Source organism: Papio anubis, chromosome 5 (genome assembly GCF_008728515.1).
Source record: "Papio anubis isolate 15944 chromosome 5, Panubis1.0, whole genome shotgun sequence".
Taxonomy (NCBI): domain Eukaryota; kingdom Metazoa; phylum Chordata; class Mammalia; order Primates; family Cercopithecidae; genus Papio; species Papio anubis.
The window spans coordinates 16449354-16517872 of record NC_044980.1 but is presented as its reverse complement, the minus strand read 5'-3'; the positions used below and the strand labels follow the sequence as shown (position 1 = coordinate 16517872).

Below are 68519 nucleotides of genomic sequence, written 5' to 3'. Positions count from 1 at the left end.
GTTTGTTCTTCATCCGCTTCCACTACTCCCTCCACGTAGAATGGGTGAGAGTGGGGGTCCTCCCTCCTTCTCATTCTTCAAGATCTTGTGGGAGAGTCACCTCCCCATGTGACAAGGCTCAGACATTTGCAGAAATGGCTACAGAACGTTCACATCTTCTAAATTTTCACAGAATTTGTACAAATCTTTTCCGCTTAGATGCAAACATTTCATGGTTTTGCATGAGTATCTAGTTCAGAAAGCTCATTTTTCCTAGCTAGCTCTAGCATTTCACTTTGGGGATGAAACTATGTATAAGGGGCAGAAGATGAGGACTTAAGGATGGAATTTGGAAGCAAATTACCAAAATATAGCTCAGCAGCTTTGCTTAATTAATAAAAGAGAATTCGATGGATGGAATGAGGGAGGTAATGGAAAGTGGAGAATGGAGGAAGAAGAAAGAGTAGAGAAGAAAAGGAGCAGGAAGAGGGAGGGCAGAAAGAGTTCTCATCACAATAGTGGTGGGGGCCAGGTATAGTGGCTCATGCCTGTAATCCCAGCACTTTGGGGGGCCGAGGCAGGTGGATCGCTTGAGGTCAGGAGTTCAAGACCAGCCTTGAGCAACATGATGAAACCCCGTCTCTATTAAAAATTCAAAAATTAGCCAGGCACAGTGCCGTGCTCCTGTAGTCCCAGCTTCTCGGGAGGCTGAGGCATGAGAATCACTTGAACCCAGGAGGTGGAGGTTTCAGTGAGCCAGGATCACGCCACTGCACTGGAGCCTGGGTGACACAGCGAGACTCTGTCTCAAAAAAAAAAAAAAAATAGTGAGAGAATAAAATTAGAGTTGGTGGAAACACTCAAGTAACAGTTTGAAGTATAGGGGAGTCTGTTATTGAAGTTTCGATGAATTGCTCTATGGTTCTGCAGTATGCCTTCCTTGTCATCAAATTGCCAGCAAAACTTTGCCACAGACAGCTGCATCATGTGCATTGTGTTTTCATGGAAAGAGCAAACAGTCAAGGGTTGTGTCCCACATTTGTGTTGACTCCACAGAAAAAAGGAAGGAACAGCTGCAAGACAGAGTGGAGAACACAAATTCAGCAGAAGCTGGAAGCAGAAAACAGAGGTGACTGGGAGTGTGATAGGAATATCCAGAAATTTTGGCAAACCCGCTGAACTTTCACTGTCTGATGGACAAAGAATTTGAGCAGATCTGATTTAGATCTAAGAAGGGAGTGGCAGATAGCCCAGTGGACATCTGGTTGCCTCAGATATGTGATCCTGCTGTATCCGGATGAGATCCTGACCTAGGAACTCCTCAGAAACAGGAGGCAGAAGATATTCATTTCTCCCAGCAAAGCAAAATGCTTGCCTTATAATGGGTGGTGAAAAAATATTAATGCATCACTTAACAAACTTTAATTAATTAATAAGTAATGAAATGTCATTTATTCTAGTTGGTAGCCTAATACTCTGTTTTTAGCCCAAGCTATTTATTATCTAGAGGCACTTGGGCTTCTTATATTTATTATATAATATTATTTTATTTATATTATTATAGTTATTTTTATTTTTTCTGGGATTAAAATACTCATTATTCTTTCAAGTAATGTGTCAACTCCTTGAGGTTGTCATTGTTCTTAAGTGTTCTTAAATGTTCTTAAACCACATTGAGTAGGGCCCTAATGACCCAAACAAGTATCAAGTTCCCTATTGGCTACAATCTAACCAGTCCCATAGGGGCTGTAATGGGCTGAATTATGTCCCCCTCATCACAATTCATATATTGTAGCCCTAACCTGCAGTGCCTCACACTATAACTGTATTTGGAGATAGGGCCTTGATATGGTTTGGCTCTGTGTCTCCACCCATATCTCACGTTGAATTGTGATCCCCAGTGTTAGAGGTGGGCCTGGTGGGAAGTGATTGGATTATAGGGGTGGTTTCTAATGGTTTAGCACCATCCCCCTAGTGCTCTCATCATAGAGTTCACAGGAGATATAGTTGCTTGAAAGTGTGTAACACCTCTCCCTTCACCCTCCCTCTCTCCTGCCAGCCATGTGAAGACGTGCCTGCCTCCCTGTCACCTTCCACTATGATTGTAAGTTTCCTGAGGCCTCCCCAGCCATGCCTGCTGTATAGCCTGCAGAACAGTGAGTCAATTAAACTTCTTCTTTTTATAAGTTACCCAGTCTCAGATAGTTCTTTATGGCAATGTGAGAACAGACTAGTACAGGCCTTTAAAGAAGTAATTAGGCTGGGCGTGGTGGCTCAAGTCTATAATTCCAACACTTTGGGAGGCTGAGGCAGGCGGATCACGAAGTCAGGAGATCAAGACCATCCTGGCCAACAGGGTGAAACCCCATCTCTACTAAAAATACAAAAAAAATTAGCCAGGTGTGGTAGTGCATGACTGTAGTCCCAGCTACTCAGGAGGCTGAGGCAGGGGAATAGCTTGAACCTGGGAGGCAGAGGTTGCAGTGAGCCGAGATCACACCACTGCACTCCAGTCTGGCGACAGAACAAGACTCCGTGTCAAAAAAAGAAGTAATTAAAGTAAAATGAAGTCTTATATTGGGCTCTAATCTGACATGCCTGGTGTTCGTATAAAAAGGGAATATCAGGACAGAGACACAGAAGACCATGTGAGGACATAGAGGAAATGTAATGATCTATAAGTCAAAAAGCAGTTTCAGAAGAAACCAAACCTGCCAACACCTTAATCTTGAGATTTCAGCCTCCATAACTGTGAGAAAATAGACTTTTATTGCTTAAGCCACACAGTTTGTGGTTTTTGGTTACGGCAACCCTAGTAAGCTAATATAGCGACCATATTTTCCAAACTAGAAATTGAGACATGTGACTTGACAAGTACAAGTGATTTATAGACTCAATTGACTGGAATACCCTATATTTGAAACCCATCCATACCTAATTCATAGTTAATTCATAAACTTACTTCCAAACAGGACTTTACTTAATCCTGGAAAAATACTGTCACTGAACTCTTTATAAACTCTCAGGAAAGGGGGTTCTATTCCCACCCCTGAAAATATACCAAATCCCAAGTTCTAAAACTGAAGTTTTAACACCCTGCATCTTTTTTGGGCATTTTAAAATCAAACTAAATACAATTTAGAGAGAACTAAGGGCAGAAATCCATGAACTACATGGACTTTTTATTTATTTATTTGCTTATTTTTGAAACGGAGTCTCACTCTGTTGCCAGGTTGGAATGCAGTGGCGTGATCTCAGCTCAGTGCAACCTCCGCCTCCTGGGTTCAAGTGATTCTCCTGCCTCAGCCTCCTGAGTAGCTGGGATTACAGGCATGTGCCACCATGCCCAGCTAAATTTTGTATTTTTAGTAGAGACAAGGTTTTACCATGTTGGCCAGGATAGTCTCAATCTCTTGACCTTGTGATCCAACCGCCTCGGCCTCCCAAAGTGCTGGGATAACAGGCATAAGCCACCGCACCCAGTCCGGACTTTTCATTCCTAACATGTAAGTGTAGTTTAAATTATTGTAAGAGTACACTGTTCTATTTTTAGAAGAGAAGAAATCTGAGAATCTAGCATGCCTTCAGGAAGACAAGACCTTTAAGAAGAGTAGCACAGGCCGGCATTCACATCCTCAGGCCAACCACCTACATAATTGGAAAACACCTAGGGACAGAGAGGAATTATTTTAAACTAAATATTTTATCGGGGTACAGTGGCTCATGCCTGTAATCCCAGCATTCAGAGAGGCCAAAGCTGAAGGATTGCTCGAGCCCAGAAGCTCAAGTCTAGCCTAGGCAACATAGTGAGATCCTATCTCTACAAAAAATGAAATTAAAAAATTATCCGGGCATGGTGGTGCATGCCTGTAGTCCCAGCTACTCAGAAGGCTGAAGCAAGAGGCTCCACTGAGCCCAGGAATTCAAGGTTACAGTGAGCTATGAGTGTGCCATTGCACTCTAGCCTGGTCAACAGAGCAAGATCCTGTCACACACACACAAAACCCCAACTATTCTTTAAGATCTAAATCAAAAAACGAGGCGCATGTGGTGGCTCACACCTGTAATCCCAGCACTTTGGGAGGCTGAGGTAGGAGGATCACTTGACATCAGGAGCTCGAGGCCAGCCTGGCAAACATGGTGAAACCCCATTTCTACTAAAAATACAAAAATCAGCCAGGCGTGGTGGACCGTGCCTGTAATCCCAGCTACTCGGGAAGCTGAGGCAGGAGAATCACTTGAACTCAGGAGGTGGAGATTGCAGTGAGCCGAGATCGCGCCACTGCACTCCAGCCTGGGCGACAGAGTGAGACTTCATCTCAAAAAGAAAAAAAAAAAATGAATCGAAACTGGCTGTAGTTGTTGCTATAGGGCATGTTAACTACAATGCCTGTTTTTTCCCTCAGAGCTGCAATAAGAAAAAATCAAAGCTCTCACTTATTAATGTACACTACAAAAATGCTAACATGTATATATTTAAACTCCCATGGGGAATTCAAAGAAAATGATGAAGCTTGTGGAATCCTCATCAAGTGCAAGCCAGGTGTGAATTTTTTTTTGCCTTTTGCCAGAAAACTTCAGACTCACAGACTTTATATTGTAACTAAGTGTTTCAAGTCTCTCCACAGGTGAAAGAAACACAGCTAAGTTAAAAGAAAAATTAAATTATGAATGTGTCTGGAAGAAATACAATGATTTGACTCTGGGGTGAGATAACAAAGTAGAACCAAATTTAAAAATGGCTAAATTCACAAAAGGCAATAAAGAAACATTTTAAAAGCATAGCTAGGGAAAAATAAGTTTCATCTACTATCCTTACAACACATGAAAAGAGAAAATCTTTTTTTTTTTTTGAGATGGAGTCTTGCTCATCGCCCAGGCTAGAGTGCAGTGGCACGATCTTGGCTCACTGCAAGCTCTGCCTCCCGGGTTCACGCCATTCTCCTGCCTCAGTCTCCCGAGTAGCTGGGACTACAGGCGCCCGCCACCACACCCGGCTAATTTTTTGTATTTTTAGCAGAGACGGGGTTTCACCGTGTTAGCCAGGATGGTCTCAATCTCCTGACCTTGTGATCCGCCTGCCTTGGCCTCCCAAAGTGCTGGAATTACAGGCGTGAGCCACCGCGCCCGGCCGGAAAAGAGAAAGCCTTCTACTAAATCTTTAAAACATGTTACCCAATAAACCCCAGGTGTTCTCCAAGATGGGAAGGTAGGTAGCTCCTAGCCTCGTCTCCCCAGCAGCAACGTCACAACAAGAAAATGAGTGGAAACCAAGCACAGTGGTTCATGCCTGTAATCTCAGCACTTTGGGAGGTTGAAGTAGGAGGACTGCTGGAACCCGGGAGTCCGAGACCAGCCTGAGCAACATCGTGAGACCTCATCTCTACAAAAAATACAAAAATTAGCTGGGCGCGGTGGCACAGGTTTATAGTCCCGACTATCGGGAGGCTGAGGTCTGAGGGTCACCAGAAGCCGGGAAGTCGAGGCTGTAGTGAGCCTTGATAGCACCACTGCGTTCCAGCCTGGGTGACAGAGTGACACCCTGTCTCAAAAACAAGAAAACAACAATAACAACAAAACAACAACAAATAGAGGTTTCCAAGGCACAAAAATAAATAACACATTTTCTCAAAGGAGAAAATAAGAAAAAACCCACTTGAATCCAAGGCATGAAGTGCACAGAAGCCTCATTTAAAATGCTCAACCTCTCTTCGGATTAAAACTGCCATCACAATAGGTGGGGCAGAGAACAGCCTTGTAAAGGACAGGCTCCAGAGACAGACTCCGTGTGCTCGAATCCTGCCTCCCCTACGTATTAGTTATGTCATCTTGGCAAGGTGCCTTAATGTCTCTAGCATCAGAGACATTTCCTTAGCTGTGAAACGAGGATTATTGTAATTCCTACATACAAGGCTAAAATTAACTGATACAGATAAAGCACTTAGAAAGGTGCCCGGCAGGCCAGGCGTGGTGGCTCACACCTGTAATCCCAGTACTTTGGGAGGCCAAGGCGGGTGGATCACAAGGTCAAGAGATCGAGACCATCCTAGCCAACATGGTGAAACCCCGTCTCTACTAAAAATAAAAAAATTAGCCAGCCATGATGGCGCATGCCTGTAGTCCCAGCTACTCAGGAGGCTGAGGCAGGAGAATCGCTTGAACCTGGGAGGTGGAGCTTGCAATGAGCCAAGATCGCACCACTGCACTCCAGCCTGGAGACAGAGTGAGACTCCATCTCAAAAAAAAAAAAAAAACGAAAGAAAGAAAGGTGCCAGGTGCACGGTAAGCTATATTCATGGGACTCTATTCGTGTTGACTATTATTATTATTGTGATTTTGTTGAAGTCCACAAACTCCTTTTCTTTCCTCTGTCACCTCTGGCTAGGAAGGATGTGGAGGGCCCATAGTGGACCAAAGTACCATGTAAGATGCGGGTGATTTAAGATCAAAAGTCTCAATCCCTGGCCGTCAGACTAGTGGGACAAGCATATAAGCAAACTCCAGCAGTGATTGTCCCCATCCATGCGTGGCAGGAAACAGTCCCTGGGAGGAGATTAACTTGAGAGATCCTCACTGCCAATACCAGTCCCAACCCCAGGAAGATATGGAGGAGCCCCCACTCCCTTCTCAGCGGCCAATTGTGTTTTGATCATTTTCATTTAAACAGTCGGCTTACATCCTTCCCACTCTTCCTCCTCTAGCGCTGTCTGCCACACTGGGCCGGCCTTTTCTTGCCATGCCTCTTGCACAGTTTGCCACCTAAGCACAGCACACAGGCTTCTCTCTGAAGCTCCTGCATCACACACAGAACCATCCTGACTCAGCATGGATCCCTGTCTTTGTCCCTCATTCCTCTTGAGTTATGTAGCATTTCCACACACACAGATGCCACATGTTACATTCTTAACCTTTTCAGGCCTTCTTCCCCATTCCCATGATGCTTAAGAGCAAAGAAAGGGAAAACAGTCCAAAAAGCAGGGCAACGATATATGACTGTCGTCACTACGCATCATTTCGTGAATAAGGTCCTTAGAGTTGTGCAGTTCACAACCTGAACAACCTTATGCAGCCGCTCTGGCAGCAGGAGCTCTAATAGAATGTGTACTAGGTACACTGGGAGCACAGTAGATAGAGCGGTCAGTTCTAGGTGGGGAGGCCAGGGATAGCTGTACAAAACAAGTAGTCATTGACCTAAGATCGTGAACCACAGGTAGAGGTCCTCCATGCTTCCAAAGGTCTAGGGAGGATGTCCAGTGGAGAGGCAGCTGCTTGGGAAAAGGTACAGAAGCATGAAACAGTCCAACATTCTGACATCACCAGATGAGCAAGGACTGGGAAGCATCTAGATCAAAGGGGATAAGGAAGGAGCAGCTGGAGGTGAAGCTGAAGACATAACCGTTTGGGGACATGCATGTTATGCTAATGGATTAGAGAGTTTGGGGCGCTTATGCGAGGGTTGAGACCTGGGGGGAAGGGGTTACACAAGAACAAATTTGTGCTTTAGAAAGATTCCTCTAGCAGTGTAAATACGGGCGACAGTGGAGCCAGGCTGACCTGGGAGACCACTCAGAAGCTCTCATCGTAGTCCAAGAGCTAAAGATGAGTGTCCACATTGATTTCTGCAGATATTCCAGAAACATTTAAAAAACACAAGAGATGGGGCAAGGTGACTTACTGGGATGGGAAGTAGCTGAAAGAGACCAGGGTAAACAAAGCCCTAGCTTTGGTAAGTGAGTAGAGGATAGTACTTTCACCTGTTCTAAAGTGGTACAGGAGGAGAAGTAAGTTTGGAGGAGAAATAATAGGTTGTCTATAGCCGTACCACCTTGAACACGTCTGATCGTGGAAGCTAAGCAGGGTCTGGCCTGGTGAGTACTTGGATGAGAGAAATAATAGGTTGAATTACAGGAGTCCTTAAAACATGCAAGTAGGCCGGGCGCGGTGGCTCACGCCTGTAATCCCAGCACTTTGGGAGGCCGAGGCGGGTGGATCCCAAGGTCAGGAGATCAAGACCATCCTGGCTAACACAGTGAAACCCCGTCTCTACTAAAAATACAAAAAATTAGCCAGGCATGGTGGTGGGTGCCTGTAGACCCAGCTACTCGGGAGGCTGAGGCAGGAGAATGGCGTGAACCTGGGAGGCAGAGCTTGCGGTGAGCCAAGATCGCTCCACTGAACTCCAGCCTGGGCGACTGAGCGAGACTCCGTCTCAAAAAAAAAAACAACAACAACAACAACAACAACAAAATGCAAGTAAATATATTGAAGCACTAGTTGGTTATTTAGAGTCTGGAGTTCAAGAGCAAGATTTGTTCTTAAGGTAACAGTCACAAGAGTAGCTAAGGGCACAATGAAAATGAAAAATGGAGATCGTTACTATGAGCTATTCATTCTGGGGCATTTATAAAGGAAAAATGACCAGATGTAAAGTTGAGGAAGGTGTTTTTCTAATGAAACCTGAAATATTAATGGATGCAAGAAAGGAATAAGGCAGGAGGGAGAGACTGAAATATGAGAAAGATGGAATCATCAGAGTGAGATCCGAGAGGAGATATGGTCAAGAGCATAGTTGGGCTGGATGTGGTGACTCACACCTGTAATCCCAGCACTTTGGGAGGCTGAGGCAGGTTGATTGTTTGAGCCCAGGAGTTCAAGACCAACTTAGGTAACATGGCAAAACCCCGTCTCTACAAAAATACAAAAGTTAGCCGGGTGTGGTGGTATGCACCTGTAGTCGCAGCTACTCGGGGAGCTGAGATGGGACGATTGCTTGAGCCCAGCACATCGAGGCTGCAGTGAGCTGCAATTATGCCACTCCACTCCAGCCTGGGTGACAGTGAGACCCTGTCAAAAAAAAAAAAAATCGTAGTCTTCACTCAGATCCCTGAAACTGCAAGTCTAGGCTGGAAAAAGAAGGCATTCACACCTTGGAACTCTTTTTCTCTAAGAAATAGAAAATAAATCATTGATTCATTACGTCATTCTTTTGGTCACTATTTTCTGAGCACCTACAAAATACCCTGGCACAACAGGCACCATCCTTGTCCTCCTGGAACTTAAAAGCTGGGAGTGTGGCAGGTGTTAATCAAATGCCCATACAAGTAAATGCAAAATTGAACTGTGATAGGTGCTATGTCAAATTACGTGGTTCGATAAGAGTTTATAGTAAAAAGAATTGGCCTACTCAGGTGTCAGCAAAGCTTTCCTCTCTGAATAGGTCAATTCCCCCCATATAAACTCTTATCAGCACAAGTAAAACCCTTATTGGCACACAGAGAACTTGTCATTGATGAAGTGGCATAATTTCAATTCCTGGGAGTTGGAGTCAATGAGAAAGGCAGGAAGAGAACTTAGTATGCAAAGGCCCTGTGGAAGCAGGGAGCACTAAAGTCCTTGGATCAAAAGACAGTCTGTGTGACCGGAGCAAAAGAGTGAGGTGGAGAGTGACGAAAGATCAACCTGGAGAAGTTAGTAGAACCAGACAAGGTAGGATCTTACAGGACACCCCATAAAAGTTCATCTTAATAGTAAAGCACTAGGAAGTCATTGATGAGTTTTAAAAAGGGTAGGGGGCTGAGCTCATGTGATCACATTTGTATTTTATATATTTTCAGAAAGTAGACTTTAGCCACAGCCTGGAGAATGGACCAGAGGAATCCAGAGGGGACAAAATAGGTGAGTGAGGCTATTTCGGTAACCCTGGAAAGAGATGACTATAGCTTGGAAAAGGTGACAGTGGTGAGAATCGAAAGAGAAGATAACTTAAAAAGATATTTCGAAAGATATTATTGAAATGCAGTAAGGGTAAGGTAAAGGAATGTTGAGTCTGCCCCCCGACATTTACGATCTGCCCCAAATTGGGTAGATTACCAGGATGAAGTATACTGGAAGTAGGCTGGATTTGGAAGGAAGATCATGCATTTACTTCTAGCTATATTGATTTTAATGTGTCTTTGAGATATTCAAGAGTAGATATCAAGTAGACTGTTGGCCAGGTAAGACTGGATCTCAAAGGAGAAGTCCAAATTATCGATATGAAGAGTAGGCATAGATAGAATAAGATTGTTTATGGGCAGAACACAGAGGAAAGGAGAGGTCCCAAGACAGACTCTTGGGTAGATCAAAGATTCAGTGGCTAGATAGAAGATGACGAAACTGCAAAAAGAAAGAAGAAATGGCCAGAAAGGTAAGAAGTAAACTAAGATAGCTTTATGGCCAGAAGATAAGGGGCAAGAAATTTCCAGAAAAAGAACGTGTCCAAGAAAGTTGCTAAGAAGAAAGATGAGAGCAGAAAAGTCCATTAGGCTGACATGGAAGAGTAATGGAGCCAAAAGTCACACTGAGTCAAGCTGAAGAATGAGACAGTGAGTGTAGACGATTCTATCTGGATCCGGATTGGCTGAGTCATCGACTGTGAATAAAAGCAGTAAAAGCAGGAAGGTGATTTGAGGAGGGGGGCATGGACATGTAGCTGAGAGTTACTAAAGGAAGACCTGGCCAAAAAGAATGCAAAATAAATAAATAAATAAACCGAGGAGAGAGATTTCCATTAATTTTCAGTGGCACCCGTTTGCCTGAGTGGGCAGTTCTTCCTAGTTATCATAGTCTGAACTTGATTGGGAAACACCAAACTGTGGTTAAAAAAGAAAAAAAGAAAAAAGAAAAAACACAAGGAGACAATGAAGTTGAGTAGCCTGAGAGGAAGAGGTTGTAATTGTCTCTGAGATCCAGGCTCCATATGGAAGGAATTGTCCCCAGGAGGCCGATAATTAGCTGCAAATAGATAAGTCAGGGGATTAGAGACCACGATAAAGACAAAAAACATGTGTAGGGGAAGGCAGGTTAAGAAAGCTGCATTGACAGATGAAGTGGATGCTTCAATGTGCCCTGATACCTGCATGGCAGCCTCTACTTCTATGCCCTCCACCCTGGCCAGACTGTCACCTGCTTTTTTTTTTGGGTGGGGAGGGGGGGTTGGGTTTTGGTTTTTTGTTTGTTTGTTTGTTTGTTTTTTGAGACAAAGTCTCACTCTTGTTGCCCAGGCTGGAGTGCAATGGCACCATCTCGGCTCACTGTAACCTCTGCCTCCCAGGTTCAAGTGATTCTCCTGCCTCAGCCTCCCAAGTAGCTGGGATTACAGGTGTCTGCCACCAACTCCAGCTAATTTTAGTAGAAATGGGGTTTCACCATGTTGGCCAGGCTGGTCTTGAACTCCTGACCTCAGGCGATCCACCCGCCTCAGCCTCCCAAAGTGCTGGGAGTACAGGCATGAGCTACCATGCCTGACCACCTGCTTTTGCCTTAACTCCGTTCCAGGTAAGAAGTGCTGGGCACCGGATGCCGCCTAGAAGCAACCCCCAGCCTATACCTGTCAGGAATCAGTGACTGTCTAACGCAGCTCCTTGGCCTTCCCCCGGTGGGATGTTCTTGCTGCCTCCCAGAGTTCCCCGGTGGGAATGGCTCCAGTTGCCCATGGTGGGCACTTACATGCCATTGGACTCTTTATTAGCTTCTTTCCCTTCCTTGTCTCAGTCCTCCACCCCAACACTGGGATTAGCTCCCAAAGAAACGACTTGTATTGGAGTCCTTCTTCAGGGTCTGGTTTTTGGGGGGCTCCAGCCACGACAGTAGGTGGTTGTTGCTGAAGTTTTCAGAGGTGAATCTGTTTGGGGGCTAAAAGGGTATTAAAAAGAGAGCAGGATGCTTAAGCACAGAAGAGGTAAATGTTATTGGTGTAAATGTTATTGGTTCTTTTTTTTTTTTTTTTTTTTTTTTAGAGACAGAGTCTCACTCTGTCGCCCACCCTGGAGTGCAGTGGCCCGATCTCGGCTCACTGCAAGCTCTGCCTCCCGGGTTCATGCCATTCTCTTGCCTCAGCCTCCAAAGTAGCTGGGACTACAGGCGCCTGCTACCATGCCCAGCTAATTGTTTTATATTTTTAGTAGAGACGGGGTTTCACCGTGTTAGCCAGGATGGTCTCGAGCTCCTGACCACGTGATCCACCTGCCTCGGCCTCCCAAAGTGCTGGGATGACAGGCGTGAGCCACCGCTCCGGCCGGTAAATGCTATTGGTTCTAAGATAAAACAGCGTTAGAGGCCGCTATGTTTGGGATTGTCTACATGGACGTCAAATTGACCCCAGATGTCATAGGTGGTGACCTAGAGAAAGAGACCATGAACCAACAAGGTGGTTCCACAGGGGTGCTGGGTAGATGAGGCAGATGAAATGACAGAAAACAAAGAGGATTGTACACAAGGAATGTAAAGTAATGTCTAGGCACAGGAAGGGAGACCAAGGGCAATGCTGACTCCTCCTTCCAGATTTAGGATATGCAGGAGAAATAGCTGCCCCCATTAGAATGGTTCTAAGTTTTTAAAAATAAACTGTCCCTACGTGAGGACAGCTGACCAGTCTACAGTGGGATGGAGATATAGGGAAAGACTTTACAATAAAAAGGACAGGAGGTTCTGGATGAACCAAACAGGACAACGTAGTAAAGGGGGAGAAACAGCAACCAGGGATTGTGCATCTTGAGCAGTGCCTCAGAGTGAAAAGCTCCAACCCGCTTCTGGTGCAGCTTCTGGCATGACGCTGAGAACCCAGCACCCACAGCCATGCAGCCCAGGTGTCATGGAATTGGAGAAATTGAGCGGGCCAGTTGCTCTGGAGGTCAGGCGGCCACGGACCACTATTCCAGGCTGTCTCTGGCATTAAGCGCTCCAAGGACTTTCCCCAAACAGGGGCCAACTTTATACTTACATCATGCAATACTTAAAACGACTGATGCACAGTATACAGTTGTGTGAAAATGTGCAATGTAATCATCCATGCCCATCGTCTGGCAGCACTGCCTTTTTAAAAATTCAGGCCTCTGTTTCTATCAAAATCTCTGTCTTCATTCTCCTCCTCCTCTTCCTCCCTCTCCTCCCCTCCTGCCTTTATCAAAGTAAACTGAATTAGCCTCCAGCAGGTGGACATTAAAAGGATTGTTACTATCTGTGCAGTGTTCATTTTGAAAAGGAATCTGCTATGTAGCAACTTCTGAACTGGGCTCCCTTTGTGCTCTTTGAGGCACCACAGAAGTCAGTGTAGAACAGTTCGAACTAATACTCTCCTGCCCAGAAAGAACCAAGAGTCCTGGAAAGACAGCCCTGCACTGCTCTGCAGACTCCCCCTCAGGAATGAAAGCTGCCTGCTAGCAGAGCCGCAGTATCCATCCACTACAAGGACTGAAAGGAGCCTCTTCACTCAGAGTCACAGACCCATCTCCAGATGTCTGCATTCCACGGCTGACCTCCACGGGGGTCCTAGGCCACAGTGAGTCAGCTTTGCAAGGCCATCCCGCCTTCAGAGCTCCTGAGGTCCTGGCTGAGGCCTTTATCAGGACTGTGCCACAGCTCAGCTTCTCTCCCTTACTTCATCCTGCTCCTTCCCTTCTCCTTTATGATGTAAATCCCCAAAAACACTCCCCAAGACACATCCTTTATTTCATCATCACAGACCTCTGAGGAGCTACAGATGGTGTCACTGCCAAACAAGGATAATTTCAGGAAATCTGATCTGACGCTGCAACATTGGTTTATAAAAAATATCATACTGGACGGGCGCAGTGACTCACGCCTGTAATCCCAACACTTCGGGAGGCTGAGGCGGGAGGATCGCTTGAGCCCAGGAGTTCGAGACCAGCCTGTGCAACATGGCAAAACCCCGTCTTTACAAAAAATTAGCCAGGTGTGATGGCACGTGTTTGTAGTCCCAGCTGCTCCAGGAGGCTGAAGTGGGAGGACTACTTGAGCCCAGGAGTTCGAGACTGCAGTGAACTATGATCACACCACCATACTCTAGCCTGGGCAACAGAATAAAACCCTGGCTCCAATATATACATACATATATATATGTATATAAGATACATATATACATATATTGTGTGTGTGTGTATATATATGTATGTATGCTGGGTGCAGTGGCTCATGCCTGTAATCCCAGCACTTTGGGAGGCCGAGGCAGATGGATCACTTGAGGCTAGGAGTTCGAGATCAGCCTGGACAACATGATGAAACTCTGTCTCTACTAAAAATACAAAAATTAGCTGGGCGTGGTGGCGCACACCTACAATCCCAGCTACTTGGGAGGCTGAGGCAGGAGAATCACTTGAACCTGGGAGGCGGAGGTTGCAGTGAGCCAAGATTGCACCACTGCACTCCAGCCTGGGCGATAGAGCGAGACTCTGTCTCAAAATAAATTTAAATAAATAAATAAATAAATGAAAATATAATACCAGTTTACTAGATATTGAAGGAGGAAGGGAAAAGAGTTTGTGCTAACTCATTTGACCTTGGAATTGAATCCTTACCTTATGTTTTCTCCAGGGAAGACGTATTCTGTGGAAGCAACAGTATAAATCAACATTAGTTCAGCTCAGTAAAAATATCTTGAATGCCTACCGTGTCCCAATCACTATGCAGACTCCAGAGGTACCAGCTGTTTTTCCTAAGCAGCTGGTAATTTTGCAGAGAGAAGCTTCCTAGGCCAAAGCATAAAACCCTATTCAACCCATAGACAACTCTGGTACCTCTAACCATCACTCGTAACACCTTTTTACTAAGGAAAAAACATGTTCTTAGTTAAACCTCTGGATATCAGGCTGGTCTCGAACTCCTGGGCTCAAGCGATCCTCTCTCTCTCTCAACTCTTGGAGTGAATTAGGGAAGGTCTATAGACACTTCCAGAAAGCGGAAACTTGCTTAATGGAAAATACTGTCCAATACTCTTATTACTGAGCAAGATAAAAAAGGGTCACCGTACAAGCATTATGGTCAAGTTGTGTTCGGCAGTGTTAAGAGGTATTGCCCGGGCCGGGCGTGGTGGCTCAAGCCTGTAATCCCAGCACTTTGGGAGGCCGAGGCGGGCGGATCACGAGGTCAGGAGATCGAGACCATCCTGGCTAACATGGTGAAACCCCGTCTCTACTAAAAATACAAAAAACTAGCCGGGCGTGGTGGCGGGCGCCTGTAGTCCCAGCTACTCGGAGGCTGAGGCAGGAGAATGGCGTGAACCTGGGAGGCGGAGCTTGCAGTGAGCCGAGATCGCGCCACTGCACTCCAGCCTGGGTGACACAGCGCGAGACTCCGTCTCAAAAAAAAAAAAAAAAAAAAAAGAGGTATTGCCCGAAGGCTCCATGACCACAGAAGTTTGGGAAAGACTAAGTTTTAACAAGTTTCTTCACTGAGAAGCTTATTAAATACTTCAATATATTATTATGCCTTTTATATCTCAAAAAGACAAAAACCGTAATGCAAGCATACTTAATACCACTGAACTGCACACTTAGAAACATAGTCATGGGCCAGGTGCAGTGACTCACGCCTGTAATACCAACACTTTGGGAGGCTGAGGTGGGCAGATCACTTGAGGCTAGAAGTTCGAGACCAGCCTGGACAACATGGCGAAACCCTATCTCTACTAAAAATACAAAAATTATCCGGGCATGGTGGCATGTGCCTATAGTCCCAGCTACTTGGGAGGCTGAGGCAGGAGAATTGCTTGAACCTTGGAGACAGAGGTTGCAGTGAGCCAAGATCGCACAACTGCACTCCAGCCTGGGTGACAGAGCAAGACCCTGTCTCAAAAAAAAAAAGAAAAGAAAAAAGAAACAGTTGTTTTGCTTAATGATGAGGATACATTTGGAGAAATGTATTGTTAGGCTATTTCGTCATTGTGTTAACATCAGAGAGTGTACTCACACAAACCCAGACACTATAGCTTGCTACCCACCTAGGCTACATGGTAGAGCCTATTTCTCCTAGGCTACAAACCTGTACAACAGGTTACGGTACTGAAGACTATAGGGAACTGTAACACAATGGTAAATTTTTATATATCTAACATATCTAAGCATATAAAATATAAATATATGATATTATAATCTTACAGGAACACCATGATGTATGAGGCCCACTACTGACCAAAATGTCACTATGCAGCACATGACTAATATTAAGATGGTAAATTCTAAGTTATGTGTTTTTTTTACCACAATTTTTTGTTTTAATGAAAAAAAGAGGAAGCAGTTTCTAAGATTCTTTGACTACAGAACTATGTTGTGCGCAGTGTTTCTCTTGGGAATAAGAGTACAATGACTGACCACCTTGATATTCTCAGCGCTAAGGGCATTCCTGGGATGTAGGACTTGTAGTGATAAAACCAGAGCGTTCTAGGCAAATACAGACAGTTGGCTACTCTACCTAAAGAAGTCCTGAGCACAGCTTGGAAATGTTTCTGTGTGTCAATAAATTTGGGGGCGATTAGAATAGAAAAACAAAGGTGGTTAGACAGGGCATGGTGGCTCATGCCTGTACTCCCACCACTTTGGGAGGCTGAGGTCAGAAGACTACTTGAGGCCAGGAGTTTGAGACCAGCCTGGGCAACATAGAGTGACACCATCTCTACAAAAATGTTAAAACTGGGCAAGGTAACACACGCCTGTAGTCCCAGCTACTCAGGAGGCCAAGGCAAGAGGATCACTTGAGCCCAGGAGTTTGAGGCTGCAGGGCACTGAGGGCAGATGAAGGCTGGAATCCGCTACACCCATCCTTGCCACCTCCATCTCCACCACCCGTTTAGATGTATGGGCTGGGCTTTAGCTAGGCATCCATAAGTTAGAGTTGCTACTGGTGGATCAGTAATTGGCCTGTTTTGTAATACTGATGAGTCTACACCAGAAGGAAATTCATACTTTTCCTCCAGATAAATTGAGACTTAAGAAATCTTTTGACCTACCCAGAGTTCTGAAAGAAGACTGCTAGAGCCAAAACTTAATGTTAAGTCACAAGAATCCCAGTGCACTCTGCCAATTTTCTTAGTTCACTTATATCTACTATGATAATAGCTAGAAGAAAGCAAAAGAGCGAATTGGGTAATAACTGTCTCAGCCAGCTAAAAGATGACCTCTCCATCCCTGCTTAACTTTAGGAAGTGTTCCACTGTAAAAGAGCAACTTGACAGGCTGAGCCTGGCGGTGACAGCATACAGGACGGGCGCAGCCCCCACATGGGTGCATTTTGTGTCATCGTGTCTGGAATATCAAGTTTGAGCACGTATGCAGCAAGGATGCCCTTCAACTAAAAGTTGCGTCCTCAAATTGGGGCTTCCGAACTCAGGGTGGCAATGTTATGAATCAGGTCAAAAGTGCTTTTCCTTAGAGCCAAGTTGAGAGTTGAGAGGCCTCTGCCATCTGCATCTGTGCTTATGAGCAACACATGTGGTCTCGGAGGGGGCTGCAGCCAGCACACACGCCAGCATTTACATTCAGAACCCAGGACAAAGCCTTTCACACTTGCATGACAAGTGCTTTCTGAAATGAATACAACTGCATACTTCCTTCTTGGGCTCACAGTAATGAATGAGTTCATATATGGATGGATGATCTTGTGGCTGGCTACAAAGAATCTACTAAAACCCGGGGAAATGCAGATAGATTAAAAAGGAGTGACACACGGGTCCTTCCTATGCTCTCTGTTTGTCCAACAAATTGGAAGTCCTCTAGTGGCTGTCGGAGTCTCAGCAGCCCAGAGGAAAGTGCGAAAAATCTCCCCAAATGAGTAATTAGGTCGCCGGACCCAGTGGTTCAGGCCTATAATCCCAGCACTTTGGAAGGCTGGAGTGGGCAGATCACTTGAAGTCAGGAGTTCGAGACCAGCCTGGCCAACATGGTGAAACCCCATCTCTACTAAAAACACAAAAATTAGCCGGGCGTGGTGGTGGGCGCCTGTAATCCCAGCTACTTGGGAGGCTGAGGCAGGAGAATGGCTTCAACCCGGGAAGTAGAGGTTGTAGTGAGTGGACATTGCACCACTGCACTCCAGCCTGGGTGACAGAGTGAAATGAAAGAGAAGCAAGGAAGGCAGGAAGGCAGGGAAGGAGAGAGAAAGGAGAGACGGGAAGGGAAGGGAAGGGAAGGGAAGGGAAGGGAAGGGAAGGGAAGGGAAGGGAAGGGAAGGGAAGGGAGAAAGAAAGGAAGAAAGGGAAGGAGAGGAGGGGAGGGGAGGGGAGGGCAGAGAAGGGGAGAGGAGGGGAAGAAGGAAGGAAGGAAGGAAGGAAGGAAGGAAGGAAGGAAGGAAGGAAGGAAGGAAGGAAGGAAGGAAGGAAGGAAGGAAGGAAGGGAGAGAGTAATTCGATCAGCTGCGCTGGCCCCTGCCAGTTCACTTTTTCAAAAGTCAACCTCCTCAAGTCACCGTCTTTGTTTCTCAAAGGCTTCACACACAGAAGGTGCTGTGACTACAGCGGATGCTCTGGAATCTGCTGGAGATCTGCAGTCTCCATTGGTCCTAGTGAGGGGAGACCTTTGACTTCATCCTCGTGGGGCTGTTTCCCTAAGAGAAGAAGGTTTTGTCCCACTTGATGAATTTGGGGGAAATGTATATTAGAGACCGTGTACAGCAAGGTCAATAGTAACAACACAGACCCTAGTATAAGCATTCCATCATCTGCTTATTATAACTTCTCCAGGCTGTGAGAAATTAGCATCAAGGCCAACAATGGGTGCTCACTACTCTGAATGAATGGTACTTGACATTTACTAGGAGAATTGGCAAAGCAGCCATTCGCCAAAAGGACACAAACACACATAGAACGAAAATAATTCTCATTTTATTTTCATTTAGATGAGTAAGTCAAACTGTTTTCATAGCTGTTTGTCCAAGTAATCTTCCTCCCAGGAGGTGCTTACAAAGCCATTGAATTCCCTGGGTTTCAGCTGCAGTAATGAGTCGTTAGCCACAATGCATACAATCAAAAGAGAAAGACAACTTCAAATACAGATTAGAAGAACATTTACCTAAAGAACAAAAATAAGGAAAACCAAGCATCTCAAAAGTCAGTTTGCTAATCGACAGTTTACATTAAATGGGTGATTTTAATGATTCTATCCCTAATTTGCTGTAAGATTTTGCTTAGTTCCCTTAAAACGGCAGCATGGGGGATGCAGGGGCTCATGCCTGTAATCCCAGCACTTTGGGAGGCCAAGGCAGGCCGATCACTTGAGGTCAGAAGTTCGAGACCAGCCAGCCAATGTGGTGAAACCCTCTCTGTACTAAAGATAGAAAAATTAGCTGGGCATGGTGGCAGGCGCCTGTAATCCCAGCTACTCAGAGGCTGAGACAGGAGAATCACTTGAACCCAGGAGGTGGAGGCTGCAGTGAGCCAAGATCGCGCCATTGCACTCCACCCTGGGCGATAAGAGTGAAACTCCGTCTCAAAAAAATAATAATAGTAAAATAAATAAATAAAATGGTAGCATGAAATGTGTTTTTCCACTGAAAAGCTTTAGCATATTTATTAAAAGCTCTCTCTCTCAGGCACACACACCACACACCCCCAGTTACTGTCATCCCCCAAATTAACATGAAATAGATTAGCATGAGTATTTTATTTGTTTCTTGTGAAACTGGTTTTTTGCATTTCCAAATGCATTTCATTTCATGTTGTTTTATGATGAAGAGATTAATGCCATCAGTGTAGAAATATTTTCTACACTGGTCAAATTAAGTTCAAAAGGAAAGGATGACTTTTTTTTCTTTTCTTTTCTTTTTTTTTTTTTTTTTTTGCTTTCAGGTTCAATGAAAATAAAATGCAGACCTTATAAGCAGACACTGTGATTTTTTAATAAAGAGGGGCAGTTTTTACAGGAAAAAGAACCCAAGGGAAGCTATTGGCAGTTTGTGAAACGATGGTTATGGTGGAATTCGTTTGTCTGCACATTAGATGTTTAAAACAGCTGGTTTTCGTTGTTGTTGTTGTTGTTTTCCTGAAACAATCTTGTTCCCCACAATATGTTCCTGGTATTCAAAATGGCTTTTGCTCATACTTTTTGGAAAATGCACTTCAGTTTCCCAATTTATTCATTTATTAGTTAGTTCATCAATTAGTTTATTCATCAATTAGTTCATCCTTTGTGGAAGACAGTGTGGCGATTCCTCAAGGATCTAGAACCAGAAATACCACTGGACCCAGCCATCCCATTACTCGGCTTATTGTTGATTTCTCCGAATGTGAATTCCACTCCTGGACACACGACCTTCTTAGAAATAAGACTGAGTTTTCCCTTGCACTTCTTTATATGCTTTTTCTCTGACTTTTGCCATGTGGTACCAACTGGAAGTGCTGCTTCCTGCTTTTGGTTTTCCTTCATTTTATTTTATTTTTCAAGCTGGGTCTCACTCTGTTGCCCAGGCCGGAGTGCAGCTCAACCATCACGGCTCACTGCAGCCTTGACCTCCTGAGCTCAAGCAATCCTCCTTCCTCAGCCTCCCGAGTAGCTGGGACCATAGGTGTGTGCCACCACCCTTGGCTTTTTTTTTTTTTTTTTTTTTTTTTTGTAGAGACGGAGTCTCCCTGTGTTTCCCAGGCTCAGTGTTTTTCAAATATTTGAAAATATAAAAGTCATTCTTAGCCCACAGGCTGAACAAAAACAGATGGAAGACCAGATTTAACCCATGGGCAGTGGTTGGCCAAACCCTTGTATATCCCATGCCATGCCCTACTATTCCAGACTTAAAAGTTATAATTTTAGAATAAACTTTAGTTATATTTTTGTCATGTTAGAAGAGTGCATATATTTTCTTTTCTTTCTTTTCTTTCTTTCTTTCTTTTTCTTTCTTTTTTTTTTTGACAGAGTTTTGCTCTGTCACCCAGGCTGGAGTGCAGTGGCGTGATCTTGGCTCACTGCAACCTCTGTCTTCTGGGTTCAAGTGATTACCCTGTCTCAGTCTCCTAAGTAGCTGGGATTACAGGCTCATGCCACCACGCCCGGCAAATTTTTGTATTTTTAGTAGAAACGGGATTTTGTCATGTTGGCCAGGCTGGTCTCGAACTCCTGACCTCAGGTGATCCACCTGCCTAGGCCTCCCAAAGTGTTGGAATTACAGGTGTGAGCCACTGCACCTGGCCTGAGTATATACATTTTCATAGACAAAAACATATCTTGGAAATACTTATCAGGAATGTGTGCATATGAATTACAAAATGTAAAAAGCTTCAACCCCTGCACATATGTGGCAGGAGGTGATCCTCACAGAAGCCGTCAGGGCATGACTTCATTCTAGATGCTGTAAGTAGCAATAATAAAAGAGGAAGCAAACACATGCAGCTTCTGGAATTCAGACCCTGGAGGAAGGAGACAGGTGGCCTTGAGTGAGGATATGAGGAACACAGTCAAGGAGAAAATGCAGCTGGTGAGTTATAAACATCCAGGGGCAGACATAGTTAGAAAGTTAGGAACCTCAGTCCTTTAATGGAACCGAGAAACCAGAGGCCAGTAGGAAACGGCTCCAGGAAGAGCAAAACTTGATAAATGTCCTAGACGTCAGTGAGAAAGATCCGTTTGTTTTGTTTACACTGAAAATTTTTAAATTGCATGACTTTTTAGAGCACGTTTACATTTTTTTTTTGCCTAGAATTAGATCCAAAGAATAAATGACCTATTGAGCCTGAAGAGATTTTAGGAAAAAATAACTTTTTAAAAAATTTATATATTTTGTTTGTTTGTTTGTTTTGTTTTTGAGACGGAGTCTCTGTCGCCCAGGCTGGAGTGCAGTGGCGCTATCTCGGCTCACTGCAAGCTCCGCCTCCCGGGTTCACGCCATTCTCCTGCCTCAGCCTCCCGAGTAGCTGGGACTACAGGCGCCTGCCACCACACCCAGCTAATTTTTTTTTTTTTTTTTGTAATTTTAGTAGAGACGGGGTTTCACCGTGTTAACCAAGATGGTCTCGATTTCCTGACCTCATGATCCGCCAGCCTTGGCCTCTCAAAGCGCTGGGATTACAGGTGTGAGCCACCACACCTGGCCTAAAAAATATATTTTTTAAAAAAAATAAAGGCAGGGGTCTCACTGTGTTGCCCAGCCTGGTCTTGAACTCCCGGGCTCAAGTGATCCTCCAGTCTTGGCCTCCCAAAGTGCTGGGATTACAGACGTGAGCCACTGCACCATACCAAGAAAAAGTATCTTAATGACATATTTTCATGTGTGTTTTTCTTCAGCCCTCTGGATGCCAGCTCTCCTTCCCACTCGGCACCTCCCTGCAGCAGTTTCTCGTTATGACTTTAGGGAGCTTTTACAGATGTGAAATCCTCCTCTTTAATTTAAGTCTATGTCCACTAATTTGGTCCTCCACAAAACTGATGAAAAACTAGTGCACATTCCTCACATTAAAACTTGTCATTTACCTAAAGATTGTCATTAAACCCCCCTCGGTCTACTTTTCTCCTGACCAAACAACCCCAAGGCCTTGAACACTTTCTTATAGAACCAACCGTCATCGTTTAAAACATTTGTGTGCCTCCTATTTCTTTACAACATTTTTTAACAGCAGAAACAAACCCCCAAAATGCATTTTCTAGTGAGGCTTGGACTAAGGTGGATTAGAGAAAGAATACACAAAGAATGATGATTTCCTAAACTGTACCCATTGTACTTCTGGCATCTCAGTACCATGCTGGGCTTTTTCCCACAGAATTGCTACATTTCTGAGGAGTATTCATTTAGTAAACCAAGTTCTCTGCACACAGGTCATTTTGCCAGTAAACTTGTACCTTGTAATAATCTCAGCAACAACAGTAATAGCAGCATCTAACTTTGTTGCCCTGTGTTAACGGCTGACAGCTGCCCTCTGCGGTGGGTCTATCATCATTTGCATTTTACAGCGGAGGATCCAGGCTTGGAGAGGTTCAGAAACTCTCCTGAGATGATCCTGGCTGTGAATGGTGAAGCCTGGGTTGTAATCTACAGCTGGATCCCTGGATTCTCACTCTTGAGTGCCACTCTGTATACTTCTCAGTGTCGATCTGTGGATTGAAATTAGAAGTATCTGCCGGGCGCTGTGACTCACGCCTGTAATCCCAGGACTTTGGGAGGCCAAGGCAGGGGGATCATGAGGTCAGGAGTTCGAGACCAGTCAGGCCAACATAGTGAAACCCTCGTCTCTACTAAAAATACAAAAAAATTAGCCAGGTGTGGTGGTGTATTCTTATAATCCCAGCTGCTTGGGAGGCTGAGGCAGGAGAATCGCGTGAACCCGGGAGACGGAAGTTGCAGTGAGCCAAGGTCGCGCCCTTGCACTCCAGCCCAGGCAACAGAGCGAGACTCCGTCTCAAAAAAGAAGAGAAAGAAATTAACAGTATCTGTATTAGTCATCTCAGACTGCTGTAATAAAAATACCATAGACTGGGTGACTTAAACAATAGACATTTATTTCTCACAGTTCTTAGGAAGTCTAAGATCAAGGCACTGGGGGGTCTGGAGTCTGGCGAGGGCTCTCTTCTGGTTTGTAGACAGCACTCTCCTATCTCCACTGAGAAGAGCACTAATCCCGTGATGTGCTCCCCTCTCATGACCTCATGTGACCCTAACCACCTTCCAAAGTCCCCATCACAATGGGGATTAGGGTTTCAATATACAAGTTGGGGTCAAGAAGGGAGGACACAAACATGCAGTCTGTAACACTACCTCTTCATACTTCAAAAAAAATGCAGGTTTTTGTTTGTTTAACTTTTTTTTTTTTTTTTTTTTTTTTTGAGACAGAATTTTGCTCTTGTTGCCCAGGCTGGAGTGCCATGGCGCGATTTCAGCTCACTGCAACCTCCACTTCCCAGGTTCAAGCAATTCTCCTGCCTCAGCCTCCCAAGTAGCTGGGATTATAGGCACGTGCCACCACACTCGGCTAATTTTGTATTTTTAGTAGAGACGGGGTTTCTCCATGTTGGTCAGGCTGGTCTCAAACTCCCGACCTCAGGTGATCTGCCCATCTCGGCCTCCCAAAGTGCTGGGATTACAGGCGTGAGCCACCAAGCCTGTTTAACACTTTTTAATTTTTTTTTTAATTATAGAGGTAGAGTCTCACTATGTTGCCCAGGCTGGTCTCCAACTCCTGGGCTCAAGTGATCCTCCCCGCTCAGCCTCCCAAAGTGCTGGGAATATAGGCATGAGCCACTGCACCTGGCCTCTTTTTATACGTACCATGTTTGTGTTACTCCATTCTATTTCCTTCAACAACAATTTCCCAATTTATCAAGGTAATTTTCAAATTTATACTGGTTCTCAGTCTAGAGAATTAGCAACTCCATCTAATTAAGTAACATCTGCAGTTTCAGTCAGTATATTTCCATTATCTTCATTCCTTTTATGGAAACTTAAAAATTTTAACTTCAGGCTGGGCATGGTGGTTCATGCCTGTAATCCCAGCACTTTGGGAAGCCAAGGTGGGAAAATCACTTGAGCTCAGGAATTTGAGACCAGCCTGGGCAATATATTGAGACCTTGTCTCTACAACAGCAACACCACCACCACCACCACCAAAAATTAAAAGTTTAAACTTCAAATTCTGACTCTTTGAAGCAACATTGTATTCCAGGCATTATTGTAAGCATGTTCTATGCCTTAACTCCTTTGCTGCTTTCTAGGGCCCTAAAAAGTAAATACACTTGTTCCTTCCACTGTTAGATGATAGAGGCACAGAGTGGTTGTATAACTTGCTTAAGGTCACACAGCTAGACGTTTGGCCCCACATCTTTACAAGTAGCTTTAGATTCAAAAATATGCTATGCACATCTTGTTGCCAATTCTCTTTTCAATAAATAATCGTTTTCCAATCAAGAATTTTAGGGAAAAATTGGATCATTTTTCTAATGTTATTTATCCATTTTCCTGCTAATAGTAATTTAGGTCTCTAACTTTTTGCTTTGGGAAAAAAAGATTCCTCTAAAATCATTCTTTATATTTTATTGTGAAAGGGTGATGAAGGATACATATAGTTTGATGCCATTTGCATTTAATATATGTAAAACATTATTACACATTGTTTTAGGAGACATATATATGTTATAAAAGATGAAGGCTGGCAAGGGTACAATAAACGTCCAAGTCAGGATAATGGTTACCTTGGATGGGGAAAGGGCAGGGATTGGGACGAGGTACACAAGAAGCTTCAATCTTATTTTTAATGTTTTTTTTTTTTTCTCTCAGGCTTAGTGATGGCTGTATGCAGCTTTTATATTATTTTCTACGTCTTTTTGAATGTTTGGAAATTTTATAATGTTTACAGTGAGGTGGGGGAGGAACTTAAATGTGAATTCATATACATAGTAGGAAAAATGCTGATGGCCAGGAAGGTTTCTGAACCTTGTTCTACAACAAGCTCTTGGCTTAAATTGGGCAAGCTGTTCAATCCAGTCCTCTTTCTTGAACTATAAAAAAAGGGTTGTACGGGCTGGGCACGGTGGCTCACACCTGTGGGGGGCCAAGGCGGGTGGATCACCTGAGATCGGGAGTTCCAGACCAGCCTGACCAACATGGAGAAACCCCATCTCTACTAAAAATACAAAATTAGCCAGGCCTGATAATGCATGCCTATAATCCCAGCTACTCAGGAGGCTGAGGCAGGAGAATCACTTAAACCCGGGAGGCGGAGGTTGCGGTGAGTTGAGATCGCGCCATTGCACTCCAGCCTGGGCAACAAGAGCAAAAGTCCGTCTCAAAAAAAAAAAAAAAAGGTTGTACTAAAATAAGGGTAAGCAAGCTATGTCTCCTATGTCTCCTTAGTTTTGTAAATAAAGTTTAATTGGTACATACCCATGCCCATTCATTCACATATTTTCTATGGCTGCTTTCACCCCACAGTGGCAGGGTTGAACAGTTGCAACAAGGACCTTGTCACTGCTTGCAGAGTCTGAAATATTCACTCTACGGTGCTTTATAGAAAATGTCTGCTGGCCGGGCGCGTGGCTCACGCCTGTAATTCCAGCACTTTGGGAGGCGGAGGCGGGTGGATCACGAGGTCAGGAGATCAAGACCATCCTGGCTAACACGGTGAAACCCTGTCTCTACTGAAAATGCAAAAAATTAGCCGGGTGTGGCGGCGGGCGCCTGTAGTCCCAGCTACTGGGGAGGCTGAGGCAGGAGAATGGTATCAACCCGGGAGGCGGAGCTTACAGTGAGCCGAGATCGAGCCACTGCACTCCAGCCTGGGCGACTGATTGAGATTCCGTCTCAAAAAAAAAAAAAAAAAAAAAAAAAAGAAAATGTCTGCTAACCCCTGCAGCAGAGAACCAGCAGTCTCCTTCAGCTCTGACATTTGATCATTCTCTAAGATATCTGAGACTTTTGTACCAATGGTGTACTGGTAACACCAGTTTTCCATACATATAAATTATGTTCATTTATGTAAGCAGTTAAATTACACATAAGATTAAAGAAACTTTAGGCCAGGCGCGGTGTCTTACGCCTGTAATTCTAGCACTTTGGGAGGCTGAGGAGGGCAGATCACCTGAGGTCAGGGGTTTAAGACCAGCCTGGGCAACATGGTGAAACCCCATCTCTACTAAAAATACAAAAAATTAGCTGGGCGTGGTGGTGGGCGCCTGTAGTCCCACCTACTCGGGAGGCTGAGGCAGGAGAATGGCGTGAATCGGGGAGGCGGAGTTTGCAGTGAGCTGAGATTGCACCACTGCACTCCAGCCTGGGCAGAGCAAGACTCCATGTCAAAAAAGAAAAAGAAAAAGAAATGGCCATGGCCGGGTGAGGTGGCTCACGCCTGTAATCCCAGCACTTTGGGAGGCCAAGGCGGGTAGATCACCTGAGGTCAGGAGTTCGAGACCAACCTGATCAACATGGAGAAACCCCATCTCTACTAAAAATACAAAAAATGAGCTGGGTGTGGTGGCACATGCCTGTAATCCCAGCTACTCAGGAGGCTGAGGCAGGAGAATCACTTGAACCTGGGAGGCAGAGGTTGCAGTGAGCTGAGATCATGCCATTGCACTCCAGCCTGGGCAACAAGAGCGAAACTTCATCTCAAAAAAAAAAAAAAAAAAAAAAAAAAGTAAAGAAAAAGAAATGCCCATAAGCCCCAAGCATTGATTCTAACACCTTCAAGATGGTGTATGTTGTGTGATTTCTGTGCAATTTGTGAGTAGTTAGGCTTAATGGGTTTTGCAGAGATGTTTTGGGATATAGGTACTTAATCTTTGCATAAAATTTCTACTGTGAATAGAGGACTCATTAAGCAATTCACCCTCTGAACAAGCAATACATAATAATGATCAAGAGCAGGGATTCAATTGCAAGGACTAGAATATTGGCTTAACACCCTTTCTGCCTGTGCATCTTGGGCAATTTTGCAACCTCTCTAAGCGTCATCTATGAAATGGAGCCATGCTAGTATGTACCTTATTGGGTTGTTATGAAAACTAAGTTATATAATTCACTATACACTATTTAACATAATGTTGAATAAATGTTAGCTGTTATTAGCTGGACATATTTAGGACATAATACAAATTCTGAAATGTTTTTAAAAGCACAACTTCTAGTATCTGCTTTCAGGACTGACAAAAGATATGAAAGAAAAGTGGAAGGTAGAAGGCGATATAAGCATATCTGTACCAGTTGAGACATCTGTATAGAGCAAAGGTACTAAAGCAAGCAGAGCTCAAGTTGGCCATACATCAATGGCGTTCAGGAGACACGGAAGGAAAGCGTCAGTGGCACCCTGAAACGGAATCCATCATCCACAATCATGTGGACCATCCATGACTGTTCCATCAGGAGAAATACAAAGATCTCTTCCTGCCTTCCCAAGGTGAGCACAAAGTCATGACTGCTATGGTTTGGCTGTTTTTGGCTCCAAACCATGGCAGTCCTGGCCTCCGAAATGCATGTTGGAACTGAATCCCCTGTGCATCAGTGTTGGGAGGTGGGGCCTGTGGGAAGTTGTTTGGGTCCTGAGGCTCTGCCCTCATGAATGAACTAATGCCACTATAAATAGTGTTCGTGAGCGTGGGTTTGCTCTTCCACTTTTCCGCCACGTGAGGACCTGGAGTCTCTCCCTCCAGAAGATGCAGCATTGGAGACACCATCTTGGCAGCAGAGAGACAGGGCCCTAAGCTGCCAGTACCTTAATCCTGGACTTCCCAGCCTCCAGAACTGTGAGAGAATAAATATCTATTCTTTGTAAGTTACCCGGTCTCAACTATTCTCTTACAGCAGCACAAAATGAACTAAGAAAATTACATTGATGTGTGGCCAATTAGCAGTCATTGGAATAAAAGCAAGCATAAACAGATCACATAACATAAAATATTTACAGCGTGACTTTGGGCAAGTCACTTAACTGCTCTATAATTTCATTTCCTTACTGGGTATCACTTTCTCATGGAAAAGTAATACAAGCCACATAACATAATTTTAAATTTTCTACTAGTGACATTAAAGTAAGTTAAAAAAAAAAAAAGTGGATGAAATTGTTTTCTTTTTTTTTCTTTCTGGATGAAATTAATTTAAATAATATATTTTATATAACCCACTATATCCAGAGTAATATAATTTTGTTTTTCCTTTTTTTGTTTTGTTTTGTTTAGAGACAATGTGTTGTCTGTCATCCAGGCTAGAATGCAGTGGCATGATCATAGCTCACTCCTGGGCTCAAGCAATCCTCCTGTCTCAGCCTCCTAAGTAGATGGGACCGCAGGAGCCCACCGTGGCCCAGTTAATACATTTTCTTTATCATATACTTTTTAGAGACAGGGTCTCACAGTGTTGCCCAGGCTCATCTCCAACTCCTGACTTCAAGTTATCCTCCCACCTTGGCCTCCCAAAGTGATAAGATTACAGATGTGAGCCACTGTACCCGGCCAGTAATATCATCAATATGTAACAAATATAAAAATATAATGACATATTTTACATTCTTTCCTTCATATTAAGACTTCAAACTTGGTTTGTATTTTACACTTACAGCGCATCACAAAGATGCTGCAGGCTCGATAGCCACAGGTGGCTAGCGGCTACCCGTTGGACCATGTTGAATAAGGACACACCTCGCTCTTAGAAAACCATTGATTCCTAAGACCACACTTTAGGGAAGGGGACAATGACAAGGATAAAAACTGTACATTATTCGTCTGTATCTGAGTATTTAAACCACACCAATAAAAGATAATGAATCTTGCCCTATAATAAAAGGGTAAGGATTTAAGATCAGAGCCCAGGAAGACTTCCATCATGAGGAGCCTGCCATAAAGAACCATCAAAGAAATTAATTTTAATTTTATTGTATTGTTTATTTTTGAGACAGAGTCTTACTCTGTCGCCCAGGCTGCAGGGCAGTGGTTCGATCTCAGCTCACTGCAACCTCTGCCTCCAGGGTACAAGCGATTCTCAAGCCTCAGCCTTCCAAGTAGCTGGGACCACAGGCATACACCACCACACCTGGCTACTTTTCGTATTTTTAGTAGAGATGGGGTTTCTCCATGATGGCCAGGCTGGCGTTGAACTCCTGTCCTTAAGTGATAGGCCTGCCTCAGCCTCCCAAAGTGCTGGGATTACAGGCATGAGCCACTGGGCTTGGCCCTTCAAAGAAACTAAGTTTTAGATTAACTAATATGACTTGATGCTGAAGAAATGTAGATCTCCTTTTTATTTATTTACTTATTGACTTATTTACTTTGAGATAGAGTCTCACTCTCGCCCAGGTTGGAGTGCAGTGGCATGATCTCGGTTCACTGCACGCTCTGCCTCCCTGGTTCACACCATTCTCCTGCCTCAGTCTCCCGAGTAGCTGGGACTACCGGCGCCCACCACTACATCCAGCTAATTTTTTTGTATTTTTAGTAGAGACAGGGTTTCACCGTGTTAGCCAAGATGGTCTCGATCTTCTGACCTTGTGATCTGCCTACCTTGGCCTCCCAAAGTGCTGGGATTACAGGCGTGAGCCACCGCACCCAGCCAGTTCTCCTTTTTTAAAAAATTACTGGGTCTTCTTTAGTTTATCAACACTTTGTAATTTAGCAAAAACCTGTATAAGAATTGTCAGGCTGGGTGCAGTGGCTCACGCCTGTAATCCCACGACTTTGGGGGGTCAAGGAGGGTGGATCACCTGAGGTCGGGAGTTTAAGACCAACCTGACCAACATGAAGAAACCCTGTCTCTACTAAAAATACAAAATTAGCCAGGTGTGGTGGTGTGTCCAGAATTGGTTCCTTCCGGTGGGTTCTTGGTCTCGCTGACTTCAAGAATGAAGCCGCAGACCCTCATGGTGAGTGTTATAGTTCTTAAAGATGGTGTGTCTGGAGTTTGTTCCTACGACATTCAGATGTGTCCACAGTTTCTTCCTTCTGGTGGATTTGTGGTCTCCCTGACTTCAGGAGTGAAGCCCCAGACCTTCCCAGTAAACATTACAGCTCATAAAGGTAGTGTGGACCCGGCCAGGCACGGTGGCTCAAGCCTGTAATCCCAGCACTTTGGGAGGCTGAGACAGGCGGATCACAAGGTCAGGAGATCGAGACCATCCTGGCTAACCTGGTGAAACCCCGTCTCTACTAAAAAAATACAAAAAACTAGCCAGCCAAGGTGGCGGGTGCCTGTAGTCCCAGCTACTCGGGAGGCTGAGGCAGGAGAATGGCATAAACCCCGCAGGCGGACCTTGCAGTGAGCTGAGATCCGGCCACTGCACTCCAGCCTGGGCGACAGAGTGAGACTCCGTCTCAAAAACAAACAAACAAACAAACAAAGATAGTGTGGACCCAAAGAGTGACCAGCAGCAAGATGTATTGTGAAGAGCGAAAGAGCAAAGCTTCTACAGTTTGGAAGAGGAACCAAGAGGGTTGGCCAGTTTTTATCCCCTTATTTGGCCCCGCCCACATCTTGCTGATTGGTCCATTTTACAGAGTGCTGACTGGTCCGTTTTTACAGAGTGCTGATTGGTGCATTTACAAACTTTTAGCTAGACACAGAGTGCTGATTGGTGCGTATTTACAGAGTGCTGATTGGTGTGTTTACAAACCTGTAGCTAGACACAGAGCGCTGATTGGTGCATTTTTACAGAGTGCTGATTGGTGCATTTAGAAACCTTTAGCTAGATACAGAGTGCTGAATGGTGCGTTTTTACAAAGTGCTGATTGGTGTGTTTACAATCCTTTAGTTAGACAGAAAAGTTCTCCAAGTCCCCCCTCAACCCAGAAGCCCAGTGGGCTTCACCTCTCAGTGGCACATGCCTGTAATCCCAGCTACTCGGGAGGCTGAGGCAGGAGAATCGCTTGAACTGGGGAGGCAGAGGTTGCAGTGAGCGAGATCGCACCATTGCACTCCAGCCCAGACAACAAGAGCAAAACTCCGTCTCAAAATATATATATATATATATATATTTTTTTTTTTTCATAGTAGTTCTTATTCCCAACAGCTAAACAACTGAAAACAAGCCAAATGTCCCTCAATGGGCAAATGGTTAGACACACTGTGGTCTAGCCATACCATGGAATAGACAACAACTTGAACGCATCTCAAGGGAATTATGCTGAGTGAAAAAATAGTCCATCTCAATAAGTTATGATTCCACTTATATAAAATTGTACAATAACTGAACTATAGAGATAGAAAACAGATTGGTGATTGCCACAGGTAGGGGTGGAAGAGAACTTGGGTGTAGACATAAAGGGGTAGCTTGGGCTAATGGCACAATTCTGTATCTTTTTTTGAGACAGGGTTTTGCTCTGTCACCCAGGCTGGAGTGCAGTGGCATGAGAGCGTGATCATGGCTCACTGCAGCCTCGATCTCCCAGGCCCAAGTAATCCTCCTGCCTTAGCCTCTTGAGCAGCTAGGACTATAGGTGCTCCCATCACACCTGACTAATTTTTTAATTTTTTTGTAGAGATAGGGGCTCCCTATGTTGCCCAGGCTGGTCTCAAACTCCTGGCCTCAAGCAGTCCTCCTGCCTCAGCCTCCTGAAGCGCTGGGATTACACATATGAACCACTGTGCCAGGCCACAATTTTGTATCTTGACTGTAGTTACAGGTACATGAATGTATACATGTGACAAAATTGCACAGAACTTTATACACACACACACACACACACACAAATGAGTGTTTGTAAAGCTGGTAAATGCAATTAAAGCTCTATGGATTGTACGAATATCAGGTTCCTAATTTCTATAACGTATCTGGTTGTATAAACATGACCATCAGAAGAGGCTGGGTGAAGGGTACGTTGGATCTCCCTGTACATTTTTTTTTGCAACTTCTTGCAAATCTATAATGATGTTATTAAAAAAGAAAAGTATACCCAAAAAGAAAAGATCTTCAGGAAAAGAAAGAGTTGCTTAGCAAAGCCAGGCCTACAGATAGCAGCTCGAGTAGAACACCAAAGAACAGGCTTCTCAGAGCCCAGTGAGGAAAGAAACGTTGGCCAAATATCCATTTCTTAACTCCAGAAATAAATGCGGGGGACACAAGGAGAAAAATAATTGATTCTGTGCAAACCAAACCAGTTCTGATCCTAGCCCTCTGTGTTCTAACTACAGGAGTGTACTGCTTTCCAAATCCACAATGTTTTATGGCCTTAACGAGCCAAGTTGTGTAATTATCATCACACTATGATGCAACACCTAATTTTAAAATCCCACAATAAAGTCACAGCAGGAGGAGGACAGTTACAAAAGCTATATGATGTGATTGTCATTCGGCTTCCACTACAGTTAACATTAATCTGTTTCTTTTTAGATTCTCAATTCTTTCAGAGTATATGTTGAAACACTGCTTCTTTTATTCGTGTTACATTTTTCCTAATGATAAAACATTGGTAGAAATCAGTTTGAGGCTTAGCCTAGCTAAAACTAAGCCCTGAAACTGATTAAAGGAAAGCAGCTTGCGTTTTTTTATCTGACCACAAGAGGGCTTCTGTTTTTCCTAGTACTAAAAAGGCAGCAGAGTAATTTTTAATTTAGAATATGCAAATATCTTACAAGGGAAAATGAGTTGCAAACCAAGCTCTTCCTGCAAACACCAAGATTTGACTAACTGACTATACAGTTTTTTGTTTTGTTTTGAGACAAGGTCTTGCTGTGTCCACCCAGGCTGGAGTGCAGAGGCATGATTGCAGGTCACTGCAACCTCTACCTCCCAGGCTCAAGCCATCCTCCCACTTCAACAACCTGAGTAGCTGGGACTACAGGCATGCGCCACCACATCTGGCTACTTTTTATTTATTTATTTATTTATTTTTAGAGAAGAAGTCTCACTGTGTTGCCCAGGCTGGTCTTGAACTCCTGGACTCAAGTGATCCTCCCGCCTCAACCTCTCAAAGTGCTGGAATTACAGGCGTGAGCCACCCTGCCTGACCAACTACACAGTTTGTAAAAAGTGAAATATTACTGAAGAATCTCTATAACATATACTTCAAAACTCAGTTTTCGTTTTTTAAATGTGGCATATAAATGATGGAAACTAGCCAATCACTTATAAAGCATGTTGATGATTTCATTTCCCAGTTGGCAAATGAAATAGGGCCAAATGCTGCCTTTCTTTTTGTTAGCTTTGTTACTAACATATAGAGCTCAGCATCGTGCTCTGAGCATATTGCTGGTATTGTTCAATAACAGCTCTACAGTCAATGGTTCCTTATGCATTATTTAAGATAATTCTGTGATGCCAGAAAATGAATTTCCCTAAGTGTGCCCTCTCCACCCACACTAACCTTTATTTATAGGTTTCAGTCGATTTGATGATAAAGCAAAGGTTTGGGAAGAAAGACTCATATTCCTCCTGAGATGCAACCTCAAGTCTTAGGAAAAAAGAAGGTTTTGAAGTCAGGTTCTGGAAATGTGGAAGAGGAAGCTCTTAAAGGGCACGTAGACTTTGCAACACGCTTTTGTTTTCGGGATTCTCCTCCTTTGTCCTCAACCCTGCCCAGGGTTCCCTTAACTCTACCTCAGTCTCTCCATACAGTTAGGTCCCATTCCCCTATTCCTTCACTATTGATGATAGCTGATAATATCACAATATCACAATAAGCCAGAAGCTGCCTTTTTTCTTTTTATTTATTTATTTCTTTTTTTGAGACGGAGTCTCGCTCTGTCACCCGGGCTGGAGTGCAGTGGCCGGATCTCAGCTCACTGCAAGCTCCGCCTCCCGGGTTCACGCCATTCTCCTGCCTCAGCCTCCCGAGCAGCTGGGACTACAGGCGCCCGCCACCTCGCCTGGCTAGTTTTTTGTATTTTTCAGTAGAGACGGGGTTTCACCGTGTTGGCCAGGATGGTCTCAATCTCCTGACCTCGTGATCCGCCTGCCTCGGCCTCCCAAAGTGCTGGGATCACAGGCTTGAGCCACCGCGCCCGGCCCTTTTTTCTTTTTAATTACTCATTGCCTAATTTGTAGAACTCTCTGAGTTCTATTAAAGTTTGGCAAAGCCTATGCAAATGAAACCAGGTACCTATTTTTTGCTCATCCTAAACCCAAATGTTTTCTAGAGAACCAATTGAAAGAGATTTTCACCTAATCTTTTTATTTCTTTTTAATCTAGAGAATACAATCGAGAACGAAATCAATAAATATCGCCAATCATTATCTTTGTTATAAGGGAACTAGGATGAACCGTGCTTGCCCCACATTTACCCTTGGAGCAACTGTGCTTTTTCTATCTCTGGCCTTACCCTGCCTTCCTGCCTCCAGAGTCTGAGATGGAGAAAGGCAAAGGAGCAGTCAGATGGAGGATAGGGCTGAGCAGGCAGTTGCTGGGAGCAGCAGTGGGGGTTGCTGGCTTGCTTTCAACACTGCTCCCACTTTATTGGCTATGAATTAAGGCAGTCAAATGGGCATCTAGGAAACATGACCAAGATCTGCATTAGGGAAGCAAAGAAGATTAAAAGGCACAATTGCTGGCCAGGCATGGTGACTCACGCCTCTAATCCTAGCACTTACGAGAGGCCCAAGTGGGAAGATCACCTGAGGCCAGGAGTTTGAGACCAGTCTGGGCAACATAGTCAGACCCCATCTCTACAAAAAAAATTTTAAAATTAGCCGAGCATGGTGGCAAGTGCCAGTAATCCCAGCTACTCTGGTGGCTGAGGCAGGAAGATCCCTTGAGCCCAGGAGTTGGAGGCTGCAGTGAACTATGATCAAACCATGGTAGTCCAGCCTGAGTGACAGAGTGAGACCCTGTCTCTAAAAAAATAAAAACAAAAGGCACAATTGCTGGCCAGGCGCGGTGGCTCACATCTGTAATCCCAGTACTTTGGGAGGCCGAGGCGGGCGGATCACGAGGTCAGGAGATCGAGACCATCCTGGCTAACATGGTGAAACATCGTCTCTACTAAAAATACAAAAAAAAAAAAAAAAAAATTAGCCGGGCGTGGTGGCAGGCGCCTGTAATCCCAGCTACTCCGGAGGCTGAGGCAGGAGAATCGCATGAACCCGGGAGGCAGAGCTTGCAGTGAGCCAAGATCACGCCACTGCACTCCAGCCTGGGCGACACAGCAAGACTCCATCTCAAAAAAATAATAATAAATAAATAAATAAATAAATAAAAGGCACAATTGGTTAAAACACAAAATCTGTGTGCTCTGTGCAAAAGACACCAAACTGGGAAACTGGAGCTCCAGCTTTGACCCCCTAGTCTGCCATCACGTGGCTCTGTGAACTGAACTCCTTACCGAATACCCTTTCCTTGCTATGTGAACAAAAGCAAATATATAAAATTATGTTGAATAGAGAATTTCTAAAGCTCATCTCAATACCAGCTTCAACCCAAGACTCAGTTTGTGCTATGCACAGCTCAGTAATTATTGGGTCTTCCTGGAAAAACAGAGTCCTTAAGCCAAATTCTCTTCCCATGTGATTAAAGAAAAAATTGTGCTAAAGACTAAACTGAGAACCTCAGCTAGAATCTACAGGATGTGAATTTTTTTTTTTTTTAAGCATAAGTGTATAAGTAGCATAAATCTACAAGGTCTTCCCTGGAGGGATAGAGTTTAAAAGATGGGGCCAGAAAGAATGGAGTTTTGCTGTTTGACATTTCCAAGGAAACGTTCAAGTGCCCCAGTCAAGTTCAGTCCCGTTTAAGGGAGAAAATTCGAAGTTTGTTTTTCAGCTCAGCCTGACTAGCGGGGATTTGAGGAGTGTGTTTGTTTTGTGTCTTCCTGTGTGCAATGTTCGCCTTCTAAGAGCTTGCTGGCTCTATCACGAAATGAAAACCAGCAGCCATCGACGTGCCTGCTGCCGGAATGCTGCACGTTCTCTAAGCCCCAATTTCACTTGGGAAATTAGTGTGGGTCAGATCCATGACAGCAGCCAACACTGAGGATTCTCAAGGGTCACTCTTGGGTGGTTTCCTCTGCCAGACATAGTGCTGGCTGGACTTGCGTCATGATCACGCACTTTTTGGCAATGTCTAGTCTTTGCATGGTGAGAAGAGAAGGCAGTGGCTATATCAAACACTATTCTTCTTTTTGTTGCTGTTGTTGTTGTTGTTGTCGGAGACAGGGTCTCGCTCTGTCACCCAGGCTGGAGTGCAGTGGTGCAGTCTCAACTCACTGCAGCCTCCAACTCCTGGGTTCAAGTGATCCTCCCACCTCAGCCTCCTGAGTAGCTGGGACTAAAGGTGTGCACCACCATGCCCAACTAATTTTTAAATTTTTTGTAGAGCAGATTCTTGCTATGTTTCCCAGGCTGGTCTCAAACTCCTGGGCTCAAGTGATTCTCCTGCCTCAACCTCCCAGAGTGCTGGGATTATAGGCGTGAGCCACTGCACCCGGCCCACTCGTACTTAATAGTTGCCTGGTCAACCCTCTCCGGAGGTGGCCAGGGTTGGAATTGACCAGGAGAGAAATAAAAACACAGTGGTGCACAGCAGAAGAGAAGCGGTTTCTGAGGGGACAAGGCAACAAAGTTAATGTGTCACTGGTCCAAGCAGCAAAGCACTCATTTGTCCCCTTCAAATTTCAGACCCTCAGTATTGAAATGTCTTCAAGGTGATCTGAGGAACCAGATGAGAGTCTGATGCTAGGACCTCAAAAGTCCTAAAATGTATTTAGATAGAGAAAGTACTAATTATTTCTACTTGGTTTCACAACTTTGCAAGAGAAACAGCCATTTTTATCTTGAGAGGTTCTTAAATAGGCACAGGAAAGTAATATTATTTGCCAAAGATGACAGAAAGTCTACGAGAAGTTGGTCTTTTTACCTTTTCACATATTTTCTTTAAAAAAAAAAAAGTATCCAGTTTCTTTGCAATATGCTGCAGTTTGTCTTATTTACGAGGTTTGTTTTCTTATTGGATCAAGAGTTTGCTGGGGATAGGGAAAAAGAGACTTAGGGAATTTTTTAAAACTCGCCTTAAACACTTACGGTTATTAATTCTCACGAAGAAAAATATTTATTTAAAGAGCTGATTCATCATTTTATAACCCAGAGAATAAACATACCAAGGGGCTGAGTATAGGGAGGAAATATGGAGAATTAGTCATGAAAAGCATTCAAAAGAAGAAGCCAGGCAGGAGAATGAGCAATGAATAGGGCCGGAAGGAGAAGGGGCCGCCAGTCAGTCAGCACCCGTGTTGATAGACTTTATTTCATTTAGTCTCAGCCGTGGGTAAACATGGTATCTCCGTTTGATAGATGTGGAGACTGAGGCATGGGGCAGTACATACATTATTTTGAGTTCATACAGGTAATACCTGATAGATCAAGGTTGGGAACAAAGATTGGTCTGAGAGAAGTCTCTTTTCTACTCCACACACTATGATGGAAAGAAAACTGAACTTGGCCTGGCTCAGTGGCTCACGCCTATCATCCCAGCACTTTGGGAGGCCGAAGTGGGCAGATCACTTGAGGTCAGGAGTTCGAGACCAGCCTGGCCAGCATGTTGAGACCCCTGTCTCTACTAAAAATACCAAAATTAGTCAGGCGTGGCAGTGCACACCTGTAATCCCAGCTACTTGGGAGATTGAGGCAGGAGAATCACTTGAACTCGGGAGGTGGAGGTTGCAGTGAGCCAAGAGTGTACTACTGCACTCCAGCCTGGGCAACAGAGCAAGACTCCATTTGAAAGAAAGAAAGAGAGAGACTGGTAGAGAGAGAGACAGAGAAAGAGAGAAGGAAGGAAGGACGGGAGGGAGGGAGGGAGGGAGGGATGAAGGAAGGAAGGAAGGAAGGAAGGAAGGAAGGAAGGAAGGAAGGAAAGAGGAACCCAGCGAGAGAAAGAAAGAGAGAAGGAAGGAAAGAATGAAGGAAGGAAAGAAAAAGAGAAAGAAAGAAAAAGAAAGAAAGAAAGAAAGAAAGAAAGAAAGAAAGAAAGAAAGAAAGAAAAGAAAGAAAGAAAGAAAGAAAGAAAGGAAGGAAGGAAGGAAGGAAGGAAGGAAGGAAGGAAGGAAGGAGGAAAGAGGGAAAGAAGGAAGGAAGGAAGGAAGGGAGGGAGGAAAGAAAGAGAGAAAAGAAAGGAAGGCAGGGACAAAAGAAAGAAAGAAAGACTAAATGTAGGGAAGTCAACTACTGGTTGACTGTGTGACCTTAGGAAAAATGCCTTGATTCATCTGGGCCTTGGATTCCCGAGAGATTGGGGTCTGTGAGAGACTGAGGTCCGTGAGAGATTGAGATCCGTGAGAGATTGGGGTCTGTGAGAGATTGAGATCCGTGAGAGATTGAGGTCCGTAACTTGAGGCAAGGTCCAAGTCCACCACTTTGTTTGAGAAATCACATTTATTCTGCCCACTGTTGTAATCAAAACCAACCTGAGAATTTGCCATCCCTCTACATCGGTGCCACTGTGAAGGGGGAGCCCACTGGGCGTTGGATCAAGGATAAATTAATATATAACAGGGAACAAGTATGTTTGGAAAGAAATAGGCTTTGTAGTGTTCATCTCAAGCACTGTCCACTAATTATTTAATTGAAGAATAATTTAAATATTAGGAAACGTAGAGGTCTTTATGATTCAATGGGGTTTGACCATTGTATACACATATGTAAACCACCACCCAAATTAAGTTAAACAACTTTTCAACACCCCAGAAAGTTCCCTCATGCCCCTTTCCAATGAGTTCAACCAAGAAGGAAACCACTGTTGCAATTTCTGTCACCATCGATTAGTTTTACCTGTTCCAGAACTTCACCTATGTGTAATCCTATCTGTGAATTCATCTTCATTTCTAGAGGAACAGCGATGGTTCCAGGAGGTGGGTGGCAAATTATCTTCACGTTGACTGTGGAGTCAGGATTGTGAGGTCCATTCAGTGGCAGAATGAAAGTCAGATGAAATGTTGGTATTTGCCTCTTCACCCCAGGAAGTTTATAAATTTTTGGAAAACAAAATCTGGGGCCGGGGACAGTGACTCACGCCTGTTATCCCAGCACTTTGGGAGGCTGGCAGACAGACCACAAGGTCAGGAGTTTGAGACCAGCCTGGCCAACATGGTGAAACCCTATCTCTACTAAAAACACAAAAATTAGCCCGGTTTGTAATCCCAGCTACTCAGCAGGCTGAGGCAGGAGAATTGCTTGAACCCAGAGGTGGAGATTGCAATGAGCCAAGATCATGCCACTGCACTCCAGCCTGGGTGACAGAGTAAGACTCAGTCTCAAAAACAACAACAACAACAACAACAACAACAACAAAAAAACAAAACAGAATCTGGTTAGGCTATTTTGCAGGGTCTAACAATAAAGCACATATTGCTTCTTTAATTCGTTAATATTTACTTAATGAGGTGATAACTTTTACATCCTATGCATTTATTCATTCATTGATACATTTATCCAATAGACAATTTATTATTGTCCAGTTCTGTGCCTGGGGCTGTCTAAGTCCTGGTTACAAATAAGATGCAACAAGTTTGTGTCTTCTGGAGGAACAAATGATTAACCTACTGCCTGTTGTGAGATGCCAGATTAATATTGCTCTGTTTGGCCGGGCGCGGTGGCTCAAGCCTGTAATCCCAGCACTTTGGGAGGCCGAGACGGGCGGATCACGAGGTCAGGAGATCAAGACCATCCTGGCTAACACAGTGAAACCCCGTCTCTACTAAAAAATACAAAAAACTAGCCGGGCGAGGTGGCGGCGCCTGTAGTCCCAGCTACTCGAGAGGCTGAGGCAGGAGAATGGCGTCAACCCGGGAGGCGGAGCTTGCAGTGAGCTGAGATCCGGCCACTGCACTCCAGCCTGGGCGACAGAGCAAGACTCCGTCTCAAAAAAAAAAAAAAAAAAATATTGCTCTGTTCACTGGACAAACCAGAGTTTGAGTCTTAGGGCCACATTTCATTACTCATTCTGTTATTTTTTCAAGACCTGCTATGTATCAAGCATGGTCCAATGTTGCAGTAATACAAAAATAAATAAGGCATGGATGTATCCTGACAGAATTTACCTTTTGCCAGGCGCGGTGGCTCACGCCTGTAATCCCAGCACTTTGGGAGGCCAAGGCGGGCGGATCACGAGGTCAGCAGATCGAGACCATCCTGGCTAACACGGTGAAACCCCGTCTCTACTAAAAATACAAAAAATTAGCTGGGCATGGTGGCGGGCGCCTGTAGTCCCAGCTACTCGGGAGGCTGAGGCAGGAGAACCCGGGAGGCGGAGCTTGCAGTGAGCCGAGATGGCGCCACTGCACTCCGGCCTGGGCGACAAAGCAAGACTCCATCTCAAAAAAAAAAAAAAAAAAAAAAAGATTTTACCTTTTAGGGATTATTGATCTCTAGCATGAAGTCCCTGCTTCTGGAAAATTCTCTGATTTCTCCAGTGTCATGTGCATAAAAAAAAAAAAAATCGCCCAGTGCAGTGGCTCACGCCTGTAATCCCAGCACTTTGGGAGGCCGAGGAGGGTGGATCACGAGGTCAAGAGATCAAGACCATCCTGGACTACATGGTGAAACTCATCTCTACTGAAAACATAAAAATTAGCTGGGTGTGGTGACTGGCGCCTGTAATCCCAGCTACTCAGGAGGCTGAGACAGGAGAATTGCTTGAACCCGGGAGACAGAGGTTGCAGTGAGCTGAGATCACGCCACTGCACTCCAGCCTGGGTGACAGAGCAAGACTCCGTCTAAAATAATAATAATAATAATAATAATAATGAAGAAGAAGAAGAAGAAGGAGGAGGAGGAGGAGGAGAAGAAGAAGAAGAAGAGCGTCTTTTCCATCTCAAGAGGCTTTGAATGGGAGTCCCTGGGCAGCTTTTAGAGAGGTGTAAAGAACCTGCTCTGCCAGGAAAAGATGAGAAGACTTCTTTCTTGCAATAGTTCAGGAACTTCATGGTCTCGGTCAGTTCACTGTCAGCAGAGGCTTAAGAAAATAAACTGGCCGGGCGTAGTGGCTCACACCTGTAATTCCAGCACTTTGGGAGGCTGAGGCAGGTGGATCACAAGGTCAGGAGTTCAAGACTAGTCTGGCCAATATAGTAAAACCCCGTCTCCACTAAAAATACAAAAAAAAAAGATGGGTATGGTGGCGGGCGCCTATAGTCCCAGCTCCTCAGGAGGCTGAGGCAGGAAAATCGCGTGAACCTGGGAGGCGGAGGTTGCAGTGAGCAGAGATCACGCCATTGCACTCCAGCCTAGGCGACAGTGCGAGACTCCATCTCAACAAAAAAAAGAGAGAAAGAGAGAGAAAGAGGAAAAAAAGGAAGGAAGGAAGGAAAGAAAGAAGAAAGAAAGAAGGAAAGAAAGAGAGAGAGAGAAGGAAAGAAAGAGAGAGAGAGAGAAAGAAAGAGAGAGAGAGAGAAAGAAAGAAGGAAAGAAAGAAAGAAAGAAAGAAAGAAAGAAAGAAAGAAAGAAAGAAAGAAAGAAAGAAAGAACGAACTACATGCTAGACTGTACACTTTTGGGATTTTGACAGTTTCTTGAATACACAGCATAAGTTGTCCTAAGCTAATAAAATCAATGCTTTCCGCTGCCAAAAACCCGCCCCCAACACAACACACATTCTCTCTCTCTCTCTCTCCCCCTCTCAAGGTTAACCACTGTAGCCACTAGAGGACAAAAGGTTTCAGATGTGTTCCACAGATGAATGTTTGATATCATGGGACAGGACAGAGCCAGAACAATTGCCTCCTCTTTGGCCAAAACTTTCCCATTAGTGTATCAGAAATGTGCAGGCTCCGATTGCAGAATAAGTAAACAGGATATAATGGGTTTTCAATAAATGCTACGGAGCCAGACTCCAATTCTATTCGAAGAGGTTTATTTGACATGCAGAGCCTACTGGGGGAATTGAGGACAGAGAGGTAAAGGGAGTTGAAGTTCGCCAATGAAAACTGGCACAAAGGGTGGGTTGAGATCCACCTGCAAACTGCAGAGAGGTGAGACGGTTCTGACTGGAGCAACCCGAGAAGCTGGAACACCTTTGACTGAAATATCCAGGATTGTCGGAATAAAGAACCTTAGAAGAAAATAAGATTTGGAGAGCATTTTGGGATCCTTTTTTTCTCTGTGGTTTTTTGTTTGTTTATTTGTTCGTTTTTGTGTTTTTGTTTTTGTGGGAGAGTTGTTTTAGAAAACCTAAAGCCAAGCCAAGAATAATAGAAGGTCTAAAATCAGACAACCTTCTGGTTGAAGCAGATGATATGGTTGGGTTCTGTGTCCCCACCCAAATCTCATGTTGAATTTTAATCCCCATGTGTCAGGGGAGGGGCCTAGTAGGAGGTGATTGGATCATGGGGGCAGATATCCCCTTTGCTGTTCTCGTGATAGTGAGTTCTCATGAGGTCTGATGGTTTAAAAGCGTGGCACTTCCCCCCTTCACTCTCTCTCTTTCTCTCCTGCTGCCGTGATAACACATGCCTTGCTTCCCCTTAGCCTTCTGCCATGATTGTAAGTTTCCTGAGGCTTCCCCAGCCATGTGGAACTGTGAGTCAATGAAACCTCTTTTCTTTAAACATTATCCAGTCTCAGGTAGTATCTTTATAGCAGTGTGAAAACAGACTTGTACAGCAGAACTTGATCCTGGGCCTCTCAATTCCCAGTCCTGAGTTTTTTCTAATGCACTTTGCCCCTTCATTTATCTGCTACGTATGTAGCCACAAGGTACAAACAAATCAAAAGCATTTGCCATCAGGAAAAAAAAAAAGAAGAAGAAGTTCATGTTCTGATAGATTGAAACTAGTTTTTATCAAGATTGAATGTCTTTCTGATTTTAACCAGAAACAAATTAATTTATGTGTACATTATAACTTATTTTAACATAGACTTCTTTAAGGTGTAGAAGGCCAAATGATTGGGGAAAAGAGGGAGGCTCCATTCCCAGATGAAACTGGGGGACTCCCCCGCTTCTAAAGCCTGGACTGGCCACAGAACACACTGTCCTTGGAAGCCCTTGGGAGCCTGTCTGCTGCCTGGGACTTAACTCTCCACTAACAAGTTAATGAAATAATCAGTAAAGGGCTGGCACACTTGGAATACAATCTGAACATTGTTTCCTTAGTGCCTTTGTGTCTTTGGTCACGTTCCCTAGAAGCAGCATGTGAGACCAGGATCCTGGTGCTTTTGGTTTATTGAGGAAATGCGCTTCAGTAAAAACATGTGAGGGAGTCCACTAATTTGCTAGGGTTGCCACAGACTGGGAGGCTTCAACAGCAGAAGTTAATTTTCTCGGCCGAGCACGGTGGCTCAAGCCTGTAATCCCAGCACTTTGGGAGGCCGAGGTGGGCGGGTCACGAGGTCAGGAGATCGAGACCATCCTGGCTAACACGGTGAAACCCTGTCTCTACTAAAAATACAAAAAAATTAGCCAGGCGTGGTGGTGGGCGCCTGTAGTCCCAGCTACTTGGGAGGCTGAGACTGGCGTGAACCCAGGAGGCGGAGCTTGCAGTGAGCCGAAATCGCACCACTGCACTCCAGCTTCGGCGACAGAGCAAGACTCCATCTCAAGAATAAATAAATAAATAAAATAAAAAAGGAGTTAATTTTCTCACAGTTCTATAGGGTGGATGTTCAAGAACAACCTGTAGATAGGTTTGGTTTCTTCTGAGGCCTCTCTCCTTGGCTTGCAGACAGCCCCCTTCTCATGGTATCCTCACATGGTCTTTCCTCTGTGCACGAGCGTCTCTGGGAATGTCTGTCCACATTTCCCCTTCTTATAGGGACACCAGTCAGGTTGAGTTATGGCTCATCCTAACAGGCTCACTAAATTAAAATTAAAATTAAAAGATGGTGACCTCTTAAAAGGTCCTATCTGCTAATACGGTCACATTTTGAGGTACTGAGGTTAGGCCTTCAGCATATGAATTGGGGTCAGAAGACATAATACAGCTGCTAAGAGGGAGTGAGAGAAGGGTGAGCAGGATGAGGATGCTGGGAAGCAGGATGTGATCTCTGGGAAAGCCCAGTCATAGCCTGGTCCATGGACAGGGAGGAGGTGACGGTGCAATCAATCAAACCACAGAGCTGCCTGGCCTTGAAGTAAAGGGTCCGGGTCTTTCTGGCTCTGTATCTGCTAGGTGGCTGGCCAGTCCCCAGTGTGTATGTGGTGGGGAAAATGGGGACATCCTGAGGTACCTACCCAGATGTCTCCGGGCAAGAGGACTCCTGTGAGTCTAGAGCATTTTTCCAGAAAAGGTCTCACAGGTGTATGCCTCTCAAATGACCCAGCAGCTGGCGCAGGGGCCCCCAGCAAAGAGAGCCTGGGTGAGGCACCAGCGGCACCCACGATGCAGGGCTACCTCGGCTCTTCTGTGTTTCACAGACATTTACCAGACTTCTGGCTCCATTGGCTAAAGCCACACTTCCAGGTATAAACACAAGATACAGGAGGGCTGCAGGAAAGGGTGGTGCCATTTGCCAAGACCCCTCTCACTCCCGGCCCAGGAGCCCAGGCCCAAATCCCTGACTTCTGCTCAGTCACTATGTCAATGAGCCCGGCTTCTTTCCTCACTTATTTTTTTATTTTATTTTTTTTTTTTGAGACAGAATGTTAGTCTGTCGCCCAGGCTGGAGTGCAATGGTGTGATCTCAGCTTGCTGCAACCTCTGCCTCCCGGGTTCAATCAATTCTCCTGCCTCAGCCTCCTGAGTAGCTGGGATTACACACCTGCCACCATGCCCAGCAAATTTTTTTTTTTTTTTTTTTTGGAGATGAAGTTTCACTCTGTCGCCCAGGCTGGAGTACAGTGGCGCGATCTTGGCTCACCGCAAACTCCACCTCCCGGGTTCACACCATTCTCCTGCCTCAGCCTCCCGAGTAGCTGGGACTACAGGCATCCGCCACCACGTCCGACTAATTTTTTGTATTTTTAGTAGAGATGGGGTTTCACCACATTGGCCAGGATGTTCTCGATCTCCTGACCTCGTGATTCGCCCATCTCGGCCTCCCACAGTGCTGGAATTACAGGCATGAGCCACCGCACCCAGCCTAATTTTTGCATTTTTAGTAGAGATGGGGTTTCACAATGTTGGCCAGGCTGGTCTCGAACTCCTGACCTCAGGTGATCCACCGCCTTGGCCTCCCAAAGTGTTTTCTCACTTTCAAATCCACCTTCTCTCCTTTCTCATTGCTATCACCTTAGTTCGGGGATCCATCATTCCTCACCCCTATTACTGAAGGGTTTCTTCTCGGACCTCTCTGCCTCTAGTCTAAACCCCATCTGACTGAGTCTCACACCACAGTCAAATATGAGCAGCTCCCTTCCTGCGGCAGGGAGGGCAAAGACAGAATCTGTTTTGTTAGGCATTGTTTCTCCAACCTTGTGTTTCTTCTGTGTTATTTAACAGAGTGTGACCCTGGGCCATTTTAACCTTTCTGTCAGTTTACTCATTTGTAAAATATAGACAATATGACACAGGATACCATAGAGTTTGGAGAATTCCATAACCTGACATGCGTTCGGCACTTAGTGCAGTGTCTGGCGCACAGTGAGCACACCGAGGGCTGCTGTGATCATTTCTGTTGCTAGTGGCCGCAGCAGGCAGAGCTGTAGGACCAAGCAGAGTGCTGGGGGCATAGGCAAGGCAAACAGGTGGTGTTAGAAGAGGCCTGGCTGTCCACTGGGATGAATATCCCTATTATTTCTCCTGATATTTCTGCAGATGGTGAAACCAAGAGCATGTGTAACCCCAGTTTCGGTCTTCATCTCTGACTTCACTGGCCTCCAAGGTCAATGTTAATGTTAGTTGATAGTTGACACTAACTGAGTATGTGAATGTTAGATAAGGGCAAGAAAACAAAAATCCTGTCATCGAAAGAGGTGACTGGGTTCCAGTGAGCCACGATGGTTACACCTGATGTTGTTAATTTCACAGGGTGAAAAACCAGCATGGGAATATTAGCTAATTGGCATGAAATCCACGCTCCCCGGGTTGTTTAGTTCACTAAAGTGCAGCCAACAAAAGCTTGAGCCATATGACCGCCTCTCTCTGGTGGCCCCGGTGGTCTCATCCATCCTGCATCCTGGTCCAGCTATGCCCTATTCCTCAACATCCAAGACGCTCACACCTGAGGCAGGGCTGTGCCTCACCAGGCCGCTGGCTCTTCTGGAGGGGAGGCCTCCCAGCAGATCCCCCTCTTTCTGCCTGGGGCTCCTCTACCCTCCTCTCTTCCCCCTACCTCCTCTTCCACATACCTGATCCCACTGCACAGAGCCTAGGCGATAACCTTTGCCAAGGTGTAAGGAACAGACACCAGATGATTCACACGGCTTTCACACAGGACAAGTTTAGGCCCATACATTCACAGCCAGAGTGTTTGACAGTTGGACACCAAACCATTTCCTTTCCATCAATGCAAAGGCAGGAATAACCATAACAGTGACCTATTATTTTGTTTGTTTGTTTGTTTTTGAGACGGAGTCTCACTTTGTCGCCCAGGCTGGAGTGCAGTGGCGCGATCTTGGCTCACCACAAGGTCTGCCTCCCGGGTTCACGCTATTCTCCTGCCTCAGCCTCCCAAGTGGCTGGGACTACAGACACCCGCCACCACGCCCGGCTAATTTTTTTGTATTGTTTTTTTAGTAGAGACGGGGTTTCACTGTGTTAGCCAGGATGGTCTCCATCTGCTGACCTCGTGATCCACCCACCTCGGCCTCCCAAAGTGCTGGGATTACAGGCATGAGCCACCGCGCCCGGCCACATCTCTTTTCTTTATCTGCCTTTAATCACCCTCTTTCCCCTCTCTATTTTTCTCCTTTTTTTCTTTTCTTTTCTTCCCTCCAAGTCTGGTCCGTCTGCTTGGGCCCCCATCTCATTTCCCGTTTCCTCATGAAGGCTGTGACACTCTATGAACGCCTCACTATAAAAAGCAGAAGGAATCAGACCCCACTGAGTAGTGCTGTGGGCCCTGAGGACGCTGTTCCAGAGAGCTCTGTCATTCTCCCTGACGCTCACAGACACAGGAACATGAGTCATCAATGAGACAGTGTTGCCACCCGCCTTTCTCCCAAGCCTCCCTATAAAAAGAGGAAATGGCCTCTGACACTGGGATGTATGAACAAGAGTTCCACACACAGCACACAGCCTGAGAACTTCTGCCATGGACTTCCGCACTGCTTGTAGGATGCTGGTCTCATGTTTAGGTTTTCAACCTCAAATCCAAAGAAAATGTCACTTGAAGTATGATTTGTAGGGAGCAACCTAAAGACTGATTCAGAAGGAAAAACAAAGGTCAAATGGTACCACTGTGATATGACTTCTGCAATTAAAAAAATAATTCTACTTTTTTAAAAGAATATTTTAGCAATGGAGAAGATGGACATGAAAAGATCTATAATTAGGCTGGGCATAGTGGCTCACGCCTGTAATCCCAGCACTTTGGGAGGCTGAGGAGGGTGGATCACCTGAGGTCAGGAGTTCAAGACCAGCCTGACCAACATGGAGAAACCCTGTCTCTACTAAAAATACAAAAAATTAGCCAGGAATAGTAGCACATGCTTGTAATCCCAGCTACTTGGGAGGCTGAAGCAGGAGAACTGCTTGAACCCAGGAGGCAGACGTTACAGTGAGCCAAGATTGCACCACTGCACTCCAGCCTGGGCAACAGAGCTAGACTGTGTCTCCAAAGAAAAAAAAAAAGCTATAATTGTTTTTAAAGTGCATAAAGCAATATTATAGAAGAGAAACAATCAATTAGTGACACCAATCAATAAAGCTAGAATGAGACATAATTAAGCTAGTTCAAAGGAAAGTCTGATGAAAGATTACAAAAAGCTCTCTAATTATGAGGAGACGAAAGAAGAATCTCAGGCAAGACTGCCAAGGAGGTTACAAATTTGTTAACCCTGCAGCAGAAATGAGAAACCCAACAATCACAGAGAAAACAAAACAATGTCATTCCAACAATGGACAGGCTCCATTCTCCAGTTAAAAGGATCTACCACCAGGTTTAAAGTCCTCAGCCAAGTTCTTTCCAGATTTCCCAGAACCACTTAGCAAACACACATGGCAAGAGCAACCTTCAACTCACTCTATTATGAGTACAATTCATCAAGGACCTGAGGACACTGGAGCATTTCTTCTCCAAACTTTTGATCTTCAGGATGCCAAACACGGTAGGCGGATAGACTGGCCTGAAGGTAGTTAGTTATCTCAATTGATTATTCAGTCAGTTACAGATTGAACTCCTGGTTCTACTCTTTCCCTCCTTCTCACTACTGAACTTCACTGGCCTTAAAAAAAAAAAAAAAAAAAAAAAAAAAGAGAGAGAGAGAGAGGAGAGAGGCTAATAATTTGCTCAACATGGATAAAGTCATCTGTGAAAAATAATTTTTCTTTCTTTCTTTCTTTCTTTTTTTTTTTCGAGACGAAGTCCCGCTCTGTCGCCCAGGCTGGAGTGCAATAGCGAGATCAATCTTAGCTCAGTGCAACCTCCACCTCCCGGGTTCAAGTGATTCTCCTGCCTCAGCATCCCGAGTAGCTGGGATTACAGGTAAGAGCCATCATGCCCGGCTAATTGTTCGTATTTTTAGTAGAGATGAGGTTTCACCATGTTGGCCAGGGTGGTCTCGAACTTCTGACCTCAAGTGATTCACCTGCCTCTGCATCCCAAAGTGCTGGGATTACAGACGTGAGCCACTACACCCATCCTGATTTTTCTATTTTCAATCAGGCAGATGGAAAATAGAAAGGACTAGAAATGATTAGAGAATTAATCTAGAACTGTAAAACCCATCTAAGTGAAACACCTTTTCTGCTTTTTCTTTTTTTTTTCTTTTGAGACAGTCTTTCTCTGTCACCCAGGCTGGAGTGCAGTGGCACGATCTCAGCTCACTGCAAGCTCCGCCTCCCAGGTTCACGCCATTTTCCTGCCTCAGCCTCCCAAGTAGCTGGGACTACAGGTGCCCGCCACTGTGCCCAGCTAATTTTTTGTATTTTTAGTAGAGACGGGGTTTCACTGTGTTAGCCAGGATGGTCTTGATCTCCTGACCTCGTGATCCGCTCGCCTGAGCCTCCCAAAGTGCTGGGATTACAGGCGTGAGCCACCACGACGCCCGGCCTCTGCTTTTTCTTATTCCACCAACAACCTAGAAATAATTCTTTTTTTTTTTTTTTTTTTTTTGTCATGAAGTTTCGCTCTGTCACCCAGGCTGGAGTGCGGTGGCGTGATCTCGGCTCACTGCAACCTCCACCTCCCAGGTTCAAGCAATTCTTGTGCCTCAGCCTCCCAAGTAGCTGGGATTACAGGCGTGTGCCACCACTCCGCCTGCCTCAGCCTCCCAAAGCACTAGGATTACAGATGTGAGCCACCATGCCCGGCCAGAATTCGTTGTTTATTGATTATTCAGGAAGTGCTCACATTCAGAATTGACGCTCTGAATCCCGTTTCATTTTCTTGTTTTCTCAGCCGAGGTGGAGAGGACACGACATACCCTGGAAGGAGGACGTCTTCACATTTCAAGTCACTGTGGCCAGTTCTGGCCCCAGAACCACCAGGCACTGGGAGGATCAGAGCAGACGTCAGAGACGCCTCACGCTTCCAGACCCTGCCATTCCCATCTCCTTTGTTGCAATAGAGCAGACTTCTGGAATTGGCAGTAAACTGGCATTTGCTCTCCTAGTGTAAAAGAAAATCTGCTTCAGAGAACAAGTAGCAAATTCCCCAAAACAAACACTTATAATTAGGTAGTGTGTGTGTGTCTTGGTTATAGGCCACCAGCAATGAAAGGGCATAGCCCGGTGTGAATTTGCATTTGAATTCTTACCAAGGAGGCAGGCCCAGCAAACCAATTAACCTATTAAATCAATTAACCAAATATGTAATTAACCTTGAGAACAGAAGTGTCAACAACAGAAGCACAACAAAGAAAGTAGCTTCCTCTTGGAATTGTCTACTGGGTTTAAGCCTTTTAGTTTTCTGTCTTAAAGGCGTAGCCGCAGAGGGAAAACATTGTCTGGGCATAAGACCAGTGGCCACGCAATGTCATCCTATGGACTGGCTGGAATCCAGCCAGAGGCAGTGTTTCCCACCTGTTCCGGCCCATCGTCTGTAAGTAAATACACAGGAGTTTTGGAGGACGTGGTCCATGAAACACTGGCCCATTCATAGTCATTCCTTATGGAAACACACACGTCCACTATTAAGAAAAGGGGACTAGCCGGAAATTTCCAAGACAGATCCTCCCTTGGAGAGGACAATACCTGGTAATTCAGACAATTGATCCTAAGACAAAAGGGACCGAGAAAGGAATGGCAGCGTCTGCTAAACACAGTTATGCGAGGCTGTTGTTTGGACTGAGCTCCGACTCTGGGCCCCAGCAATTAGCCTGAGTAACCAGTATGGAGTCACTCAGGCTAACTGCCACGAGATCTGAATGAACTCTGAAACAGGCCAGTTTTCCCAAAACAGAAGATACACAACAACCAGTCGAAAGGAGCTTAGTGTACCAGAGCCTGAGTGACGAGGAAGTTCCCCTCTGTTTTAACCATCTGTAGGGAAAGTAAATTTGAAATGATCGATCCACTTTTTGTCCCTTATTTCTGCTCTCTTCAGCCTTTTTGTGCCTATAAAGCAAACCTCCTCTGCTCCACCCATCAGAACACTTACTTACTCTACCATATAGAAGGAGGTGCTGCCCGTTCTAGCATCACACATAAAAGGCAGTTTGATCTTTAAAGTGGTTGTAATTTCGCCTTTTGACAGCTTTATTTTCTAGAGGTTTAATCTGTACACAGAAATCCCTGGGAAAGAGGAACTTGTGTGGCTATAGGAATTCTGTGCTGCTCTGTGCAATTCTGACACGTGGAAATTTATCATTACCAAGACAATACATTAACGCCTTGACGTAATGACTTTTCAGTAGCTCACTTTATAAAATTTTAGTTTTCAAGTAGCTTCAGAAATGTTACTTTAGTGAAAAACACTAAGCTAGGCCTGATGCCTTCGTGTAGCTTTCATTTAGAGGTGGGGTGAATTTCACTCAGAAAAAAAATAATAACCAACAAAGAGTTACATGTTAAACAGCAAAAAGAAAATAATACAGACCAGAAGCAAATATTTATTGACCGAGTAAGGGAGACTGACTTAGACCATTACTCACATCATTTCAGAAAAGCCGAAATCACAAAGGAGAGGTAACACGATCAAATCATTAACAGGGAAGCAAAAGCAAGTACACCAGGAACCCGGAGTCTTATCAGGAGAATAAATATGTATGTGAAATCTCATACGGGATTTTCCTATTGCTTTCCTATAAAAGACGTGGTTTCCGATGTTGACCTGGGGCAAAATCAAAGCTCACCTGGGCTAAGTCAGCACACAGTTCCTAATCCTTAAGTAAAAAGATACACTTGTGAACAGTAACGCTCAGTCAAGCTCCCAGCCTCTCCACCTCATCAGGGAGTTAACGTGCATTTTATAACCGGGCCAGGATGTTTGAAGAATCGCATTCCATTCACTAAAAACCCAGGGATCTCATTCCCATCCCAAATGCAGGGCAAGCCCTCAGTATTGTTTCAGTTAACCTCGCTGGGCCTCAGTTTCCTCGTCTGAAAAAGGAAGGGACTTTGGAATGGGAAATCTCTACGATCCCTCTCATGATTCGAATAGACTATTTTTCTTTTCCACCAATAGAGGAAGGGACTTTTTGACAGCCAACATTTCCATTCCTACTATTTTGGAACAACCAGAACACTGAAAATTTGGTACGAAAAGCTTTTCTTACGATAAAGAGATAGCATTTCTTTGAGAACAGTTGCTGAAACTTTAGTCAGGGAACTTATCAAATAAAGAAACCACCTCATTTCAGACTATGGGCTGAGTCCAATAAAGTCAAACCCAATACCTCCCAGGAATTTAGAATTACACAGTTGTTGATCAAGTGGAGAGAAAAGAATGTGAATTTGTTTTTTCAAGATTCTCCAACACCATATGAACTGTGGCTGCCTTTTCTTTAAATCATATAATGGAAGAAAACAAACTTCTAGAAAAAGATATGTATCATCTCCTCCAAGTGGTGACTGGTCCCTGATCAATGTGCTGTGGTTTACCTTGCCTTGAACCCAAAACAATCCCTTGTCCTCACAGAGCCTTGGGGATGTCTGGATGTCTGATTCAGGAGGCTGAATTCCTATTCTAAGATGCTTCATACAAATTGTATTCTGTCTACATCTGTGCAAGTTAAGTGTGTTACTACTGACGTGGCATGGATTTAATCATTGTAATGTTTGATAGACTGATAATATATGATGTTAATGTTAAATATTAAATGTAATAATGGGTTTTGTTTGTTTGTTTTTTGAGACAGAGTTTTGCTCTTGTTGCCCAGGCTGGAGTGCAGTGGCACGATCTCGGCTTGCTGCAACCTCCGCCTCCCGGGTCCAAGTGATTCTCCTGCCTCAGCCTCCCGAGTAGCTAGGATAACAGGCACCTGCCCCTATGCTTGGCTAATTTTTTTGGTATTTTTAGTATACATGGGGTTTCACCATGTTGGCCAGGCTGGTTTTGAACTCCTGGCCTCAAGCTATCCACCCATCTTGGCCTCTCAAAATTCTAGGATTACAGGCGTGAACCACCGTGCCTGGCCTAAATGCAATGTTTAAACTAAGAGTACAATGTTAATGTTAAAATGTTTTCTTAAATGCTTTTTTTTTTTTTTTTTTTTTTTTTTTGAGATAGGGTCTTTGTCCCCCAGGCTGGAGTGCAGCAGCAGCAATCACAGCTCACTGTAGCCTTGAAATCCTGGGCTCAAGCGATCCTCCCACCTCAGCCTTCAACATTGCTGGAATTACAGGGGTGAGCCACCACACTCTGCCAGATAATACTTTTGCAATGGAAACAATATAGAAACAACAACTAGAAACAAAATATTCTAAGCCTTTTGCAAGACAGGAGTCACTAGGATGGGATTATGTCCGGAGTTGGTTCCTTAGGGTGGGTTCGTGGTCTCTCTGACTTCAAGAATGGAGCCACGGACCTCTGCTGTGAATGTTACAGCTCTTAAAGATGGCACAGACCCAAAGAGTGAGCAGCAGCAAGATTTATCGTGAAGAGTGCAAGAACAAAACCTCCACAGCATGGAAAGGGACCCCAGTGGGTTGCTGCTGCTGGCTTGGGGGGGGGTGGCCAGCTTTTATGCCCTTATTTGTCCCCACCCATATCCTGCTGATTGGTCCGTTTTATGGAGTGCTGTTTGGTTCATTTCACAGAGCATTGATTGGTGCATTTGCAAACCTCTAGCTAGCTACAGAGCGCTGATTGGTGCATTTTACAAACCTCTTGTAAGACAGAAAAGTTCTCCAAGTCCCCACTCGACCCAGGATGTCCAGCTGGTTTCACCTCTCAGGATCTCATTCCACTACTGAGCAGCCAGGCAAAGGTCAAACTACTTCCTCAGGGCAGCCAAGAAGCTTGAGAAAATTCCCAAGATTCCTAAGAAGAAAAAGCCACTGTCCTGTCCCTTCCAGCCTGCACAGCAGCTTTCCTTTCATCCTTTGCCCCCTCAAAGCCAACCACTGAGCTGCCTGTGTCTTCCTTGCATGGATTTATCACACATTGACTTACATAAAATAAACATCTTACACTGAAACATAAAAAGGCTCAAACTTGTGGAATCGAATGAATCTCCTGCCTCACCTTAAAATTTTTATAGAGCTAATGGCCTTTACACATATGTACTAAGTCCATAGCATTTGATTCTTACTCCCGTTCTTATTCCTTTTGGATAAGAACTATGATTACTAATTTTCTTCCCTTAACACATAGGTTTAATGAATTTGTTATAAGAAATGGAGACTTTAGGTCAGGCGTAGTGGCTCATGCCTGTAATCCCAACACTGTGGGAGGCTGAGGTGGGTGGATCACCTGAGGTCAGGAGTTCGAGACCAGTCTAGCCAACATAGTGAAACACTGTCTCTATTAAAAAACAAAAATCAGCCTGGTGTGGTGGTACATGCCTGTAATCCCAGCTACTCGGGAGACTGAGGCAGGAGACTCGCTTGAACCCAGGAGGTAGAGGTTGCAGTTAGCCAAGATTGTGCCACTGCACTCCAACCAGGGTGACAGAGCAGGACTCCATCAAAAAACAAGAAAAAGAAAGAAAGAGAGAGGGGAGAGAGAGAAGTAAGGAAGGAAGGGAGGGAGGGAGGGAGGGAGGGAGGGAAAAGGAAGGGAAAATGAAGGGAAAGGAAAAGGGGATTGTAAAGAGAGAGGGAAGGAAGGGTGGGAGGGAGGGAGGGAGAGAGGGAGGGAAAAGAAGGAAAAGGAAAAGGGGATTGTAAAGAGAGAAGGAAGGAAGGGAGGGAGGGAGGGAAAAGGAAGGGAAAAGAAAGGAAGGAAAAGGAAAAGGGGATTGTAAAAATTCCTTTTAGACTCTAGGTGAGTTTCGGGATAAAGTTAAAGTAGTATGTTAGTAATTCATCCTTATGAAGATACAACAATATGTGGTGGGATTATTGTATTTTAGATTTCCAGATTATCTTTCTGAAAGCAAAGGTCTGTTTTCTCCTCAGTGATACACAGCCCTCTCCCTGGAACCTGATTCAACATAACACATGGTACATTTAGCCTGTATCCCTATTGTCACAGAAGCCTCTGAAGAAGCAGACAGTACCACTGTGTATTTGAACATTCACTAAAATAATGTTTTCTATGGTTAGAAAAACACATACAAACACATACACACACTTAGAGTGTCTTATAACTTCAGCTGTTGTTCCTGAATAAAGACATATTTCTGGAAATTTCTTTCAGAGGAGGTCTAACTTCTACACAAGATGTGTTGTATATAACTGATGAGTTAAACAGTTCACATGAAAACAACCCTTTTTATGTATAGGCTTTGGGAGTTAGCTTAAGTAAAAACACTAGTAAACAAGTCTTGAAATAAGTTTTCCTCTATATAATATCTTTTAAATGGACCATTTGATTTATGAATAAAGTGATTATCATGCAAATGCTGTTAAGGAAAGAACATATGTAAATGATGAGAAACTATTGGGGATGTCTTCCTGGTGTATTGAGTCTGAAGTGTGATATATTCATGGCAGCTACTAAACTGTGTGGATATTTCCACTTCAGGGTTGCTATTTTGCATAAACTCACCCAGCTTACTAAATAGAGCTTAGGCATCTAGAAGTGAAGTCCAATGTGCATAATGATCTCTCAGCAACAAGCCACCTTGACCAAAGGGTGCAAAAGAACGCAAGGAACACCAGGCCATACTTACTTCCACTGGCAGACCTAATTTGGGGAGAAAATGCTTTCTTTTTTAAAAAAAATTTTATTTAAAAAAAAATCCATTCCGCCAGTTTTCAGACCAAAAAAAAAAAAAAATTTTGTCGCCAAAATATAAACTTCCCAGAGAGGTTCACACATAAACATACTTAAAACAACTAGCACAAATAGCTCTCTTCCAAACAATGGGTATATCTTTGTTATAAATTATATAAATGGTTATATAGTACAGATTATAATTGTTTCTCCACAGAAAAGTAATTAAGATGAAGTTTTTTTCTAAAATTAATAAGCAAAAGTGGCCAACTTGTATCATTGAAGTATTAACTCCAAATAAGTAAGATATACTGGAGCTAATTTGAATTGCTAAAGCATTTTAAGATATTCTTTTTTTGAAACAGAGTCTCACTCTGTTGCCCAGGCTGGAGTCTAGTGGCACAATCTCGGCTCACTGCAACCTCCGCCTCCCTGTTCAAGTGATTCCCGTGCCTCTGCCTACCAAGTAGCTGGGACTACAGGCGCGCACAAGCTGTTACAGCTCTTTGAAGTCATTCCCATAGTCTTCTAATGCAACAAGTAATTGTCACTAATTCAACTGAAAAGATGAAAAGTTTGCCAAAAGCATAAACTAAATCTGAGGAAGGACTCCTTCTCTTGTTTCTCTCTCTCTTTTTTTTTTTTTAACTTAAAGGGGGAAAAAAATGTACTGATAAATATTTAAACAATAGATATATTATTTCATATTAATCATAAATATTTAAATAATAGAAATACGACTAATATTAATAAATATTACTTAATATTAAGATTTTTTAAATGCACTGATTCTATTTTAAATAATATATTTAATAATATTTGAGGAAATGCTTATGAACAGTAAAAATCAACGATTAGGAAAAATACTACAAAAAAGGGAACAGAAAGAATTTACAGTTAGCTAGGGGAAATCCCCTCTGGAAAGCGTCTCCACACATCTACTCTCGTTAAGGAAAAAAACCACTGAGCACGTGATTGAAGTGTTCCAGAACAGAAAATGTAAAAACGGAGTTTTCAGAAATATCAGGAAGTAGCTGGGCCTGGTGGCTCACACCTGTGATCCCAGCACTTTGGGAGGCAAGGAGGGTGGATCACCTGAGCTCAGGAATCGAGACCAGCTGGCCAACATGGTGAAACCCTGTCTCTACTAAAAATACAAAAATTAGCCAGATGTGGTGGCACACACATGTGATCCCAGCTACTCAGGAGGCTGAGGCACGAGAATCACTTGAATGCGGGAGGCAGAGGTTGCAGTGAGCCAAGATTGCACCACTGCACTCCAGCCTGGGCAACAGATCGAGACTCTGTCTCCAGAAAAAGAAATATCAGGAAGCCAGTATCAGATCCTTAGTTATCAACAGGGCCATGGGTAGTGAGAGTTACGTTCTGTGCTAGAATGAAAACCGTATCACACGGCCTATGGTGCTTCATTCATCTACACTTGGATTGATAGTCCACATTAGGAATTAGTCCTCCAGAAATGGGGTTCTAAATTTTTTTTTTTTGAGACAGAGTTTTGTTTTTCTCGCCCAGGCTGGAGTGCAGTGGCACAATCTCAGCTCACTGCAACCTCTGCCTCCCGGGTTCAAGCGATTCTCCTGCCTCGGCCTCCCAAGTAGCTGGGATTACAGGCATGCGCCACCATGCCCGGCTAATTTTGTATTTTTTAGTAGAGACAAGGTTTCTCCATGATGGTCAGGCTGGTCTTGAACTCCCAACCTCAGATGATCCACCCACCTCGGCCTCCCAAAGTGCTGGGATTAGAGGTGTGAGCACTGCACCCAGCCTAGGGTTCTAAATTATCCACTAAATTCGCCTTTCTGTCCACTGCCCTTCAAGGCAGAGGGGTGAGTCTGCCAATTTCATAATTCTCCATGGTGACCATTGGCTGTAAATTCTGGACATGCATCTCTCCAAAGTATGGATGAATCAAAATGTGTAGTCAGGATAAAGAGTAGAGTGATATCCTTCCATACCCATCTCTTTCCTTCCCCTGTCAGTTTATTAATAAAATATCATCTGCAGAATATTTACCACTGGAATATCTAGCTATTTTTATGAACCACAACACTAGGGGAAACGTCTCCACTTGGTGAAAGTAACTTTGAGTTATAAACGTGATACTTAATGCACAGGGCTTCTTTGCTATGATGTAGCAAACAAAGGTTTCAGCTGTGGTTAAAAGTTACTTTTTTATTCCTGGTAAAAAATAAAATAAAATAATTTTTACAATAAAAGATTTTTTCCAGGAGTAGTGGCTCACGTCTATAATCCCAGCACTTTGGGAGGCGAAGGCAGGAGGATCACTTGAACCCAGGAGTTTGAGATCAGCCTGGGCAACATAGTGAGACCCTGTCTCTACAAAAAAATACAAAAATTAGTGAGGCGTGATGGCACATGCCCGTGGTCCCAGCTATTTGAGAGGCTGAGGTGCGAGAATCACTTGAGCCTGGGAGGTTGAGGCTGCAGTGAGCCAAGATGGCACCACTGCACTCCAGCCTGGGCAACAGCGAGTCCCTGTCTCAAAAGAATAAAAATAAATAAATAAGCTGGGCACAGCTCACACCTGTAATCCTAGCACTTTGGGAGGCCGAGGCAGGCAGATCACTTGAGGTCGGGAGTTCGAGACCAGCCTGACCAACATAGAGAAACCCCACCTCTACCAAAAATATATAATTAGGCCGGGCGCGGTGGCTCATGCCTGTAATCTCAGCACTTTGGGAGCCCGAGGCGGGTGGAACATGAGGTCAGGAGATCCAGACCATCCTGGCGAACACAATGAAACCCTGTCTCTACTGAACATACAAAAAAATTAGCCTGGCGTAGTGGCGGGAGCCTGTAGTTCCAGCTACTTGGGAGGCTGAGGCAGGAGAATGGCATGAACCCAGGGGGCGGAGCTTGCAATGAGCAGAGATCCGCCACTGCACTGCAGCCTGGGTGACAGAGGGAGACTCGTCTCCAAAAAGAAAAAAAAAAAAAAGCCGGAGGTGGTGGCGCATGCCTGTAATCCCAGCTACTCAGGAGGCTGAGGCAGGAGAATCGCTTGAACCTGGGAGGCGGAGGTTGTGGTGACCTGAGATTACGCAATTGGACTCCAGCCTGGGCAACAAGAGCGAAACTCCGTCTCAAAAAAAAATAGATAAATAAATAAATAAAATAAAATTATTTTTTAAGTTAGCAACTTGTAAAAATGTTTCAGTAGGAAAGTTCTGTGATGAGGTTGTGATGCTTGATGGTCAACACCAGCTTGTTGACTTTTATCCCAGATAAGCCTTTTTACGAAGAGCCATTGACTGTCCACGATTGTCATCATGCAGCTATATTTGTCATAAGCATTATGAGCTTGATACATTATGTCATAAGCATAAATGTCCTAGAGTAAATTGTACACTAGTTGCATTATTTGCTATGTGTCTATCCAAAGGAATACTCTGGCAAGTCATTTGGCAAAGTAATAACTTTGTGTGGTGTGAAACTATATACCAATTTATGCAATAAAAATTTTTGAAGTACAAGTATGCCCTTCGAATGCCTGTTTTATAAGTCTTTTTTTCTTGTTACCAGGTCCGCTTAAAATAAAGTTTGCAACTGGACGCAGTGACTCACACCTGTAATCCCAGCCCTTTGGGAGGCCGAAGTGGGCGGATCACTTGAGGTCGGGAGATCCAGACCATCCTGACTAACACGGTGAAAACCTGTCTGTACTAAAAATACAAAAAGCTAGCCGGGCATGGTAGTGGGCACCTGTAGTCCCAGCTACTCGGGAGGCTGAGGCAGGAGAATGGCGTGAACCCAGGAGGCGGAGCTTGCAGTGAGCCAAGATCCCGCCACTGCACTCCAGCCTGGGCGACAGAGCAAGACTCCATCTCAAAAAAAATAAATAAATAAAAAATAAGGTTTGCATATTGGTTATAAGCATTTTCTCACATCAGTCTAATGCCTTGTGGCTATTTATTTCCTGCACTGGGAGTCAGCAGACCTCATGGCGATGCAAAACGTCCGCCAATGTATATTAAAGGGAAACCAAGTAAGAATAGACTCTGCCACCCTTAGGACAACTCGTCATGTAGATGCTTGGCAAGTAACTGTCAGAGACAGAGTGCTATTGTTCAAATGCACAGACTGGATTCTGATGAATCCCAGTTGTAGTACTTACTAACTGGAATTACGCAAGTCTCTAAACTTCTGATCCCACTTCTAAGCATTGTGGACAATAATAATATCACTTCCCACATTGGGCTGTTGTGAAGGCTTAAATTAGTAAGATAATGAATATGATAAGTTTAACATAGTACCTGGCACATTGTAAATTACTGAATAAGTATCACCTATTATTACCAGCATAGAAACTTACAAAGTGGGGAGGGAAGACAGATTTGAGTAACAATAAAATGCTCAGAAATAGCTCCAGTGGGACATTGCCTTATCCAAGCCAGCTTCAGCATCTTCCCTAAGTCCTTTCCCCCTTTCCAGCTGCAAAGAAGACTTCAGAGTCAGAAGTTTCCGCTAGCTCTGAACAAGGGTTGGCAGCAGTCTCAGGGCTTCCATCCATCCAGCCCTCATTGGCTCCCACCCACATTGTGCCAAGCTGAGTATCCACAGGATATGTAGTCATCTTCCGTGGTCCCAGCTGGATTTGATTGCGCTGTGATGACTTGGCTGTTGCAGAGGCTAGATTGAAAGCATGTCTCAACTTCACCTCTTGAATGCAATGCTGTTTATATTTGCCTAATATTTTTCTCCCCCTTGGGTTATTTGAAGATCATGCCAAACTTTTGTTTCTTTTATCTGGATAGAGTATTCTATAAAGATATTTTAAAGCAGTTATTCTCATCGACATTTTGCAAATCTGGAAGAGAGTTTTTATAGCCACACAGCCGTTCTCTCACCACGGTCTGGCTCCACATACAGCAAAAGTGATCCTTCCAAAATCTAACCCAGATCACGCCCCGACGGTGCTCCAAACCACTCACTGCCTTCATCTTAGGGTGGAAAACAATGTCCTCAGATGGTTTACAAGGGCTCCGCAATGTCCCCTTGCTCCCGTGTCGTCTTCCTCCACTCTCCCCCTGGCTTGCTTGCTAGTCTTTGAGTAGCCCCAAATATGTTCCTGTCTCAAGGCCTTTGCACTTACGGTTCCCTCTGCCTGGAATGCTCTTTGCCCCACATATCTGCACAGCTCAGTTCCTTCTGTTGTCATTCAAATGTCACCTTCTCAGGCAAGCTTCTCCTGTCATCCTACCACCTTACATTATATTTTTGTTTATTGATTTATTAGATGGCTCCTGGATTAAAATGTAAAGTAGGTAATAAAATGACCTTGGCCGGCCAGGCTGGACTTGGCTGGCAGGGCTCACACCTGTAATCCCAGAAATTTAGGAGGCCGGGGCGGGCAGATCACCTGTGGTCAGAAGTTCAATACCAGACTGGCCAACATGGTGAAATCCCATTTCTACTAAAAATACAAAAATTAGCCAGGAGTTATGCCAGGCACCTGTAATCCCAGCTACTCGGGAGGCTGAGGCACGAGAATTGCTGGAGCCTGGGAAGCAGAGGTTTCAGTGAGCTGACATCATGCCACTGTACTCCAGCCTGGGTGACAGCGCGAGACTCTGTCTCAAAAAAAAAAAAGTCCGTGGCTTTGTTCACCACTGAATCACCAGCACCTAGAGCCCTGAAGACGCTTAGAAGGGTCTCAATACATATTTATTGAATGTGAAAGGACTAACCTCCAAGAGATTCAACAGCAAGCAGGTCTCTCATTCTGACCACACGTTTACTCATCCAATTCATTCATTGCTAATATCTTTTTGATCAGTCTAGTTATCACTTTTTTAAGCGAAATCAAGTTTATTAAGAAAATGAAGAAATAAAAGAATGGTTACTCCATAGGCAGAACAGCCAGTCTAGCTATCTTAACTTTCTTGTATATTTAGAAATTTCCTTCTGTGCTTCCCACACATGACTCCAGATTTCTTTCCTCAACAATATTCTGGGATACTTTATATCACCCTCTACTCCCTGACCCATTTTTACAATCATCTACAGAACACTACTTAACAAATTGTACAACACATCTAGCTTTACAAATGCCTCTGTAGATCAAAATATTTTCCAGAGCCGAGATTAAGAAAAAAAATGTGGGCCGGGGGCAGTGGCTCACGCCTGTAATCCCAACAGTTTGGGAGGCTGAGGCGGGCAGATCACCTGAGGTTAGGAGATCGAGACCATCCTGGCTGGGGCCATGCAACCCCGCCTCTACTAAAGCAAATACAAAATGACTCATGGTGGTACCCTGTGTCCCAGCTTACCAGGAGGCTGAGGCAGGAGAACGCCGAACCGGAGGTGGAGTAGTGATAAGATTTGTGCCACTGCACTCCAGCCTGGGTGACAGAGTGACACTTGAAAAAAAAGAGACAGAGAAGAAAGAGAAAGAAGGAAGGAAGGAAGGAAGCAGCCACAACAAGGAAGAAGGAAGCAGCCAATAGCCACAAGAAAGAGGAAAGAAAAGAAAGAAAAGAAAGAAAAAGAAAGAGAAAGAAAGAAAGAAAGAAAGAAAAGAAAGAAAGAAAGAAAGAAAAAGAAAGAAAGAAAGAAAGAAAGAAAGAAAGAAAGAAAGAAAGAAAGAAAGAAAGAAAGAAAGAAAGAAAGAAAGAGAGAAAAGAAAGAAAAGGGCTGGCTGTGGTGGCTCATGCCTGTAATCCCAGCACTTTGGGAGGCTGAGGCGGGTGGATCAGGAGGTCAGGAGATCGAGACCATCCTGGCTAACACAGTGAAACCCCATCTCTACTAAAAATACAAAAATTAGCTGGGCTTGGTGGCGGGCGCCTGTAGTCCCAGCTACTCAGGAGGCTGAGGCAGGAGAATGGTGTGAACCCGGGAGGCAGAGCTTGCAGTGAGCTGAGATCACACCACTGCACTCCAGCATGGGTGAAAGAGCCAGACTCCATCAGAAAGAGAGAGAGAGAGAGAGAGAGAGAGAGAGAGAGAGAGAGAGAGAGAGAGAGAGAAAGGAAGGAAGGAAGGAAGGAAGGAAGGAAGGAAGGAAGGAAGGAAGGAAGGAAGGAAGGAAGGAAGGAAGGAAGGAAGGAAGGAAAGGGCTTTTGGTCGGACACGCGGTGGCTCACACCTGTAATTCCAACACTTTGGGAGGGAGGGGTGGCAGGATCACTTGAGGTCAGCAGTTCAAGACTAGCCTGGGAAACAGAGAGATCCTGTCTCTACAAAATATTAACGAAATTAGCTGGGCATGGTGACATGCACCTGTGGTTTTAGCTACTCGGGAGGCTGAGGTGGAAGAATCACTCAAGCCGGAGAGGTCAAGCTGGCAGTGGGCCAAGATCAAGCCACTGCATTCCAGCCTGGGTGACAGAGCAAGACCCTGAAAAAAAAAAAAAAAAAAAAAAAAAAGAAGAAGAAGAAGAAGAAAAGAAAAAAATAAATAAAAAGAAGAAGAAAAGAAAAAGAAAAAAAATGCTTCTTAGCAGCACGCAACCTCACCTCATAAGGTTTCAGATCACTTCTCCCACCCACAGCCCCACAGCCCCCTGCAGAGCACCCCCATTGTAACAATAGATATATGATTTTGCACTTTCCATCATCTTGGCCCACGTAGGTAGCAACCCTTCTTTGGATTCTGCCGCAGCATTTTGGTAGTCCTCTGGAACTGAGGGGTAAAACGTGCTTCCAGCAAGATGCATGAGCTCTACACAAACCAGCAAATCCTGCTGGTAGAAAGCCAAGAGGTCGGAAGTCTGTATCGAATTGTGTCTTGCTTTTCTGTTCTTTCTTAAAAGCATTGACAAAGCAGAAGGTCAGTGCCATTATGGAATTTAAATTTCTATGAGAAAGATAAGGAGGAAGCAGGATGAAAATGCTGACAGGGTTCCATTGTTAAAGGGAAGAATGCTGAGAAAGAGAAACTTGCCCTGAGACCACTTTCTAATAATAATAATAATAATAATAATAATAATAATAATAAACTCATCAGCAAGAAGGATGACAAAGAGAACAAAGAAATCTGGAAGAAATGAAAATAAATGGAATTCACTTTGATTTTATGGCTTTAATGCATAAACATGCTAGAAAATGTCAAGTCTAACCCACACTGGTCCTTGGCTCCTTGTTTCTTCCACTCTCTTCCCCTCCCCTCTCCTCCCCTCCCCTCTCCTCCCCTCCCCTCTCCTCCCCTCCCCTCTCCTCCCCTCTCCTCCCCTCCCCTCTCCTCCCCTCTCCTCCCCTCCCCTCTCCTCCCCTCTTTCCTTTTCTTTTCTTTTTAAATGGAGTTTCGGCTGGGCGAGGTGGCTCACGCTTGTAATCCCAGCACTTTGAGAGGCTGAGGCGGGCAGATCACGAGGTCAGGAGATTGAGACCATCCTGGCTAGCATGGTGAAACCCCGTCTCTACTAAAAATACAAAAAAAAAAAAAAGAAAAGAAAAAAATATTAGCCGGGGGTGGTGGCGGGCGCCTGTAGTCCCAGCTACTCGGGAGGTTGAGGCAGGAGAATGGCGTGAACCTGGGAGGCGGAGCTTGCAGTGAGCCGAGATCGCGCCACTACACTGCAGCCTGGGCGACAGAGCGAGACTCGGTCTCGAAAAAAAAAAAAACAAAAAACAAAAAACCGGAGTTTTGCCCTTGTTGCCCAGGCTGGAGTGCAATGGAGTGATCTCAGCTCACCACAACCTTCGGCTCCCGGGTTCAAGCAATTCTCCTGTCTCAGCCTCCCGAGTAGCTGGAATTACAGGCGTGTGCCACCATGCCTGGCTAATTTTGTATTTTTAGTAAAGATGGGGTTTCTCCATGATGGGCAGGCTGGTCTCAAACTCCTGACCTCAGGTAATCCACCCGCCTCGGCCTCCAAAGTGCTGGGATTACAGACATGAGCCACCGCCCCAGGTTCTTCCACTTTTCTCTATTGGCAAGACTGCCTTACTCTCCTGGAATTGTCTCCACTCTAGGGAGGAGATAAAAAAGGAGAAAGAGGGCCGGGCGCAGTGGCTCAAGCCTGTAATCCCAGCACTCTGGGAGGCCGAGACGGGCGGATCACGAGGTCAGGAGATCGAGACCATCCTGGCTAACACAGTGAAACCCTGGCTCTACTAAAAAATACAAAAAACTAGCCAGGCGAGGTGGCGGCGCCTGTAGTCCCAGCTACTCGGGAGGCTGAGGCAGGAGAATGGCGTCAACCCGGGAGGCGGAGCTTGTAGTGAGCTGAGATCCGGCCACTGCACTCCAGCCTGGGCGGCAGAGCGGGACTCTGTCTCAAAAAAAAAAAAAAGGGAGAAAGAGGCCGGGCACACTGTTCACACCTGTAATCGCAGCACTTTAGGAGGCTGAGGCAGGTGGATCACATGAGGTCAGGAGTTCAAGACCAATCTGGCCAACTTAGTGAAACTCTGTGTTTACTAAAATATAAAAATTACCGCAGGGTGGCGGGTGCCTGTAATCCTAGCTAGTCTTGAGGCTGAGATGGGAGAATCGCTGGAACCTGGGAGATGGTGGTTGCAGCAAGCTGAGATCACGCCACTACGCTCTAGCCTGGGCAACTAAGCAAGACAGTCTCAAAAAAAAAAAAAAAATGGAGAAAGATACTAATTCCTCTCAGCCACTCTAGGAGCTCGGTAGCACAGGTACGGGGGCTCCCTCCCTGGCTTGGAAACCTGACTCTATTTGCTAGCCGTGCGTCCTTGGGCAAGCTACTCAACTTCTCTCTGTCTGAGTTTACTCATGTGTTAGATGGTAATAATATTAGGTTGGTGCAGAAGTAATCGCGGTGTTTGCCATTGAAAGAAATGCCAACTAACAATAGTAGTGCCTACTTCTTAGGAGAATTACGGGAGTTAGTAAATGCAAAGCCCTTAGGACAATGGTGGGTACCTTGAAAATGATCAGTACTGGTAGTGAATATTCCCAGTAGCTTAGGTATCTCTTCGCTTTTTACTCATAAGCTTAAAGTAAAGGATTTGATATCTGTGTTGGCTTTAAAGGAACAAAAGAACTTTCTCTTCCTAACTCTAGCTATGTAACCTTCACCCAGAGAGCCTTCAAACACCATGCCCTGTGGGAGGCTTTGTGCCACACAGTCTTCAGGTGCTAGCCTGAATTTTAGCCCCATTAAAGATGTCCACATTCGGCCAAGCTCGGTGGCTCACGCTTGTAATCCCAGCACTTTGGGAGGCCGAGGCAGGCAGGTCACCTAAGGTCAGGAGTTCGAGACCAGCCTGACCAACATGGAGAAACCCTGTCTCTACTAAAAATACAAAATTAGCCAGGCATGTAATCTCAGCTACTTGGGTGACTGAGGCAGGAGAATCGCATGAACCCAGGAGGCAGAGGTTGCGGTGAGCCGAGATCACACCATTGCATTCCAGCCTGGGCAACAAGAGCAAAATTCCATTAAAAAACAAAACAAAACAAAAAACATATCCACATCTTAATCTGCAGAACCGTGAATATGTTACATTACACAGTAAGGAGAAGTCAAACTAAGAGAGCTCGAATTAAGGTGATAATAAACAGGTCTTGAGGTGTATTTTTTTTCTTTCTTTTTATTTTTATTTTTGGCCTGAGGTTCTCTAATGGCCTTGAGATTTAAAGATGTCCCATACTTGGCTGGGTGCAGTGGCTCACATCTGTAATCCCAGCCCTGTGGGAGGCTGAGGTGGGTGAATTGCTTGAGTCCAGGAGCTCAAAACCAGCCTGAGCAACATGGTGAAACCCGGTGTCTACAAAAAATACAAAAGTGAGTGGGTGCAGTGGTGCATGCCTGTAATTCCAGCTACTTGGGAGGCTGAGGTGGGAGGATCACTTGAGCCCAGGAAGCTGAGGCTGCAGTGAACCAAGATCACGCGAGTGCACTCCAGCCTAGGCTCTAGGGTCTAGCTCTAGCTCCAGCCAGAGCTAGACCCTGTCTCAAAATAAATAAATAATAAAAATAAAGATGTTCCATACTGTCTTTTAAGATGGAGGATGTGGCCATAAACCAAGGGATTCAGGTGACCTCTAGAAGCTAGAAGAGGCAAGGAAGTGCCTCGTCCTAGGCCACCAGGAGTAACACTGCTGACTGATGCCTGATTTTAGCCCAGTAAGATTCATTGTCAGAATTCTGACTTCTGGAACTGTACACTAACAAATTTCTTTGTTTCAAGCCACTAAGTTAGTGGTAATCTGTTACAGCAGCAATAAGAGATGAATACACCTTTCACCACATCTTAATTTACATCAGGAGTGAGCAGACGTTTTCTACAAAGGGCTGGGTAGTAAATATTTTAGGTTTTGCGAGCCAAGACCACAAATCTGCCATTGCAGTTTGAAAGCTGTCATAGATGATACCGCCATGATTGAGCATGGCCAGGTTGGGTTAGGGGCTCTTCTGGCAACCTTGAAGGACTGGCACACACAGGAGGGAATCCGACCCCTTAAAATTACATCGCATTCCAGCCTGGTCAACACGGTGAAACCCCATCTCTACTAAAAATACAAAAAATTAGGCGACCGCGTTGGCGCGAGCCTGTAGTTCCAGCTACTCAGGAGACTGAGGCAGGAGAATCGCTTGAACCCAGGAGGCGGAGGTTGCAGTGAGCCAAGATCGTGCCATTGCACTCCAGCCTGGGTGACAGATCAAGACTCCGTCTTGAGGGGGAAAAAAAAATTACATAGAATTAAATTAGGCCAGGCATGGTGGCTCACACCTGTGATGCACTTTGAGAGGCTGAGGTGGATGGATCACCTGAGGTCAAGAGTTTGAGACCAGCCTGGCCAACATGGTGAAACCTCGTCTCTACTAAAAATACAAAAAATCAGCCAAGTGTGGTGGCGGGCGCCTGTAATCCCAGCTACTCAGGAGGCTTAGGCAGGAGAATCGCTTGAACCCGGGAGGCAGAGTTTGCAGTAAGCCAAAATCGCACCACCATACTCCAGTCTGGGTGACAGAGTGAGACTCTGTCTCAAAATAAATTAATTAATAAAAATTAAATTGCATTTTTAGGGGCATTATTATACTGTCCTGCAGTTGTATGCTGGTTAATGTTAATCTTATCTTTCTGGAATTTGACACCTCTGGGGACGCAGTGTGATAGGAGAAAAAAGCTCTCAGCTGGAAGCCAGCCAAACTGGTTGCAGTTTTCTGTTTCTACCTGTGTGACCATGAGCAGGTCATTTTAACTCTCCAGGCCCCAGGGTTCTCACCTATAATATAGAGCAATAAAGCTTCAAGGTGATCTGCTTTCTTGCTTTTTTTCTTTTTCTTTTCTTTTCTTTTTTTTTTTTTTTTGGAAACAGGGTCTCACTCTGTTGCCCAGGTTGACGCTATCATAGCTCACTGCAGCCTTGAACTCCTGGGCTCAAGTGATCCTCCCATCTCCGCCCCCCAAAAATATTGGGATTACAAGCATGGGCCACTGCACCCAGCCTCTTCCCATGATTTCTAAGTGTCACTGACTGAGAGAGGAGAAATCCAGGGATGATGGATGAGAAGTTTCAGGGCAGCTCAGGTCCTCCTTCCAAGTGCTATGAGTAGGGTTGTTAACACCGCAGGAATCCTGATGAAGCCAAGGGCGTCTCCAAGCTGTTTGACCACAGTTATGTTGATCGGCCTTGAGATGAAAGAAAGGGTACGCCAGGCGCCGTGGCTCAGGCCTGTATCTCAGCACTTTGGGAGGCCGAGGCGGGTGGATCACTTGAGGTCAAGGGATCAAGACCAGCCTGGCCAACATGGTGAAACCCCATCTCTACTAAAAATACAAATATTAGCTGTATATGGTGGCGGGCGCCTATAGTCCTAGCTACTCAGTAGCCTGAGGCAGGAGAATCACTTGAACCCGGGAGGCAGAAGTTGCAGTGAGCCGAGATCGCGCCACTGCACGCGAGCCTGGAGACAGAGGCAGACTCCGTTTCAAGAAAAAGGAGGGAAGGAGGGAAGGAGGGAAGGAGGGAAGGAGGGAAGGAGGGAAGGGAGGGAGGGAGGGAGGGAGGGAGGAAATCCCATGGTCAGACAAGAGAGCAGCGAGGTATGCAGCCGAGAAGGAGGCTGGGTTTGGTACCCAGGTGTCCACAGAGAGAACATTCGGGGGTGAAGAGCATCCTCTGAATACTCTGAGCTTT

At 44.8% G+C, this 68519-nt stretch overlaps 2 long non-coding RNA genes across 7 annotated transcripts; both read left to right on the top strand.

Moving 5' to 3' along the window:
* The first annotated feature begins 9339 nt into the window (after positions 1-9339).
* On the top strand, positions 9340-48551 carry LOC110743433. Of its 6 annotated transcripts, XR_002522448.2 has the most exons (5): positions 9340-9465; positions 9594-9654; positions 27355-27610; positions 46934-48263; positions 48515-48551. It is a non-coding gene; the product is annotated as an uncharacterized LOC110743433 (long non-coding RNA). The 6 variants fall into 6 exon arrangements; XR_004183659.1 differs by lacking the exon at positions 46934-48263 and having other exon boundaries at positions 48515-48545; XR_002522447.2 differs by lacking the exon at positions 48515-48551 and having other exon boundaries at positions 46934-48508.
* Positions 48552-48597: 46 nt separating this feature from the next.
* On the top strand, positions 48598-52416 carry LOC116274874. The gene is made up of 2 exons (XR_004183657.1): positions 48598-48640; positions 49556-52416. It is a non-coding gene; the product is annotated as an uncharacterized LOC116274874 (long non-coding RNA).
* Positions 52417-68519: the final 16103 nt, after the last annotated feature.